This window comes from Hetaerina americana, unplaced genomic scaffold, assembly GCF_022747635.1.
Source record: "Hetaerina americana unplaced genomic scaffold, ioHetAmer1.1.p SCAF_2, whole genome shotgun sequence".
In the NCBI taxonomy this organism is placed as follows: domain Eukaryota; kingdom Metazoa; phylum Arthropoda; class Insecta; order Odonata; family Calopterygidae; genus Hetaerina; species Hetaerina americana.
Window position 1 is genome coordinate 2,142,935 of NW_027286763.1, and position 72,089 is coordinate 2,215,023.

The 72,089-nt window shown below is 39.4% G+C and overlaps 2 protein-coding genes across 2 annotated transcripts in view; both read right to left on the reverse strand.

The window, feature by feature from the left end:
- Positions 1–6,874: 6,874 nt before the first annotated feature.
- On the reverse strand, positions 6,875–39,206 carry Ku80 (X-ray repair cross-complementing protein 5 Ku80). Its single transcript, XM_071584688.1, has 15 exons — positions 39,096–39,206; positions 38,836–38,949; positions 38,527–38,750; positions 38,232–38,348; positions 29,917–29,995; positions 29,082–29,222; positions 20,873–21,107; positions 20,050–20,189; positions 19,833–19,970; positions 19,029–19,168; positions 15,389–15,685; positions 14,969–15,150; positions 13,292–13,516; positions 8,737–8,864; positions 6,875–7,093 (listed from the first exon to the last, which is right to left on the reverse strand). Exons 1-15 carry the CDS (start codon positions 39,105–39,107, stop codon positions 7,079–7,081), a joined length of 2,187 nt encoding a protein of 728 aa, XP_071440789.1. The 5' UTR covers positions 39,108–39,206; the 3' UTR covers positions 6,875–7,078.
- Positions 39,207–68,106: 28,900 nt separating this feature from the next.
- The window catches only part of LOC139687709 (uncharacterized), a 7,827-nt gene continuing 3,844 nt past the window's right edge, over positions 68,107–72,089 (reverse strand). The window contains exons 2-3 of the mRNA XM_071584966.1: positions 71,653–71,967; positions 68,107–69,261 (exon numbers count right to left, since the gene is read on the reverse strand). Of these exons, the coding sequence (XP_071441067.1) occupies positions 69,076–69,261; positions 71,653–71,913 (447 nt within the window). The 5' untranslated portion in view covers positions 71,914–71,967 and the 3' untranslated portion in view covers positions 68,107–69,075. The remainder of the gene's footprint in view (positions 69,262–71,652; positions 71,968–72,089) is intronic.

Genomic DNA, 72,089 nt, shown 5'->3' on the forward strand with positions numbered 1-72,089 from the left:
TTATGGTTACTATGCTTCTTCCTACCTTTGTCTGAGTACTATTGTCACCCCTGGCTTGCTCTGTTTCCCTATGCTACATATTGCTCTATGACTATTGTTCCAGTAATCCCTGCTATCCTTCCATCTCACTTTGCTCAGCCCTAAAATGCCTATACTTCCCCTTTCCCACTTTGTATTTTCTAATTTCTAAGTCTTCAACCTTGCCCTATCATTCCAAAATCCTGTTCTAAATAGTTTGGTCCTCTTCTGCTTTGCTACCTTTGATTTTGCTTCGTACAGATATTGTGAGATGACTTCCATGGGAGCCTAGCCTCTCCCACAGCCGGGGGCAACGCATGGGTCAGCAGGCCAAGTCCTGCAGTTGCCAGGAGTTGGACTGAAATCTCTGTCCATCATTGTTTCACGGACTAATCAATGGATGTGGTTCCCAATGCCTTTCTCAATATTGTTTTCAGCTTGACACCATCACTCAAATGGCCACCCCACTGGGGTCAGACAACTTTGAGACCACCTTACTTAGGAGCAGGTGCTTGTGGACTACGTTTCTTCTGGCTCCTACCTTTTGACCTATCTGGCATGGGTGAACCCATCAGGAGAAATAATCCTTGTTCCCCAACAGCCCAGCTCTAGGGGTCAGTAGAACACACAAGACCTTCCATAAAGTCAAGGTTGTGGCTCATGTGGAGGGGGCCTTGCAATATATAATATAATATTGGCTTCATAAACGTTTACCTCACCTTTGAATGCTAACTATAGAGATAGCTTTAATGTGGTCAGAAGCATTAATGACAATGTAGCATCAGAGCGATGCTGTCGAGAATATCTAATTGGTGCAATGGCAACTCAGTTCTTACACTACAGTAAATCTCTCAATATTGTATTCGTCAAAAAACCAACCATATTGCTTATAATACATCATTGGCCAATCCAGCCACTCACAAGTCATCTTCATGGGTACATAAAGAATAACAAGCCTTAACTGTACCATCCTCTTCCCTAGTGCACCCACTGCTCAAGTAGGGCTCAGATTTTTGGTGGTCAAACCACTGAAATATGCAACTCCTGTGGAGAGGGTTCCAAACGAATTTCTGAGTTTCATAAATTGCAACTTGTGCTAAGGAATTACGAGGTTAATCACAGTCTTTTGATGGTAGTAACCAATCTCACACCAATTCAGTGCAGACCCATTGCATCTACTACCTTGATCAAAAAGTTCCCGGAATTTATTCAGAAAATTAAAAATACAAGTTTATTCATCTAAATCTATATTGTCCCCTTCAAAGTAATCCCCATCGACTGCAACACACTTATGCCAGCGCTTGATCCAATCCTCGAAACATTTTTTATATTCGGTTTTCGGTATGTCCATCAGTGCTTCCTGCGATTTTTCCATTACTTCCTCTCGGCTGCTAAAACGCGTTCCCCGTAATGGTTTTTTAACTCGATTGAACAGAAAGAAGTCACAGGGAGCCAAATCAGGTGAATTCGGTGGCTGTTGGATGGTATTTGTTGCATTTTTCGTCAAAAAATTACGAATAATGATAGCACTGTGCGACGGTGCGTTATCATGGTGCAAAATCCACGAGTTTTCTGCCCACATTTCTGGTCTCTTTCGGCGAATTGCTTCACGCAAACGTCTCATAACGCCCAAATAATACTCTTTGTTTACTGTCTGGCCTTCTGGCAAAAATTCATGATGCACTACACCGTTGTAATCCATGAAAACCGTCAGCATTGCCTTCTTTTTTGACTGAAAACGACGTGGTTTTTTTGGTCTCGGCTCATTTGGTGAACGCCATTCACTTGCCTGATGTCTGGATTGCGTGTCGTACTCATAAACCCACGTCTCGTCTCCAGTAATGATCCTTTTGATGAATGTGGGATCGGATTCAGCCTCGCAAATCATGTCTTTTGCGACGTCAACACGGTCTCTTTTTTGCATGAAATTGAGGTCTTTTGGCACCAACTTTGCTGCTACACGACGGAAACCCAAATCATTAACCACAATGTCTTGGGCGGATCCATAGGCAATGTTCAAGTCCTCCGCTATTTCTCTGATGGTTAATTTGCGGTTATTGACCAACATTTCTTTTACTTTATCAATGTTTTCACCGACTTTCGATGTCGATGGTCTGCCACTGCGTTCATCATCTTCGATTGACTCACGACCACTTCTGAACCGCTCGTGCCACTGGTAAACGACCGTTTTTTTTAGAGAATCGTTGCCGAAACACTTTTCCAACATTTCCAACGTCCGTGCGCCACTAAATCCGTTTTTTACGCAAAATTTAATACAAGTTCGTTGTTGCAAATTTAAATCCATTTCTGCAATTGTAAAAAATCGCCAACAAACACAGAGATAGATGTACTCTTGGCTACGTAACTTTTGCAAATGTCAAGTTATGACACTAAGATTTAAAGGGAATATCAACAACAGATGTACCAATTTAACAAAAAAAACAGAACTCAAATCGGAACGATGGGAGCGCCACACGGTGGTTATTCCGGGAACTTTTTGATCAAGGTAGTAATTTCATCCTCCTGTAGTTATTTGGCTTTCGTAATAATTGTGAAAAACATTGCCCACTTCTCTTGGGAAAAATACATTTTAATCTCTTAACTATTAAATTAGGGACTAGAACATTTTTTATAAGTGATTTTACTAGAAACTATTGCCATATTTCTACTCTCTCCATATGGGGGAACAATCTTATCTGCATGAATATTGGCATAAAGCAATGCATAATTAATAATAATACATTTATTTGTCAGGAGATTTGTTGCATATTCATGCATACACAAATATAGGACACATCAGATATAAATTTCACAATTTTAGAAGAGATGCAATATATATATATACATACCAATACACTAGTATAATTACATATTAATTGGTTAAGCTGGAACTGATGCGTAGCAATAATTCCAGGTATTCATTTACAGAATAGAACATATTATTTTTAAATAGGTTGAACAGCTTTTTCTTGAAAATGGGTACTTTTGTTTCATATTTGATTTCATGGGGAAGTTTATTGAATAACCTTAAGCCCATTGCTTTGGGCCCATGAGCAGTATTGTGTGTTCTGACTAATGGTTGGTGCAGGTCCTTGTATATAGTGACTGCATACTGGTCCTTACATAGTGATATGTAAGATGACATTAAATATATATATATATATGCAAGGTTCTGGTAATAAACCAAGTCTATATATGCAAGGTATTGGTAATAAACCAAGTCTTTTGAAGAGAAGTTTACATGGTGCATTACAAGGGGCGTTGCTCATAATACGTATAATCCTCTTTTGGAGTTTGAAGATTATGCCCACATGAGGAGAGGAACCCCAGAAGAGGATACTAAAATTAACACGAGAATAAAATTCACTCTAGTAAATGGATAGAAGGACCTCTAAATTTACAGAATATCTAATATTTCTAATGAGGAAGCATAGGGAGCTTAACCTTCTATGTTATTTGAAAATGTGTTCCTCCCAAGACATGTTTCTATGCAGGATTACTCCCAGGAATTGGGTGCTGGAATTTTGGGGAATGCTCACACCTTCTACATCTACTGAGATTGCACTGGAAGCTTTGTTTTTAATAGTAAAATAAATCAGGCAGGACTTATTTAAATTGGGTTTTAGGAAGTTATGAAAACGCCATTCATTGAAAATCTGAGCCACTTCAGCTGCTCATTCTGTCAAACTGTCTACTGAGGAGGCTGACACAATGATATTTGTATCATCAGTATACAGTAATGAGTCTATTCCCTTAATGAACTTAAGGTTATCTGGGAGATCATTGATATAAATTAAAAATAAAATAGGACCAAGTACAGAACCCTGGGGAACACCCAGTGTTACTTCTCTACCAGGAGAAACAAATTTGGAGCCATTTCTTGAGAGCTCAACATACGGATGCCGTTCACTTAGATAAGATTCAATCCATTTGTAGGGCGTGCCTCTTATACCATAGCATTTCAGTTTACACAAGAGTAACTGATGATTGACGAAGTCAAAAGCTTTAGTGAAATCAAAAAATAATCCTAAAGTTACAGTTCTATTATCCAATCCTATAAGTATTTGATTCACCATGTGATGTGTGGCTGTTGTAGTGGACCTTGTTTTTCTAAATCCATGTTGAGATGTGGATAATAGGTTATATGTTTCAAGATATGATACTAGACGATGATATAAAACTATTTCAAATATTTTCCCCAACTGGTTCACAGGGATATTGGTCTACAAGAATTCATTGCCATTTTGCAACCTTTCCCTTTGTATATTGGCACGATTTTTGCTGATTTAAGAGGGCTTGGGAAAATTCCAGTTTTTAGGGATTCATTAATTAAGAACAGCAGCTGATCCTTAATAGCATTAAACAACCTTTTTATGACTATCCCAGGGATGTCATCTAATGCAGGACTAAATTTGTTAGGGAATTTATTGATTTTGTTGGTTAGTTCCATGGCTGAACATGGGAATGAATTGCATGAGTTAGGAATATGAGAATAATTAGCTGAATTGACGGAAACTGAGGGATTTTGATGGGAGAGGTAGAAATCATTCAGGATGGAGGCCATTTTAGAGTAATCTGATATAGCATTACCAGCGGAGTCCTGCAGTTGAAGATCTTGTACATTATGTGGACCCTTGGATTCGTTAATAATTTTCCAAAACTCTTTAGATTTATTGTCTGTATTAATTAGCAAGTCTATGGTTGTCGAAAGATTTTTTGGCGCACTGTAAGGTTTGGCATTAACTTTTCTTAAGTACTGAGTATTCCTGGTGATCTGCTACATTTGATTTACTTTTGTAATACACTGCGGCATCTTTCATTTTCTTCGAAAGCCAGTGAATTTCATCAGAGACCCGCTGACTTTTGTAGTTAACAGAAGAGCTTTTGTTTTTTGTATGCTTCAGGACACGGGGAAAGCAGATTTCAAAGTAATGTAGATAGGTGGAATAGAAATATTCAAAGCTAAGGTCAAAGGACTTCAAGGAAAACAAATCGGACCACTCATGGGAATTTAATAAATCACAAAAGGCGATCATATTCTGATTAGAGAAATACCTTCTGCAGTATTTTTTACTTTCTTTGGGTAGAAAGAAGTGGGTAGTAATCAGATAGGTGGGCATTAATGGTATTTGTTTGTACTAGATCAAGGTCGATATTAGTTAGTACATTATCTACAACTGTTTGCGAACTAGCACTCTCTCTAGTAGGTTCACTGTTGGTAGCATTGATGTTGAATGACTTTAGTAAATCCATGAATTCCTTTTTAACTTTAGAATCGGCCATAAAATTACAATTGAAGTCACCTGTAATTATTATGCAAGGTTCATGGATTGACCTATGGATTATTTCCGAGACTTTTGTTAGATTGGTCAGGAAAACACAAAATTCACTCTCAGGCTAACGATAAATAGACAGCACATAAAAAACAGTAGTATCCATTTTGAAGCAGGCAACACAGCATTCAAATGATTGTTCTTCATTGAGAAATTTGTATGGGTAACCAATGGGAATACGGGGAAAACAATCAGACAGTAGAATGAAAACACCACCATTTTTGTGAACTGTTTGGCAAAAGGCACTAGCGATGACTTACCCAGGCACATGAAGAGAGTCAAGTTCACTCGCATTTAACCAATGTTCGTTGACACAGATCACATGGGGTTGGTACTCATTTACTAGGACCTCGAGGTCCAGTAATTTATTACGAATGCACTGAATGCAAATGCACTAATGGCATTTTGTAGGATCAACCTGAGAACTCAAAGGGGTGCATTACTTGTAATGGCTATAGTATTGTAATCTAACCATACCACACAGTTCTTGTATTGTGAAATCTTGATAACTTTTGTATATGTTTGTATACTTTTGTTATTGCTCTTAATGCGTATTGGGAAATTTTCATGATGGGTAAATATAAATGATTATTAGTAACTATTACTTTACTTTATAGTTCTGCCTTCTTTTTACTTAGCCAATCCAAAAAGCATGTTTAAACTTGCCATTTGGCCCAATGGTTTTGATGTATTCGTTCTCAAATTCTTTGGACCATTTCTCACCTGTTTTCTTTTTAGACTCCTCAGTAAATGTGCATTTAGTTACGAGTGTTTCATAGCCTTCATGACTTCTTGTTTGCCTTCTGTGAAGCTCAATTCTTGTAGGTCCTTAGTTTCTTCTAGCCAGTTAAGCTTCTTTGGATTGATATCTTAGATAGTCTTTTAATGATTCTATTATTGTGACTTCTATTGTATCCTTTATATTAAAGAGTGAATCTTGACTGGTTTCTTCATGTTAGCAAACTTATTGATAAAATTTCAACTGTTGTTTACCAAGCATGATAAGGAAGCACGCTCCAATCACTTCCACTGAAACACTGAAAATTTTCTACCCTGCAATAAACCACTCCTGCCATTCGTATGGGGTACAAAATTCTCTTGGGAAACTCAAGTGCTGCCATTTAAGCCTTCTCTTCACAAAAAAATCATTCGAGGTAATAATTTAAGTATCCATCAGATCGCCTATGAGACCAAAGTTCAAATCATCTCTCTCCACATATTTTACATTGTTCCACTTTTGTAAAAAATATCCTTCTTTGTTCCCAAGCAACTCATGCATCAGCACTCTACCCATTACTAAGGGAACTGCAGGAAATGATGACTAGTTACCTTTGAATCAGCTTGGATCTTGTTTGTGCAAACCACCTTTGCTTATACCATTATCTGAGGTAGCCTAGCTAATACATTCAATACATATTATTTTTGTATCCTTAACCTTTTAAACATTCATTCATAGGGTTACTTACCACTCGAAATCATCTTAAGAAAGTTCAAGAAAGACAATTAAGTGACACAATGCCATATCTTATGTTTTTATTTCAGAAATCAACACAGTAGGTAATACTGATGACATGCATTATCATGACAAGATGCATGGAGAGGGTGGCGTACATGCATTTCCTCTAAAATCATTTCTGAAGCCTTGCTTTCTTACTGACAAGACACATTACCAGGTTCTGCCATTTCAGTTGTTGATGCTCTCCAATCTCGAAAAATTTGGCCTCCTTTCACATGTCAATGGTCTGCAATATTAAGTGATGATATTAAAATCACAGCGATGTGAAGTGAAAGATGATGGTTTGGATTGAAAGCCAGATATAAGAGGGAAACAGACAATGGTAAATGTGAGTATAAGAGGTCTGTTCAAAAAGTATTGCGAATTTTGAATTTTCATGCGTTATGTACATTTGATTATTGATTTTTTTGAGGCATTATGTATGTGTCTCATTTATGCCAAAAAGTCCGGCCATTTTGAATGTTCAGTTAATTGATGACAGCTGTTTTGCTGTGACGTGTTTTGGCTTGCCTTCAATTTTTGCCTGTTCCAAAAAATGGATCGAAGAATCTGCATCAAATTTTGGGTGAAAAACAAAATTCAGCGCACAGACGCATTCCGAATGTTCACTGTGGCATATGGAGAAGATACCTTGGACCGAAGCAACGTTTATCAGTGGCACAAAATGTTCTCAGAGGGCCGAGAAGATGTGAGGGACAAAGAGCGTGCCGGACGACCGAGCACATCAACAAACAGACGAAAACATTGATGAAGTGAAGAAAATAGTATTGGCCAATCGTCGAATCACTGTTAGAGAAGTTGCTGAGTTATCGATTGGCTCGTGCAATTCGATTTTTACCAATGATTTGGGCGTGACACGGGTCGTCGCGAAATTCATACCAAAATTGCTCAATTTTGACAAAGCGCAGCAACGGATTAAAACTGCTAATGAGGTGTTGGACTCTGTCCACAACGACCCAAATTTGTTCCAGAATGTTGTAACTGGTGACTAATTATGCGTTTATGGTTATGACGTGGAAACTCCCAATAATCCCAATGGAAGCTGCAGCATGAACCAAGACCCAAAAAAGCACGCCAAGTTCAGTCGAACGTCAAAGTTTTGCTCAAAGTTTTCTTCATTTAGAGGGGCGTGGTGCATCCTGAGTTCTTGCCACGGGGTAGAACGGTAAATAAGGAATATTTACTGCAAGTTATGCTCAATTTGCGCGAAGCAATCCGCCACAAACTCCCGGATATGTGGACGAACAAAAATTGGCTTTTGAACCATGACAACGCCCCTGCTCACACATCGTTAATTGTGCGCGGCCAAAAACAACACACTAATGATGCCGCAGCCACCGTATTCTCCAGACCTGCCCCCCAGTGACTTTTTCTTGTTCCCGATCCTGAAGAGGCCCATGAAAGAACGACGCTATGCTACGATCGACGAGATAAAGACCGCATCGAAGGAGGAGCTGAACAAGATCACGAGAAATGATTTTTTTGAAAGTTTTCAAGGATTGGAAAAAACATTGGCCCAAGTGTATAATACCTAATGGCGACTACTTTGAAGGAGACAAAATAGATATTCATGACTAAATAAATAATTTTCGAGGGAACACACAAGCCACAACACTTTTTGAACAAACCTCGTGGAGGTTTAAGAGTATAATAAAATGTAAAGATCTGAAAATGTTTGCTGAAGAGAATTTGAGGCAAGAGCCAAGTCTCATCAATTCTGGATGATACATGATGAAAAAAGATATCTTCCTATAACTGATTTAAATTAAGAAAGCATAATTAATGAATGGAAAAAAATGCCAATGTATAGGTAGTAAAAACACTAATTTTTGCATACTTTAACTGGATATATCTAGAGCAGATACTAACCAGATCCATTTCCTCATCCTCGGATAATTCAGGGGCAGGTGAGTCATTACAACCATATATTTCATTAATTTCAGCATTTGTAAGACTGCTCTCTGAACATTCTTCATTAGTTATAAATCCAAGGTTTCCTGAGGAGTAAAGAAATATATTTTTCGTATAAAAACATCCATGATTTTGAACACATTTCTTTAGCATACCTAAAATTTAATAACTGAAGGCTGTGGCTACTCAATATTGATGCTTGACTGAATCACCATTGCCAGATTAAATTTGTGTTGGCGTATTAACATTATGAAGAAAAAAGATGAATGGCCAAAAATGTTCAAGCACAAACAATATGAGAATAGTCACACATGAACACAAAGCAGTAAAACAGCACATGGGTTTGCCCTAACACAATGCAAAATCTCAAAAAAGATGGTGTGGGTAGCTCATTTAGGCATGCATTACAAGATTAATACTTATCCCTTTAGCTTTTTGATTGTAAATAATTTCAGATCTTACTGCAAGTGCCATATTTACTTTCATTCCTGGAACATGTTTCCACAACTTAGCTTGGGAAATTAAGTCAGTTACGGTGTGAATACAATGCATAACAGAAATAATACTCCAGATCTGATTATTATTTTGTTTAGAATAACGTACCCACCTACAGTGATACTGCCAATTTATAGTGATACATCATTATCACATTTCTGAATAAGGTTTGATTATAGGTCTGAATGTTTTCTATTAAGGGCATCATCAAAATGATATTTTCATCAAAAACAAAAGCTATTCATTTTTTCAAAATTGAAATTTTTCCAAACTAAATGGACACCTACCCAAAATGTAATGGACACACATGGTACATAATTACCAATTTTTAAAAATTACAGAGAATGTCAAGTTTCCCTGAGAATAAAATTTTTTCTATTTAAGAGTAAAATAGGAAAACCTGTTCTTTTGCTACAATCTAGGTTCTAAGAAAAGATAGTGGCCTCACAATGATACAAAAAGTACTTTGACCAAATCCTTGACAATTAACAACAGCTCTCTAATCCAACATTTGCCACAATTGGAGTGCTCTTTTTGCGGGAATGATCAAAATAAATGAGCATAGGAGAGATGTGGGTCTGATTTTGGTGTTTATTTAGTTAATTCTTAACTCGGTAATGTCTTTTTCAGATTGAGGCAGATCTGGCATATTACCTTTACTTGCCTACAGCAAGATCCTACTTCATCGGTTTCCAGTCTGAATACCTTTTAACATTGGCAAAGCGCAGGCATTATCATCTATTCCATTGGGAAGATTATTACTGTCATCTATCAGTTTCAAATGTGACAAATTCCAAAATATGCAAGGGCTGTTCAGAAAGTAACTTACTTTTTGGCCTAGCGTGACGGTGGGTTGGGTTTAGAGCCACCATTTTGGTGTCCAAGCGCCCCTACACTCAATACTACGCATCCTGCAGTGGTAGTGTGTAGACTGTCATTTTTCTACTTTGCTCACAGCTCACCGTTAAAATGTGCCCTGCGTTAGAAAAGCCCACAAGTTGTTGAGTGCAATCTGTGATTAGGTTTCTATGGAAAAAACCACAAGCCTATTGAAATTCATGGGCAACTTGTGCAGTGTACGGAGATGGAATAGTAATGAGTGAAGGCGGAGTGGTGCATTCAGTTTAAAAATGGCCACAGCACCCATGTTCACGACGAGGTCCACCGCAGTGGTCATTAGCCTAGCCTTATGGTGACAGATGAACTGATCAAATAAACAATTCATGAATACCACTGATTTACGATTGAGGATCTCTAAATAGATGAAGCTTGCAAGACAGTGATTTTTTTTTTTTAATGTATTACAATCCTAGAATTGGTGTACTGCAGCCCTCCATTCCTTAGGTTTGAGTGCAGGGCTGCATCTCCTCGGGAGTTTAATGCGGTGGTTTCCCGTTGCCTTCCGCATCGAAGTACTTCGGCCGATTCCGTGAACTTCACTCTCGCCCGAAGCTGTGGCAGTTGATGCCGGGCCGATCTCCTTGATCTGCGCCATCATTGCCTTTTACTGAGAGCTGCTTCCTCTCAGTAGTGGGGTCATTTTGTGCTGCGTGTAAAAGTCGTCGACCGCTGAAAAATATTCTCCCGCAGAATATCCAGAAAAATATAGTATTCTCCGTGCAATGTCTCGAACCGGCGACCCTCGGAATGAGAGTCGAACACGCTACCACTGGTCCACCCCGGCCCCTGAGACAGTGATGCAGAATTGAATTCTGGTGTAAACAAGAGGTTAAAATGTAAGGCCACAGATTTCTTCAGAGATGGAATTAAAAAGCTAGCGTATCATTAAGATGGATGCCTCAATGGGGACTACGTAGACTAATAGTTTAAGAATATGCCTTTAGAATGTATATTATTAAACTTAGTTTTTTTGCTAGGTTCATATTGTATTTCAAAACGAAAATTACTTCAGTCCTCACTGACAACTCTTGGGATTTCCTATTGCAGCGCACACTTTGGCAGTTTGCAATATGAGTGAATCAGAAGAATCACAGCCTGCACACACTCCCACACCAGCAGGATGCGTGCACTGAGGGATGTTTGGACACGGCAAGATGGTGCCTTATCCAACCACCACACTAGGCCCAAATGTAAGTTACTTTCCTGACAGTCCTCATACCTCATTACATTCACTGCTCATACATTTTCTCGTGCATGGAATATAATTGCCCACTAATCTACGAGGGTCATCCGGAAAGTAGTACCCGTTCGTGAAATAAAGACACAAAAGTAAATATTAACAAACATAAAAAATTTTATTTGAAAGAGGATACTTTAAACTACTTCTCAACATAATCTCCAAGCAAATTAAGGCATTTGTCATAACGTGTGACAAGTTTCTGTATTCCTGCTGCATAGTCCTTCGCCGCCAGCTCATTGAGATACGCGAGGGACCCATCTTGCACAAATTTTTGCATAATGCAGATGGTGTTTAACAATTTCATGAACAATTGTTCGAGAAACATTGGGAAAATGCTCACAGATGTCATCAATTGTGACGCGCCGATCGTTCCTCACGAATTCGTCAACTGAGCTCACCAGTTGGTCTGTAATGACAGACGGTCTCCCCGAACGCTCATCGTCGTGTGTGTTCCCCCTCCCCATGTTGAAGTTGCGACACCACCGCCGAACAGACGACTCGTCCATTACATTGTCTCCATACACCTCCTTTAATTGGCGATGAATATCACATGGGCGGACGTTTCTTGCATTGAGGAATTTAATCACTGCCCTCACTTCACAACTGGCGGCGTTCTCAATTTTTTTAAACATTGTAAACAATCACAGAAACAACACAGGCAATGCTAGCGTCACGCAACTTGGCTCAGAGAAGGCAGACAAGCCACTGAAGCTATCTGACCTCGTCCAGCGGCTACTCGCGTCGTCAGCACTTCATGTGGCACGAACGGGTACTACTTTCCGGATGACCCTCGTAATTAGTGATCTTGGCTGGTGTACTTATTCATTAGTACATTAAATGCAAACTGAATGAATACCTACCAATGGCAATGTCATATGTGTTTAGTTAATAATATTTGGTGAATTTTATACAAAGGAGATTGCAGTGGCAAACAAAAATCAATTCATGTTGATTTAGTCTTGTGTCCGCTAGGAAATATTCAGCGTCATATTTAATCTCAAATTGCACAGCATGCCACCTTGTTTAGAGCCATTGGAATTTCTATCACTGTGACTTTGATCCCTCGGAATGGATGGCATGGGGTATCACATATCTATCACAGATGTTTTTGCACAAAAAGTACACAAATATCACACACAAAATGACTCAAGGGATCAGGGGAGACAACAAATACCTTATTGGCAATACAATAATAAATGCATCATACTGTAGCCTAAACTACATTTCAATCGAGTCAGTTCATCATATATTTACGCCTTCAGTGGCTAGAGTTGGGTACATTCTCACATGGATTTGTTCCATGAGCTGGCAAACACTTGAGAACTATATCTCTAAAGAAATGGGAGCCTCAAAATGGCAGAGGTATTAATGAAAATTAACTTCACAAGGTAATATTTCTAGACAGCATAGCAGTAATTAGGGTATCACAATTCATTGTTTGGCTTTTTTCCATTCTTTAAAGTTTTTTTCAGTTGTCCTCAGTTCAACAGCAGCTTAAATAAAAGAGCATTTTTGGGGATGAAGGCCACGTCTCACAGTGCACAGTTACATACACCAAGGCTTACATGATTCTGATGCTTTAATCTCAAAAGGGAAAACATTTTTCCATGAAAGGTGGGGGCACGGAACTGCTTTGTTGCTGGGAAAAGCAAAAATTGTCATTTTATTTTATTATCTCTTAAGGTGGACACAATGAGATAATGACTAGCGGTTCATGATTTCTCTTTTGGTTCACTGAGCTTAGAGGAAATCTTGAAAATGGACCGTCAAATCACCATGGATCACGAAATCATTTCACAAAGTCAATTCAGCATACATGCCAACCATGCAAAGTGGGGTGTTTTGACATGCGCAGGCAGAGATCAAATTTTGCATTACCTTGTTTAATCAGATTCCAAAAACCCATTTTAAACTTCTCCCGGAGCAGTTGGTGAAGATCTTTCATCCAGCTGTTGAAAAATGTAACAGAAACGAGCCTATCCATTTTGTGGGTAATGACTGCGTTCCTCATGACTTTCAAGCAATCTCTGGGTTTTTCAAAATCCACCAATCCAAATGAACTTTCCACCATCCCAATTATAACCTCTTGCATCTGCTTGCAAACTGAAAAAGAAATATTTTCATGATAACTACACCCGAAGGCAAAGAATCTATAAAAAATACTTTACAATTATATTGGTTAAAAATAGTTTTCCCCAACTCAAACAGAGAAATATCTGAACTATCGAATAAACTATTTGTGGGACCATTTAAAACATACGTCCACTTGTGTGACGCCTTTTCAAGGCATCACAACCTGCCCTGTAATTCTGAAGCCAAGAATTTAACGACACCAAAAAGAATAATTTTATTTCATACCAAATGCATATGCATGCATTTGGTATGAAATACTTGAGTTTTCATGAGTTTGAGTTGTTTCGAAATTCCAAGAAACTTCGGGAGATGCCATTGTCTGGAGTTTGTCAATACAGGCAAGCGCATCCCTCAAATATTATTTTTATTGAGTTTATTGTCTGCACCCAGAATTCACAAGGTTTAATCCAAAAGTGCGTTAACTTTTCTTTCCTCCTAAACCCATGGCAAATCTGAGTGGTCAGTGCAGGTCGACTACAGCTGTGGACACATTAGTGGCTGCTAATCAGTGAGCTTAATGCCACAACCGTCCCATTGGCCCAAATCCTCTTCCTTTGGGCCACCAACACTTGACTGGGTTGAGCAGAAAAGAATGCGCATCAAATTATGGCAGATATTTCTACCCATGACCAGTAAAAATTCAAAATTTAGAAGATTTTCGGTGATGATCCCAGGGGGTGAATGAAAACTAAGGTTTGGTACTACTGCTCAAAGGGAACATCTCAAAATGACCAAGATTACATCAGCAGTGGAAGATTGCTGAATTGTGATATGAAAAATGAAGTGGGAACATGGACACTCTAAAGATACAATTTTGAATCGCAATTTGGTCATAAAATATTAATAGGGAATAACTCATCTATGATCCGCAAACAGAAACCCAGAGTGTAGCACCTACAAATTCAAAAAAAGCATGGTGTATAAAAATTATACAGACTGCCACCCTTATTTGATCATCATGGAATGGATCCCCCTCACCTGAACACACAAGTAATGATTAAACCGGCAACAAGGACTACAGAATTGAAGCAAATAAATCAAAGCTAGAAACGTGTATTCCAAAGTCGAGTAGCGTGACTATGAACATAATTAAGAAGAGTGATGCAAATATACTTATCCTTTTGAATTTAGCACTGGCTCACCACCTAAACTACTGGAGGGATTATAACGTCCCACAGCATCCCTCAACAATGCATCTATGTCACTCTTTCATTCTTTTTAGGTGGGGGGGGGGAATCAAACAGCAGTGCGATGGTAAGGAGAATATCTTGGTACCATTGATACTAAAGTTGCGGCATGACATAAAAATTACGTGATGGATTGTGTTTGTACTTGAAAGATATCCCATTGCATATCGCATTCAATTTTGAAATAGTGACATCCAAGTTATGACCACAGCTAAATGTAACAGCAAATACCAACCTTTATCGAATGGAATATCTTCCAGTTCTAATGCTGCCTTAAAATCTTCAATTGGAGATGAACTCCCGACTATTTCACATTCTTCCTTTTTTATTTCCACGCCATATCCATCTTTATCTTCTCTAATTTGTTTAGTTGGCTGCCCACCATCTTCAACGACAGGGTGGCTATCTTCTGTACCCCTAGGAGACAATGTTGACAAAAGCAAATTTTAGTTTTTTAAATTAAACAATTGAGCTTGGTGATGGGATGTGTCCACATTCAATATGATTCAATAAGAAATTAGGAGACTTTATCAAAGTACTAGAGGCCTTTCATACCTTCAATAACAATGCAATAGTGGAGGCACCAGGACACAAAGGACTCTCCTACATAGGTGTAATTGAGGTAATATTAGTACTAACAGAAGCTTAAACATACATGGAAGCAGCACTCCTCTTTCCTCCGCCCTTCTTAGGTTGATCACGCTCTGGCCCCAAGTTTGAAAAAAGCTGCGATATACAATCTAAAGTCTCCGAGACTGATTCTTTTATGGGTTCAGGTGGCTCCGTCAACATTTTATAAACTTCTGGATCTATTTTCGGCAGTGGATCCCCAGGATTCAAAATTCTGCTAGCTACACACCTCCGGATGTATTGTAAATATGGATCAAAAACCTTATGAGGCTGAAAAAGGGCACTCCATTCTTTATCCAACAAGCTATCTTTATCATCATCCCTGAAAAAAAACATTCATTTATACATGAATAATAATTCAACAACATTGATATGTTTGTAATCTATATTGCCAACCCATTTCAACAAACATTCAAAACTACAATTCTCAGCATATTAAATTAAGTGTGAATTACTCATATGCATTAAATAATAGATTGGTCACTATATGGTATGGATTTCAACTACATGTATATTTTGCGAAACTCATGTGTGTCTACAGGCACAATGTTTTCAAAATTATATATTAACAACTTTAAACAGCTCTTCTCAGAAAACATTGCCATACCTTTTCCACTACTTATGTGGGAGTATAATTTTTGAGTAATTATCACTAAGAAATAACTGAGATATCTGGATAAAATTTATTCTGCACATTAATTGATTCTTATGTACATAATGCTGTAAATTACAGCTATTTATGTTGTTTTTTTGTTTCAGGAAGCATAGATGGAAATGACTCGCAGTATGGAAAAGATAGTAGGCACACGGTGTGATTAAGTTGCCTCATTTGAAAGGTTACAGTGTCAAATCCCCACTTTGATGGAATGAAGTTGGTTGATGGAAATGATAGCCCGTCATAAGACAGAGTTGAGAAATGGAAAAGAAATCGTCAAGCTGGCAACTACTTGTCCCTCTCAGACGATGGAAGAAGTGGCAGGCCATCACTCGATGATGGTGCTGCTGCCACAGTGAAGAGAGAGAGAGAGTGGAGGACTTTCTCTTCGCATCACACCGAAGTGCAGGCATAACAAACGGTCAAGGATGAGACTGATCTTAGTTGCAACGGTGTGTGGAAAATTATTCACAAAGACCTGCACATGACAGAGTTGTCCGCACGCTGGGTTCCACGCCTACCACTGACTCCTTTCCAGAAGCAAACACAAGCCATGTGCGATGATGGGACTGGGAATAAAAATGATGTGGCTTCAAAATTTTGCCAAATCCACCGTTATCTCACAAGCTTTCCACTTTTCATTTCCTCCTATATAGACTGCTGTCCATTTCTCTTTCCAAAAATAATTTTGTTCAAGAACTTAAAATGATTCAAGATATAGCAATGAAAAATGGCTGCAAAGAAGATTTGATTATAAAAATACTACACAGAAAACGTTCCTTTAAGCAAACAATCTTTTGTTCAAACCAATTAATGTGGAGGTAATAGGTTACAGATGGTGCAAACTCCCTAATTATGGATTGATTTCACAAAAGTTAGCCAACCTATTTCCTAGGGAGAAATTTAGAATAGCTTTTTGCAATACAAATAACTTAAAATCATTCTTGACTACTACAAAAGACAAAATAGGTACACAAAATAAAAGTGGCATTTATAAGTTAACTTTTAAGGACTGTAGTGCTATATATATAGGTGAAATGGGGAGATTATTAAACACATGGGTGGAGGAACACAAACGCTGTTTTAGAAATTGTGACCTCATGCAATCTCACTTCGCCAAGCATCAATCAAGCAATCAGAAAGAATTTGATACAGGGCCATTTGGTGAACGAATTGTTGTTTGAATACCTCTCCCCAATCCTGAAAGCATCCCTTTCCTTCATGGAAAGACCCAGCTATTCCCCCCCCCCAACTGTGAATCCACCAATCACGTTTCCTGATGCTTAACACCCCTCTCCCCCCTCCCCCTCAACGCCAATCGCAACCCCTCCTCTTTCCCCTCCTCCCCCCTCTCTCACCCACCCCTCCTCTCCCTCATGAATGGTATATTAATGGACCGCGGCTTGATTAATTTGTACCTGATGATGACGCCTAAGCGTTGAAACTAGCAGTACAAAAATAAAGAACAGTGGAAAAATAATGGTGTTCTTCATTTAATGAACAACATAATTCTGTATGCAGATGATGCAATGCTGGCAATGAGCCACAAGGACACTAACTTATTGTAAGCTAAGTTTGATAGCTCATTATTGCTCTTTAAAAAATGGTTCAGCATTAACAAACTGTCAGCAAATGTACTAAAAACAAATTATATTCTATTTAAAAAAAGGAGGGAAGTGTCTCAGTTGAAACTCTGCTTAAAAGGCCAAAACGTTGAAATAGTACACAGCACAAGTTGAAAAGTTTGCCCATTGATGAGTCCTTAAACTGAGGGATCCATACCAATGGTCTATGCTCCACATTGGCAAAAAGTGGATTTATTCTGCAAAATCTTACAAACATTTTAGATTTAAATATACTAAAAATGGTTTACCATGACGACTTTCAGTCACAAATGAGCTATGGAATTATTTTCTGGGGAGCGTCACCTGGCTTCCGTAGAGTTTTTCTAACGTAAAAAAAGATGCAATAGGTATGTAGCCAAAATACCCCCATGGCAAAATTGAAAACTTTACTTGAAAGAATTGGACATTCTAACTTTACCTTGTCTGTACATTCATTACTTATGTATGTTGTTAAGGATAAAATGAAACAACTAATCATCAATGCTCAAGTACATGGCCATAATACCTGACAGAGTGTTAATGTAAATTTATTCTGCCATTTTGCTGCTATGTATAATAGGATTCCCTTTCATGAGGCCATCAAAATTTACAATTTATTTGCCACCAGACATAAAATCCACTCCTCCTAGGGATACATTCATGAAATATCTCAAGTAGTTTCTGATAGATAAATGCTATTATATTGTGGAAGAGTTCCTCAAGTATTGGAAAACTGACACAGTAGATTGTTTGTCCTCCAACTTGTCCTCTGATTTAATTTGTGAATTCCTGGGACCAATAAATATTATTATTATTATTATAAATTGATATTTTTTGTCGAGGTATGACCAGGGGTAATATTATCATAACCAAAACAGTTTCTGGCGTCACAGTGGAAATTCTTCACATTAAACTTAAAATTAAACCACCTGGCTTTTCCACATAAACCACTTTTATTTACGACCTAGGTTTCGTCATGGTATAACATCATCAGGTAAAAATACAAGTCAAACACAGTATATAGGAGGGAGGGAGGAAAGCAAGGATCGGTTGAGGTAGGAAGAGGGGGCGGAGGAGGGGGAATGGTAACATTGATAAATTAGCAGGCTGGGAGAGTGAATTCATGCATTGTTGAACATATAAAATTAAAAAAATATATACTTTGTTGAAAAAATACAAGGTCGTAAATAAAAGTTTTTATGTGGAAAGCTAAGTGGTTTAATTTTAAGTTCATTATTATAACAATTTCTCAAATATATGTATGCATATATTTTTTGTTTTGTGTGGCATGTCTTATGTTTTGCCACTGTAAAATAACAAAATGAAATGATTAATAAATAAATTCAACGTGTGCATTCATCATTTTCTCCCAGAGTCGGAGATATTTCTAAATGCTTCATACTTACACAGGAGTGCTTAGATCCATTCCATCTATTAGCTGGTCAATTGCTGCAAACTGTGCTGCTGTTAAATGATTAACTTTTAGTTCTGGCAGAAGACATTTCCTCATAGAGCTAGCAAATGGAAGTTTGACAAACACCAGGTACTGAAAAATTCCATATTATATACTTAAAAACAAGGAATTTAACTTAATAGGTGATTTGGGATTGGAAGTCTTCCAATTCAAATATTGCCACTCAAGATCATCTCATTTTAAGCCCAAGGAAAGAGTGAAAACATAATATTGCTAGGGCGGTCAATGCCCTTCCCAGTGTTATCTGTCTATTTTAAATATTTTGCAATCTTCTTTTAGTTTGGCAACTTAAAAAAAAACAAACAAACATTTTGTAAAACTTTGTGATAGTATGAAACTTATCATAAGCATAAGTACAAATTAGCTGGTATTTTCTTTGAAGGTGTTTGAGATGACATTTACTGTTGCAACTGTCAATAGTTTGATACGTATCTCTTCACCAGAATTGGAACCAAGAACTGAAGCCAAGAATTGTAATGACAAAAGACGCCGACCACTGATAAAACAACCCATCACCAAAAACATTGTATTCTAGAATATAACTAAAACTGCACAGATCATAGATTCAATCTGAACTAATATTATGTGAAAAGTAAAAAATAAAAGAATGAGTTTTATCCTGGAATAAAATTTTTTTATTCAGTTTCACGTAGCAACTCTCCTACTACAAAATATCTTTAAAATGCATAAACTGGCGTGCAAATATTCAAGAAGATTATGACTGAGTGCAACTCACTTCCTTGTTAGGTTTGATAACAGGAAATAAAGCTCCCATGTGAGGTTTGGTTCGACTGTAGTACATCATTCTCACAATGGCTACAGATTCCAAATGATCGAGGGCCTTGACTAGAGCAGAGAAGGCCACAGCAGCATCCTAAAAGACAACATGTTCAGCGCCTCATGAAAACACACACTACAAGGAGAGAAGATCAGCAGGGACATGCGTTAATTACCTCATCATCATCCCGAGCCACGATGCAAGTGCTGCTCTTATCTATCCAATAGTGACGAGGGACAAATATTTTCCTCGTGACCTTCACAACACTTAAACATTTTTCTCCACTTAGATACTTAGACTGCACCTTGTCCTCCTCTATATTCACATCAAATTTAATATTAGTCACCTTATCAATGCATTTTAATTGAGAAAAAATACCAACACTGTAATTGACACACACAATCACAAAATTTTAAACGGAATCATGTTTCACTCAATGAGAACCCTTGACTCTGATGCAATTCGAAAGCAATTTAGATTTTTACGAAAGTAAATAAAAAAAACAATCACCCTGTCAAAGAAAAAGCATATCTCTGTAATGAGAATATCCTCCCAAAAAATTTGTAAGTGAATTAAGTATGTACCTACTGGAACATAAAAATGGATTCATCTAAGATCTAGTAAGGTCCAGCATTAATTATCTGAGCTTGGCATCATGATGTTTTAGAACATGAACATCTTATGCAAATATGATGGGTAGATTTTCAGCAGAACTGCATCTACCTTCGCAAGTCTAGTGCAAAACTACCCACCGAGCACACGAGGAACTGGAATTGGTACAGAAGGTCGATGGGGAGCTGATTTGATGATTACCTTGAATGAATGGTCGATGGGTTTATGGTTTATATTGCCTATTACCCTCAAAGCATCTCGTTTGGACAACACTCAAGGAGAGAAAACTCATAAACACTTACCTAAGTATCTAAATTTCACTCTAAATAAAAATATGATACATGGTGAAAATTAAACCATTTGCTCATACATATATCATGAATTACCTCTGAATGGCACTAAGGAAGAGCCAAAGCGATAACCTTCAATTATCTCAGTCCTTTCCACCTCTCTTCCATCACTCCGAACATCAACATTCATTCTTGACACCCTTGAATAGTTGCCTGGACTTTCGGTTAACATTTTTCCATGGGATGAAGGAACAACTTTTTCTGGAAATATAATAGACTGAAACTCTGATGACAAGCAATTTTCCCATTTCAACTTCTGACCTTCATTCATCTGTGAAAGAAAAAGAAATTCCCACTGAGCATTCAGAGTTTCATGAAATCTTTCGGCAAATTAGAAATACCAATTGCTATTAGGAATGGCTTTGAATTTCTTAAATGAACACTGAAGCAAGCTGAGCTCCTGTATTTGGAAGTAAACGCAGTAACCCTTGCTAATTCGGAACCTCTTAATCCTAACTGAGTCTGGCCATTAAGTACGGTTGGTTTCTTGTGGGGTCACAGGATGGCTACACTGCAGAACTTCCCCAAAAAATACGTATTACTTGCAAGTTTCTCAGGACATGAATGAAAAACATATTTGAGTAATTCTTAATTTTTCCAAAGGTATTGTAAATCCTGCATCAGCAATGGTAATTGAAGAAAATAATTAACTTGTTCATCACAATGCCGCATGTTGCATGGCCATGACATATTTGTTTACACTTATTCATCAGTTCTTTCCATGTCCTTGGGTAACTTCCAAAGCACATGCCTCATTATTTTGAGTTATTCTAGGAGTGATGCAATGGAGCCATTTATGATGAAGTTGCACACGCCAATGGCTGCATATGATTTAAAATCATGTCCAATTTACATGCAATGCAGATGAAACCACCCCATGCTGGAGAGCTTTTCAAGAAAACACATTAAAGTGAATCAAAGGTTCCTGGATGAAAAATCAGCAAGGAAAGGGCCTCTACACTACTCTGCATTAATGCAGATGGTAGCCACAAGTTGAAGTGGGAAAATTTCAACAACTCCAAGCACAGAGGAAAATAATGAATGAACTCCCTGTACTTTATAGGCATTTGGGTAATGCAAGGCTCACCAGAGTTATCACAATGGACTGGTTCCACCATCACTTTGCTCCTAAAGTTGTGAAACACCAAGTTGATGCTCTGGGTATTCCAAAGGATGAGGTAAAAGCACAATAGATTTTGAGCAAATCCCACTCTCATCCTGACTTTAACAATATGTGCGGTAGGGATGGTAAAATTAAGTGCCTTGCTTTGCCCCCAAATACAGCTTCATTATTTCAGCCGATGGATTAAGGAGTAATCAATCATTGCTTGCAATTGCATGTTGTACAGGCAAACATTTTTAAATGAAGTGCTAGAGCCAAGTAACAATGAGAGACCAGGAACAGAGAACAATATTGAACATAAAAAAATATAATTTGAAGTATTTGTGTGTTTTAATTGGCTTATTCTTGGAGGGAGGTGGAACAAGCCATCATTGAAAAGGCATGAAACAAGATGCATGAATAGGAGGTTGATTTTCTCTTCACAGGATATGAACCCGGAGATTATCAGGACCCTTTGCAGACTGCAAGGGAAATAGCCTTGACCATTACAAATGTTGGAGGCTGGCTTTATGTTGAAAAGGTAATCTGGGTTTATAAATATTAACAGAAGAAGAAATAGATGACAGAGTTTTGCCACGCAGACATGTATCTTTGGAATTTGAAGAGCACTCTGCTGAAAAACGAGTTCAAATGTTGGAAAGTTTGCAAGAGCCAGGGTACTATCATAAATTTTTTAATAGAAATGTTGGACAGATTCACAATATTGTTATGGACACTTGAGAACTCTACAGGAAATTGTAATTCCAAAGCAACTCCAAAGAAACGAGTAAAGTAATAAAAGCAGCTTTTTCAAAACATTTCTCTCTTCTTCCTATTTATCTCCACAGCTTAGTACATTGTATGCCAATAATGGAAAGCCCATGGATCAATCACTAAGTCCTAAGAAAATCCAAGACTTGGCCCTCATAGTATCGGAGGAGCATGGCTCTTAGAGAGCAAGTTTCAACTCTCATTAGTCTGCTGTTCTCCTACTTTTTTGAGCCATCCAAAAATTAGGATTTTAGAAGGTCCTGAAAATAGGCACATCTGTGTTGGCTAGGCTATTTTGTGAAGGCTATTAAGTGTGGAAATAATAAAAAGTCACCGGGAGCTGAATATGGAGAATAATGTGGATGTTGCAATAATTTGTACTTTAATTCCATTATTGTCGCCATTGAAACTGAGCAGGGGTGCAATCATGCATTGTCTTGATGGAAAAGAAATTTTTCTTTGGCAAATGAGGACTTTTTTCTTTGCTCAACCGGTGCAATAATGACTTTCTTTTATTCTGGTTTTGACCCAAAGGGTGTCTGCTGAATTCTTGAATGAGGCAATGATGCTTGTGCTGTTTAGCAAGTCCAGGTTTCGGGATTAGTTGAGGCTTCAGTCAGGCAGAGAAGTGAGTCGTGTGTAAGGGAGAGGAGGAGACTATAGCACGGGTACCACAGTCATCTTCTCATTTAAAATTGCTAAAAGTAATGATTAAGAAAAACTGGAAAGTATTAATTTTAAGTTAGGATTTTTTTCAACTAAATGAAATATCCAGGAAGTAGTTTATTCACTTAAATCAGACTCATCTTGCAAATGCTCATTACATTACGGATGGCCACCAGACAGAATCAAAAGCGCCTTTTATATCTATAAAAACCACCATGGTGTATTTGTAATCGTTGGTAGTTAGTCTCAGCAGTTTAGTTATGGCATCAACTGTGCTTCTCCCTGGAGTAATCCCATATTGCTTGGGGTGGTAGATCTGCATTCCCCAACCTCTTCTATAATTCTCTTTTTAATTAGTCTCTCCATTACCTTTCCCAGCTCTGGGAGGAGAGGGATTGGTCGGAACGCTTCGGCGTTCCCTGGGCCCTTACACTTATCCTTTAGAATAGCGTGTAGCTTCCCAAGTTTCCAGGTGTTCGGAAAGTATGAGAGGACTATACAGTCATTGATGATGTTGGTTAGCTCTCCTGAGATGGGCTGACACAGTTTTCTTCATACAGTACCGGAATCTGGTCGTGGCCGGGGGATTTGCCATCTCTTATCAGGTAGATGGCTTCATTGACTTCCTCGTCTGAGAAGAGCCTTGCGGCACTTTTCTCAAGCGGTTCATTGTACATTCTCCTGGTAGACTCGTGGTAACAATTATCGGATTGATCTTCGTCAGGTAGAAGGGTGTCCAACATTTTGTCCATCCATTCTTCTATCAGCATTACCTCTCCCTTGTCATTTCGTCTAGTCCCTGGTATTGTTCGGAGTTTCAGTTTATCTGAGAATAACTTGTAGATAAAGCCGCAGGAGTTGTCTCCAAAGTTTTGTCCAGCAAACTTTCTCCAAGCATTTTCTTTGGATTTTTTCATACGTTCCTTGTACATCCTTAGCTTTGCTAGGTATCTCAGAAGATGGATTCCTCTGTCTTCGTTTCGACTTCTTTGGAAGACGGTTCTCAGTTTGTGGACTTGCTTTTTGAGGATGTTTAGGTCGTCATTCCACCAAGGATGAGTTTTGCCTCTGTAATATCTTACTGGAATACTTGTTTCATGGAGTTTTTTATAGCTTTGGTTAGTCTTGCTATATTGCGATCTATTTGCTCCGTTGTTGGTGTCCATGGAGTACTCCGTTCCGAGGCAACTAGTTTGTTCAGGAAGGTTTCCTCGCATTTTACCCAATCGGCATTTTTCAGTATACATCTCATTTCGGGTGTTTCCCAGTAACTAGCTTCTTTAATGTCGAAGGTGATCAATTGGTGGTCACTGGTAATCTTCCCTGGCTGGACTTTCCAGTTGGTGATATTTCGGATGACTTTGGCGTTACCGATGGTCAGGTCTATGTTGGATTTGCCATTCGGACTGGAGAAGGTAAACGGTTCTCCGATACAGTTAGCAATGTAGAGGTCTTCAGCTAGGACTAGTTCTTCAATTGACCTCCTTCTAGAGTCCGTAAACCTATGAAACCAGGTTTCAATTTTGGCATTACTATCTGTACATAGTAAGATTTTATGACTTCGATTTTCCTGAACGATTTTTATCATGTGTTCTATGAACGGTTTAATACACCTGCTCGGATGACAATGTGCACTTATTATTATTATTGAGCTTTTCCCTGACGTTATCTCAGCGACTGCATGGTAGTTGTCGCAGTAAGGTGTTAACTCCAGGACGTCCAGGCTGTTGTTAAATAAGATAATGCTGGCGAAAACCTTATTTGCTGGATTACTTGGGATGGTTCTTGCCCGCATCCCCATCCCTGGTATTTTCCAGGTCTTTTGCTCTCCTGGTCTGATGACGTAGGGCTCTTGGACAAAGAAAATATCCACTCCAAGTTTTTCGCTGACTTCCCTCAGTTCTAATCTGGGCGTTTTGACTCCTTGGGTGTTTATTTGCCCTATTTTGAGAATATGTTGATTATTCTCCATAGTCTATCGCACTGGCTAGCCACTCCAACTTACTCTGAATGATAGGGCATTTGCTGCCATGGGAATTGTGGTCAAATTTCCCGTTTCCGGCTTCCACACAAGTTATACATTTTGGACTGCTTCCTTTTTCGTTGCATTGCCTCGAGTCATGCTCCCCAGAACAATGACTGCAGGTACTCTTTTCGCTCTTACATTCTTTTGCTAAGTGTCCAAATTTCTGGCAATTATAGCATTGCAGAATCGTAAGGTGGTCGCGGACTTGGTGTGAGTCATAGCCTATATACACTCTTTTATTTGTCAGTAGTCTTTTCCTGGTCGTGGCGTCAACTTCTAACACCCAGTTTACTCTTGTGGATTCTCTTTTACCAAATTTATACTTCAGAGCTACCTCGCTTTCTTCGGGTAGGTCATTCTGCAGTTTGATACACTTGAGTACTTCTTCTTCCTTAAATGTCTCTTTGACTCCCGTTATAAGGAGACGCGGCTTATTCTTTTCTTCTTTTATCATTATCAGTTCTCTCTTTCGGGAACAGTCGTGGCTTTTTAGTTTTTCCTCCAAATCGGAGTCGTTTGATTCTACCTTAATACCTCTATTCCTTATTCTTGCTATTACTATGGAACTCGGTCCAATCGGCCGTGTGTTGCGCCCAGCAGCAGGAGAGGCAAAGGTCCCACGGTTGCCATCTCACGAAAGCCTTGCCAAGCAAAACTGACAGCAGCAGGACAGAAGACGCAAGAGAAGAAGATCAATGTAGTTAGAATAGGAACTTGGAATGTTAGCACAATGTTGAGGACAGGAAAATTAGAGAATATAAAGTTAGAGATGGAAAGAGGAAACATAAAAATTTTAGGTCTATGTAAAGTGAGATGGTGGGATGCCAGGGATTACTGGAGTGATAGCCACAAAGTAATATACAGCCGAGGGTACGAGAGCCAACGAAAGTTTGCCATTGTATTGAGTTAGAAGGTAGGAAGAAGCTTCGTCAACAAAGAGCAAGTGACTGGTTGAATACTACTAGTTGAATTGAAAGCGGAACCAACAAACTTGGTCATTGTTCAGGTATACGAGCCACCAAGCAACCATAAGGAAGAAGAGGTCGATAGGATATACTATCAGATTAAGGACATAATCGCATGTGTTCCTGCAGGGAAACTTTTGATATTGATGGGGGATTGAAATGCGACTGTAGGCAAAGGAAGAGATGGTGATGAGGTCGGGGACTACGGTTTAGGCACAAGGAATGACCGCGGCGAGAAAGTCATTGAATTCTGTCGGAGACAGGGGTTAGTCATCACCAACACTCGTTTATGACACCACATGAGGCATAAGTATGCATGGAAAATGCCAGGTAACTCAGAAAGGTATCAGCTAGATTATATTCTGGTTAGACACAGATTTAGGAACTGTGTGATCCATTCGCAAAGCTTCCCGGGAGTGGATGCGGACTCTGACCACAATTTAGTTGCTAAGAAATGTAGCGTCTGTTTCAAAAAGATAAGGCTGGGGTGGCAGAAATGGAATGTAGAAGCATTTAATGGATTGACAAGGAAGGAGTACCAGCAGGCTGTAGAGAAAACCATGCAGGGAGGTAAAGAGCTGAGTACTATCAAAGAAAAATGAGAATGTATCAAGAAAGGGATAGCCACAAAAGACACTATAGGAACCGTTAACAGAAAAAGGACAAGGAAACTGTGGATTACGGATGAGATGATTGCAAAGATGGTTGAGACGAGAAAATGGAAGAATGTACACACGGAGATAGGCAAAATGAAGTACAAAGAGTTAAACAATAAATTGAGGTGGGCAACAAATAAAGCAAAAGAAGCATGGTAGAAAATGCAGTGCGAGGATATGGAAAAATTGCAGAAGAAGGGTGAAATCGGTGCGCTATACAGCAAGGTTAAATTAAAATTGGGAATTAAGAAGGACAGATCTATGCTCACAATTAGAGAAAAAGATAATAGTTGGTACAGAAAAGATCCAAGAGAGATGAAAGTAATATATAGAAGAACTATTTGTTAAAGAACTTAGGCCAAGCTTAGACATGGAAAGGGAACATGACGTAGAGGAAGATAGCTTAGGTCCAGGCATACTCAACGATGAGATAGAAAGGGCATTCAGGGAGATGAAACTAAATAAGACCGTGGGGGTGGATAACATTCCCGCGGAACTATTGAAATGTTTAGGAAAATGTGGGAGGAAAAGGCTATATGGGCTAATTCGTAGTATTTATGAGGAAGGAATCTGGCCGTAAGACTGTGAGATCAGTTTTAGTTCCTATTCCGAAAAAGGTAAAGGCTACATCATGTAAGGACTACAGGACAATAAGTTTGATTTCCCACGCAGCTAAAGGTGCTCTCAGGATCATCAACCAAAGGATGAAGAGCAGGGAAAATGATTACTTGGGGAATGATCAGTTTGGGTTTACGAAGGGGAGAGGTACGTGTGATGCCATTGTAGCAATGAGATCACTGATCGAGAGGAATATGGAATACAATCAGGACGTAATTGCCTGTGTTGTAGATTTAGAAAAGGCTTCTGATAGAGTGAATTGGGAAAAACCAATGAGTACATTACAGAAAATAAGAATCAATTGGTGGGACAGGAGGCTAATCCGCAACCTGTACATGCCTCAGACTGCTCAGTGCGAGTGTGGGACGGAGAGTTCAGTTCGGCAGTGTTATGAAGAGGAGTAAGGCAGAGTTGTCCATTATCACCTATGCTGTTCAACGTATATGTAGAAATGATTAAAGAGAAATGGGAAGAACTGGCGATAGAAATTGAAGTCAGCAGGGAATTTATATAATCAGTTGGAAGTCAGAGGGATTTGATGACAGGGATGATGAGTAAGAATTTTAAGATAAGGCTCTTCAAAACTTTGACATGGAGTATAGTTATGTACAGCACCGAAACATGGCCATTGACGTAGGGGGATAGACGTAGATTGCAGGCTTTTGAAAGGGGCGTGGAGAAGAAGGGAGAAGGTGAAATGGACCGAAAGGAAAACAAATGAGGAAGAACTAGGCATGGCAGGTGAGGAGAGGGTATTATGGGGAGAAATCATAAGGAGGCAGGAAAAATGGATGAAGGGCATATTGATTGGTAGTGAGATGTTGAAGACTGTAATAGAGGGGAGAATGTTGAGTAAATGAGGAATAGGATAGGGATGTTAAGCAGGAAGAGGAAGGAAGTACACAGAGATGAAGAGGGACATATTGTAGAGTAGGATGTTAGGTTGTATTTTGTTAGGAGAAACAAAATATTTATTTGGTAGTTAGGTCCATCTAAAACCTGCCTTAACCAGTATATTATCTAATAATAAAACTTTGAAGCGTCAAAGCTTTTAATTATTTTTACAATTACATTTTAAAGAACCTTAATAACAATGATTCTGTTTGGAAGAAATTTTATTGAAATTTAAATGTGCTGTAAAGGGAAAAGAGCACGGATAATTCACAAAAGAGATTAACTGCACATAGATATTCAAGAGTTTGCCATAAATCACAAATCAAAAAAGCATTATTTCCTTCTAAAGGTCTTGAGATAATATTGCCTTTGATTTACTTTATTTGTTCCCTATAAGTTTTAGGTTCTTTGGAACATATGCCATTAATGAAAGCGGTTTTGAAAATAATGCCCACAAATAATACTGCATCTGGTGATTGTAATGACATAATGCATTAAAAAACAATTAAGATGCAGCATCAATTACACAACATCTTTAATGAAGTACCTTTTTATATCCAGACACTGGAATGAGTATTTTGGATCCAATGTCTAAGCAAACATTCCAAGGTCGAGGTTTCACTTTCTTCTTCTGAAATGATAGAAGCTGCAGTGCTGCCAAATCAATGCTGCAAGCAGTTCCTTCAACCTTAATTCGTAAATAAAAAACAAAATTACGGTTATTAAATTTGGAAACAGGATTATCCCAACACAAAGTGAGCACAAAGAGGGAAAATTTAAAAGCCAGAAACGTCATAAAGGCACTCAAGGTGAGAAGTTGGCTTGGGATGGTAGGAGATAAAAAGAGAGAGAGGAAGGACAAATTGCACATTTTGAGAAATATAATCATTTTTCATTTCACAGAGAAACAAACAATGATGAAATCAATTATGAAGAACAAAGTCCTGATTGGCGGATCAAAAAATGCAGTGATAATGCAATTGCCAGATTTGAAGCAAAAACTGTACCTGCGTAAACATAATGCCTGATGAAGACTGCTTTCCATAAATCTTTCCAGTCCACTCACTTTGGTACAAATATAAAAAAGAAGTATGCTATAAAAGCACCATGGGAAAGATATCCATTCAGGACAATAACAATATGATTGTTGACAACCAAATATTAATTCCAAAGTCAAATATGCAGATATGTGCAGTTTAGGTTATGGGCTGGTCAAATGGACATATATTGCTACCGGATCTCATTTAAAGGGTTCAATGATAAAAACCTCAGGTTTACTTAACTTGAGGTCACAAGGAGCATGTGAAATAAGAGAAATATTTTGCCAATCAATACTGGATAACTTATCAGTCACGAGACCACTTAATCTACTGCAGAGTTACCTTTTCCACAATGAGTTTGGCTTCATTAATCTCACCATTCAGTTCAGCCATTTCGGGGTCATCACTCTCGTTTGGATGGCTGCAAATAAAATTTCATTTTACATTACAGAAACTGCTACACTTTGAACTAAATTCAACAAATATAAAAAAATGGCCATGTACCGAATTACACCAACTCAACATTGAGATGCCTATTGCCCATATAATATAGCAATACATAAATATATTTCACTTGGAATCTTATCATTTCCCAACAAAATGGAGAAACCAACCATTCAATATTATTTCTCATTTGCTAGACTTGAACAAGTACATCTCAAGACATATGCTGACATTACTAAACATTTACCATCTTGTTGCCATAATTTAGGAGCCTGGGGCATTTTTTTCTTCAGATAAATGGTATAATTCAGGAATGCCTTCTACTAGAGGCAAATTGATCAATTATTGATTTCAGGGTGATCATTCTTTTTTAGATTCTATTTCCAGACTTTTCCTAAATCTTTCCAATGGAAATGGAATCATTTTCCTGATATTTCCCTTGAATTATATTCTGAATATAAATTATATATTTCCCTGCACATAGCAATACATTGAGATGTCATTCAATTTAAAGTTTGAAATGTTTCTTCACTAATTTAAAATCTGAACGCAAACTTACTACTGAAGAGCCTACATGTGCGACTACTTTTGCAGACTGTTTAAAATCTGTTAATGTTCCGAAGCCTAATGCTCAAGTTCAACCGCCGATGCTTAAAGAGAAAAAGCCTACCGTTGGTTGGTGCTCCGGACCGTCCGCAAGCTCGTGCCTTCAAACGGAATGCATCTACAGTGCCTGTCACGTCCCGTGTTCAACCTCAATCTACTTCTGTGTCTTCTGCATCTACCACTGAAATCCTCGTCACTCAACCGAGTGAATACACTGGTGAAAATGCTTCTGTTAGCCACCCTTCTTACATTTCTAGTGATGGCTTTAATGTTATGCAACATAAGCGGCGATGCCGTACACCCGTCATGGGTTCCTCTAGTAAAAAGTGCTCTATCTCTGGCATTAATCGACGTTCTCACGTGAATGTTTGGAATTTTCATCCTGACACCACGTCAGAAGCAATTATGTCCTATCTGAAGGACCGCCTGCCCGAGCTCCCCGATACATCAGTAGATATCGAGCAGCTTGAGGTATCCAGAGGTAATTATGCCTCTTTTCATATCTCGATTGACGAAGATCTCCTTTCCCCAGAGTTTTGGCCAAAAAATATTTTCCTCGGCAATCATTTTTTTCCGAGATCCCGCCGGCATTCTCCGGAATATTAGTGCACCAATTGAAAACTCCAAAAACTTCGGGTAGTTCTAGTTCTTTTTCTGTCAACTTCCTCGTGTTAAATGTTCAGTGCCTAAGAAACAAGATTTGTGACCTGGAAATATACTTGAACTCGGCAAATTATGATATTCTGTGTCTTTCTGAACACTGGTTACATGAGCAGGAAAGTGATCTATATCAAATAACGGGATATACTCTTGGCTCAATCTACTGTAGATAATATTTCAAAAATGGCGGTGTATGCATCTATTTAAAAAACGATCTCCCGTGTAAACGGTTGGATTTACATCGTTTTGTATGGATCTACATTTTGAAATTGTTGCTGTGTACCTTAAAGGAATGAGATTAATTGTGGCATCTATTTATCGTTCTCCTAATGGAGACTTCGTTGTGTTCTGTGAACAGCTTGAGAAGGTTTTAACTTATCTTCAAAACTTTCTCGGAACTGTCGTTATAGGAACCGATTTAAATGTTGACATGGGTTGCCATTCAAGGAATCATACTCAGCTAAACATTCTTCTCAGGGGCTTTGATTTATATTGCGCCAATTCGGAACCGACTAGGTTGAATCCCTGTCTTGACAATGTAATAACTAATGCTGATAAATCCGACTATATTCTCAAAGTCTTTGACCCCATGCTCTCTGATCATTTTGCAATCTCCTTTTCATGGCACCCTAAGCTGTGTGTAAATAGCTATAACAAAACTTCCAAAACTGTGTATGTTAGACAGATGACTGTACACCATGTCTATGACTTCATAACTTTGCTTAATAATACTGACTGGGATGCCCTGCTGACCTATTATGATTGTAAAAGAAAGTTTGCAACTTTTTTTAGTCATTTCCTGTTATTGTTTGAATGTGCATTCCCAAAGAAATCAATTCAGCTGAAACATAAGCTCAATCTACGGGCAAATTGGTTTAATGTTGACCTCGAGAATAAGAAAAGGAATTTACTCAACTTATATAAACAGTATAAGCTATGTGGTAGTGATGATCTTAAAAAAGCCTACAATAACCAAAAGAAGGACTACTATACTGAGTTAAGATTGGCTAAATGTCATGCCAATGTTGGCTACATTAATAGTGCATCCAACAAATGCAGAGCACCCTGGACTATCATCAAAAGAGAAAGAGGACCAAGTAAAAAGTCTGATGATGTTCCAATAGACTCTGAATCTTTTAATAACTACTTTATTAGTCCGGTTGACAATATTATAGCTAATATAAATAATATTAATCAAACCTCAGCTAACACTGCTAATAACCTATTATGTAATACTCCCACCTCCAATTCTACATTTAGATGGAAAGAAGTTTCTCAGATAGATATAATTAAAGTAGTGAAAAAGTTCAAGAATTATAATTGTAAAGATATGTTTGGGCTTTCAAATAATTCAATCAAATATGTAATTGACTGGTTAGCATACCCTCTTGCCATTGTCATTAACTCTTGTCTCCAGTCTGGTTATTTTCCTGATCAGTTGAAGTTTTCCAAGGTCATTCCTATTCACAAACGTGGTGATATCAATTCTCCAAACAATTATTGTTCTATAACAATTATTTCTCCACTGGCAAAAATCATTGAATCAATTGTATTTACCCAAATCCTGGACTATTTTGAATCTTTAAATCTATTTACACCTACTCAGTTTGGTTTCAGACCCAACAAATGTACAACTCAAGCTGTTAAATATGTTATAAAGCAAATAATTAAGGCTTTTGAAGGAAATCAATGTTTGGCTCTCTCACTATGTGACCTCTCTTCAGCTTTAGATTGTGTTAATCACACAGTTCTCGTAAATAAGTTGAAATATTATGGTTTTAAGGAAACTGAACTAAAATTTATTTCTTCCTCCTAATCAGATCGTAAGCAGTCAGTTTATGTAAATGGTATACAGTCAAAACCATTAAATATTAAATATGGTGTACCTCAGGGCTCTGTGCTAGGACCTCTTTTACTTCTGGTCATGATTAATTACTTGTGCTCCAATATGATTACTGACTGTGTCCTCTATACGGATGATACTACTTTTCTACATAGTTCCCCCCATCATTCTGATGCGACGAATAGGGTTCCAATTATACTTAAAAAGGCAGTGGATTGGTTTTCTGCCAACCATCTCCTTATGAATCCCAATAAAACTCAGCATCTTCTCTGTACACTAAAATCTGCTACACCAGATAGTGTCCCTGTGAAACTGCTGGGATTTTATTGAGACTATTTAAGTTAACATGGAGTGCTCATATTCTACACATTAGGAAGAAACTTGCAAGAGCCTTATTTCTGCTCAGGAAATTGAAATTATATGTTAGTAAGGACTACTTAATTAATGCCTACTATGCATTCTTTCACTCACATATCACTTATGGCATTTAGACTTTGGGGGCATGCATCTGATATTAATATATATAACATTGTAATATGATATTTAATATGATAACATTGTAACCTCTTTTTTTAAATTTAAAAATTATGACTGTCTACAATTTATACATATTCTATTCATCAGTTCATGTAAAAGAAAATACAAGTATGTACTCCACTAGGGCTGATGTTCACAGCCATAACACCAGAGCAAAGTCTAATATGGATTTTCCATACTCTAGGCTAGACAGGACTTACAAAGTTGAAGGTCTACCTATCAAATTGTTGAATATGCTTCCAAAATCTGTAAAGTCAGCCCGCAATGTAGTGTTATGAGCTCGACTTTACTAGCCTAAAACTACAAGGTCTAGTGTGAGTAGAATATTAGATCTATGTATACAAATATTTTCAATATAAATATTTTATGTGATTGTATATTGTGCTATATAGTATATTATCTAGGAACAACTGAATGTTCCCATAAAAAGTCGCAATATATGTAACAAACTGTACAAATGTGAAAAATGACAACACCTACCATATACGAATATTATAAGATGAATAAAGTATATTATTATTTGTCGATGATTCTTTCGTTGCAGTAGGATGAAAATAAAAGGAACACAAGCAAGTCAATGCCTAAGGCATGCCTAGGTGAGGATGACCCTCTTTAACTTCTTGATTAACATGATCAGTCCCACCATCCATTATCATCTAACCCATTGACCTTGACTAGGTGTGGTGAATTTAAAATATCATTATAATATGCTGGAACCTTGGTGCGTGGAATTGTCCATTATGGACTCTATAGGTGATTTTTCCTATGCACTAGGAATTCATTGAATGTCAAAGCTAAGCTCTTGCCATTTCATAATATTTGAGCCAGCACATGTAATACTAGAGCCCCACAATCCCATGTATTCTATCCTGTCATCTAATAAATAAATGATCTTTGGAATCACAAGCATCACTTAGGTCCTCAAATAGTTTGAACCCAATTCACCTTGTTGAAAAACAAAGACATTACTTACTGAAAATGTCACATAAATTAAATAGACAAAAATTTAGCAAAAAAATATTTACAACAATATAACACAAGCAAGATTATTGGTGGAGGGCAAAATTTAGGCAATTAAAGATAATTTGTAAAAATAAGATAAAATTATTTAGTTATCATTTATTTTTGTCTGAGTTACATAGACCAAATTTTCCACTGACTAAAATAACACACTCTATATTTAAATTGAAATGGTACACAAATATGTTAAACAACTCCCTCTTTCATAGATGTTTGGGTTACCATTTTTTTTGGTCATAGCTATAATGCGATGATCTACTCTACTTTACTCCATGCACTTTGAAGTGGGGTACCGGCGGTAAGGGTATTTTGCACAGGTTCTTCGTCTGTCCTTCAGTGGGTTTTCTACATTTATTAGACAGTGATATGGGGATCGAGATGGTGCGGGGGCTAACGTACTGGCTTCCCACCCAAAGGGCCCAGGTTCAAATCTCGGTGGTGTTGAATATTTTTCAGTTAGGGTATCTCGATCCCTACTTGAGGTGCTTTGTGGAGGGCACGTTGAGTGAGTACGCCTTCCGTCAGATGGGACGTTAAACTGCGGACCCCTTGGCGCCTTTCGTAAAGAGTAGGCTGCCGACACCGGGTTTCTCTCCACCCTTCATCCTTTCCTGTCCATCCCTTATGGTGCAAATGACCTCAGCTGTCGGTTGCCTCCCCTAAATACTACTACTACTACTACGACATGGATATTCAGTGATTTTGGTATTCATCTGGAATTATCAAATCAATCACATTGTTTAGCTTTCAGCTCTGCCTCATATTAAAAGCATCAATGAAAACATTAGTGCAATTATTTCCCTGTTTTTCCTGGATTAGATGAAGACAGCAGTTGAAGAATCATCAGATATTTTACTATTTCCAACTGAGGACATTAAAAAAATTTGTTTTTTTTTCAGATCAAATAAGGCAAATACCTCCCAAGAGTGTGGGGAAGTGGAATACAGTGGTCAGTGGAGAGATGGATGGGTGAGACTGAGTAGCACAGGGAAATTCAACCAATTAAAAGAGAGAAAACGGCAGTTATTAGGCCATATAGTTTAGGAACAGAAATGGAATATGACACAGGTGAGGATGGCTTGTGTCCAGGCATACTAGATAGTTAAGACGAGAAAAAAGATGAGGGATGTGACATCAAAAAGGGCTGTCTGAATGGATACTACCCTTGAAGAATTATGATATTTTTTGGGAAACATAGAAGGAAGGGATTATTTGATCTAATATGAGGTATTCGATTGTTTCTGGCTCAACCTCTTGGAAGTTCATGCTCATTAAATGAAGAACACAATGTATTTTTCCGCTGTTCTTCATTTTGGTATTACTAGTTTCAACACTTAGGCGTCATCATGAAGTACAAATTAGTCAGTTGTGGTCCATTTATATACCATTCATGTGGGGGAAGGGGTGGGTGAGAAAGGGGGGGAATGAGGGGGGGGGGGAGGGGAAAGAGGTGGGGTTGTTATCAGTGTTGACGGGAAGGTGGAGAGGGGTGTTAAGCATCAGGAAAGGCAATAAGTGGGGTTTGCAGTGGGGGGGCGGGGGGGGGAGGGGTAGTTAGGTATCTCCGACAAGGAAAGGGGTACTTCCAGGATTGGGGAGAGGTATTCAAACAATAAATTGTTGACCAAATGAACCTTTTGCAAATTATTTCTAATTTCCAGCTCTTCTCACTTGTCCATCCTCGTTCCTTTGTCCATTTGGTGTATCAGTTCCCGGTGGAAACCGCTCCCGTGATTTTCTTCACACAGATGCTAGACAAAGTGAACTTGTGTGAGGTCACAATTTCTGAAACAGCATTTATGTTCCTCCACTCATGTTTTTAAAGATCTCCCCGTTTAGCCTACGTAGATAGCACTACAGTCCTAACAAGTTAACTTATAAATGCCACTTTCATTTTGTTTTCCCACTTCGTGTTTTGCAGTATTTATGAATGATTTTAAGTTGTTCATGTTGCATAAAGGTATTTGAAATTCTTCCCCGGTGAAGGGAGGAGCTGGCTCTCTTTTGTGACATCAATCCATAATAAGGGAGTTCACACCATTTGTAATCTTTTTCATTCGCATTAACTGGTTTAAACAAAAGATTGTTTCTTCTGAGGGGGCATTTTCTGTGTAATATTTTTTCATTAAATCTTCTTTGTGGCCATTTTTAATCACAATATCTATTATTGTTATTAGTTCTTGCACAAAATTACTTTAAGAAAGAGGTATGGCCAACAGTCTATTTAGCAGGAAATGAAAAGTGGATAATTTTTTCGATGAGATGGCGGGAGTTGAAGGGGACAATGTGGTCTGTGGCTGTACTTTTCCGAAAAATTGCAAATTCGAAAACCCGTCCCTTTCTCAACACTGCAATATCTAGAAAATCGAGTTTCTTATCTCGTTCTTTCTCACATTTGAAATTGATGTCCTTGCATTGGGAATTTACCAAATTAAAGAACAGTGGAAAAATACACTGCGTTCTTCATTTATTGGACTAATATGAGGAATTTCAGATGAAAGATTTTTGGCCAAATGACTTCAAATATCGATTTTGATCGCCATTCCAAAATGGAGTAGAGTGACAATATCTGAGAACTATAGGATGATAAGTTTAATTTCACTAGCTTCAAGGGCGGTTCAGAGAATTCCCAACAGATGCTTACAAAACTGTGCAGGCAACTGCCCATGCTAAGATTGGTCAACAAAAGGAAGAGGAACATGTGATGTCATTTCATTATGAGAACATTAGAAGAAAGGGACATAGAAAATAATCAGGATGTTTGTAGTATGTCATGGATTTGAGAAGGCATTCAACCAACTAGAGCAGACAAAGTTGATGGAAACACTGAGAAATATAGGAGTAGACTTCAGACACCCATAAATAACCATGGTGAGAGGTGAATAATTTTTGCTTCAAATTTTCACTTTCAAACCACAGTTATCAACCCAAAGGTCAGTTTGATAGGGGAGGGTTGAGCTCACCCAATACCAAGGTCAATAGTGCATGAAATTCACACTTCAGGGTAGGAGGGCCAGTTACTTTCCATGCTCCACTTGTGGTTCCAAAGAAGATCAGGCACCCGAAAAATCATTCAGCTCAAGTGAAGCTGAGAGTGGCCAAAGGCAACACCTGGAACTAAGCCCGGGTCCTCCGGTCAGTATTCCAGTGCTTTAGCCACTGGACTAGCACTAGCACACACTGCAATTTTTAAGTCATAACTTGTTATTTTGGTAATGATTCTGCAATTGCTTGGATGCTGTGGTACATAAGAATGCTTCGAATGTTTTGATATATACAGAGCACTTACAATCGGCATGTAATAATTAGCAGCCACTTATAAAAATAGCATATTAATAATAAATTTATAATTCTAAAAGATGAGAAAAGGAAAACTATTCTCTCGTAATTACTGAAACACGATGATCACCTGGGGATTTTAGCAAGAACTCCTTAAATTTGAAATAAATTTTCTCAACCACTTTTCTAGAGGATAGAAAATGTTTATCAAGCAATTTGGGAATAAAGATAGGTTGTTGCACATGGAAAATTGTTATTATTTACTTACATTAATATTAAGTCCACTACCTGGTCGTGAATGCCGCATTCCAAATCTACCACCTTGTTGAGAGAACCAATTTTTAGGTTGCTAGTAAAAATAGCTATTCTTTTTTCAGAGAATTTCCTGGAATGCAACATACATGAAATTTGTATTTAAATGTACAACTGTACTTAAATTCTAAACATAACTACGCAGATGTATTTGAAATTTTATCTCGTAAACTAAATTCGTAAGCAAATTGAAAAATCACTACGGTAAACATGCACCTCAAAGTTACAATGTTAACCCTAATTAGGCGTACCCTGGTGTATTTCGCAGGACGTTGAGGGCCAAGTTAACTGCTTTAATCCAATTGGCTTTATGGTAACCAGTACAGGGACTTTTCAATTTCCGAACCATATCCCAACTAGGGGGTCCTAATGGGTCAACAATTTTGATGCTGCCGTGACTTTCTCCATCATGTTTACGGCAATCATTACATCCCATCAAAATCAAACACAGTTCATCCTTTGTGCTGGTAAATATCTATTGAAAAATTATAAAAGTAATATTAAATGAGGAGATATTAACAAAAAGTTTATCATATTATATTCTTCCGGCAGAATACTACCTTGCTTTGAACAGTCATTGAAGCGCATTCTCGTGACGTTTGGAGAAATTTTTCCCCTTCCTCGGCAGGCAAAAATTCTGAATATCCAACATCCAGGATAAGTACCACAGCAGCCTGTAATTTAATACACTAGTTATCAGGGTCATTGTATCACTCTGCCACACTAAACACAGAAATACATACAAGAACTTCAATTCTTGATACAAAACACTTTACTAATTCAATCTGCCTTGGCAGCGTAAGAAAATTGCCTAGACTACCTTTTGTGACATCCTGAATATCCAAAGATAAACCAACGGAAACAAACGTCAGATCCTCCGCGCTACATTTTCCTCATTGAAGATTATACAGAACTTTCAGAAGCTTTCAAACTAACTAACTAACTAACTCAACTGACAACCGCGGATTCCCGTGAGGGACCTGTTGCAGTCAATTGTTTGCTGACAATATCGTACGCGAACTGATGAATGAATCATTCAAAATGAAACGGGTCATGAGCTGTTCTCTCACCTATTTAAATCAAACTCTACCGTCATATGTCAATGAGAAAATGCACATTAAACAACTTTTAAAAAGCTATGGTATTACCTGCTCCTCTAATCTATATTGGATCAATGAATCATCTCCCTTCGGGGTAGTAGGTGAGGTAGGAGATAAATACCGCATCTCCGCGAGCGTCTCTCAGGAACCCACTGTGCGAGCCGGTCTAACTATATACATGTTTCTAGCGGTTGTTATTCGCATGTTCACCAAGCAATAAGGCTTTTTATAGCCTTCTTATTGTAAATTTCTGGGTTCCACGTCCGTATTCCCAGTATCTTATTAATGGGATTATTTTTCCATTTCACTATTTCAATCCAACGTTTCGCGCGCAATATCGCCGCGCGCTAACCAACGCGCGCTATCGCCGTCGCATTTGCCATCGATTGATGTCCTTAGGTTTTTTTTAAATAAGTAAAGATGTATTCAATTAGAATATTAGGTGGTAACTTAAAAATTATTCAAGGTAAAATCGTGAACCACCAAGAGTGTACAGAATAAACTGATGCAATGTTTTAAGAGACCATCTTTATTCATCTCCAATTCAGCCGAATCAACCAGCGCAAATGCATATTTGTCGGCAGAGTATCCAATTCCTCTTTCCCCGACATTCTGAATGTTCTGAGGCACATTCTGTTCGCATCCGGAAAAAAACTTGCGTATGCCAACAATTATTTACGCTAATATAAATATTACAAAAATATAGTACATCAAAAGGACGTGGCATTCCAGTGGGTAGAGCGTTGGATTACTGGCCGGAGGACCCAAGCATGATTCCGGGCGACGCCTCTCTGGGCACCCACAGATTCACGTTGGCTGTGTGATTTCTCGAGTATCTCAGAAACCTAGTAAGGGACTGGCGCCCATTAATACCCTGATGCGTGAATTTCACAAGGCTTAGTACTGGGTGAGCTCTACCCTCACATATCAAACCAACCTTTGGGTTGGTTACTTCGGTTCGTCATTATAAATTATAAATATTTAGAGAGAAAGTCCTCTCTTCATCGCCCATAAAATGAGGCATTTTTTTCGAACCTAAGAAATTTATAACTTGACTTTCAGAAAGAAAATAAATGATCTCTTTTTGTTCTGTATTAGTGACAATGCATCCATCTTCAGGGCGTGCATAGCGATAGCCCTAGATGCCTTGTGGTAGATGATCACTCATCTCGTACCGCAAATGGCGTGCCAAAAATAGTATGAATGGACATTTGCACCTTAGTTACAACCCACTGTCTTTCGGGCTGAGAAGTCGGCGATGAAAAATAACGTAACTTGCCACGTTAATGTATTTAGACCCACTCTTTAGACTCTTTTCCTTTCTCCCTTCTTTCATTTCTCGTATTCTCTCTTCCCATCGCCAATGACTTATTTCTAATCAATTCCTTCCTTTTCTCCCCTAACCAAAAGAACCCATGAAAGTACATGTTCGCCTAGATACAAGCTACCGTCCTTCGAGAAGTTGTAATGGTTATCTAAAATAATACTAGCACACATCTACGATTAGGAATCTTGTGGAAGCTCTGGGTGCACTGGTAATAATAATAATACCTTATTCATTTTGCAAATGGTACAACCATATTAAATAACGTCAATATAAATATTACTTAATATATAAATATAAGTTCTTAAATGTGATCAAGATTGCCAAAAAAGAACTCATCAATTGAGTGAAGCGGGTTAGCAAGTAACCAGGTATATACCCTATCCTTGAAACTCTGGATACCGTCCGATTTCAACGGAGTAGACAGATAGTCATACAGTCGTATGTTCATATTATGAAATGTGTTGTAAGTTGATGACAATCTACAATAAGCAGTATTTAGATTTGATTTACCTCTTGTGGAGTAGTTATGGATGTCAGATCTTAATTGGTAAGTTTCTAGGTTAACTTTCACATGAGTCAAGGCCTTAAAGATATATACAGGGTTCGTCCGGAAAATAAGTGTACTGACTACTGATTTTTTCCCGCCGCTCCAGGCGCGCCCAGCACCGCTCTGACGGGCTGCGATTGGAGGGGGGTATGTTGGCAAGCGACGCTGAAAAAAGCAGTCGGCTCTGAGCTGTGGTGTAGTGAGGAGCTCTGTTAACGCGAACCTCCACGCTCGACCCACGTCACGGAACGCGATGCCGAAGTTTTTGGAGCAGCGTTATTCCATCAAATTTGCGGTAAAGCTTGGGAAATCGTCTACCGAAACTGTCGGTATGATTAACCAGGCTTACGGGGAGTCAGCCATGTCCAGAAACATGATCTTTCGGTGGCACAAGATGTTCGTGGAGGGCAGAGAAGAGGTCGACGACGAGTCTTCGAGAGGTTCCCGATGATGCCTTCGCGGGAGCGTTCCAGGAATGGGAACGCCGCTGGAACAAGTGGTATCGACTCACAAGGGTCCTATTTTGAGGAATATTAGCTTAAGATATGTAAAAGTGTAATAAATATTTTTTCCTGAGCTCAGTACACTTATTTTCCGGACGAACCCTGTAAACTAAATAAAGTCATGATTCCATGCCTAATAAAAAAAGGTTTGCAGGAATCTCATGGTGGTAGATTAGTAAGAGAGCGAATAGCTCTCTTTTGTAGTAGCAAAATTTGTTTAACATGTTCTAGGGAATGACCGCATAACTCAGCATCATAATTCAAATGACATTGAAATAAGGCATGGTAAAGTGTTAAATGATACTCATTGGAAATGGGAAAGTTGAGCTTTCTTAACACTGGGAAGAAGAGATGTCGATTACTAAAATTCAAAGAACGTTTTGTGCTCCCTCTAATTTTCCTGAACCACAGTGTGGCAAAGAATATTGTTTAAATACATATTAATATCCTAGTCGTTTTAATTTTTCCGTAAGTCATAAAGCATGGCCACTTTCTTGATAAAGATCAGTGTGTAATTTCTACGTTTAGTTCATTGGTTTATTGCATGATATATGGACCCCTTGGATACTCCTTCATAAATTAGGTCAGCCGAAGTATCTTCTGAACAATTTGACACACCCCCCTAAATGGTCACTTAAAGGTCATCTATCTTCACCCCGCAACTCAATGACGATTATCCCGTTAAAGTTAATTTCATTTAATAAATTTCTACGCAATTAATAATGATCACATTGTCACAACAAGTTCAACCATTTTTAATAATTCTCAACCACCAAGATGAACACTGAGAGACATGAAAGTTGAGTAAATATTCGTATTAAATGGCTATCCATAGACAATATTAGATATGAGTTCATCAATTTCATCTGTGCATCTTGAGTTTTAGTTTTCCTCGTCGCTTCGTCACACGCTCGCCATAATGATAGGAAAATAACAAAGCACAAATGAGAGGGAACCCACGCGAAATGCATAACACATAATAGTTGACCGTCCAAAAGCCATCCTGAAGCAGAATATGACCAATAGCAACAAGAATGGTTCATAATCATACTGACTAAGGTTGGATAGAATAATAGATCAATCGCGGATTTGTTCGCGGCTATTAGGGGAGCACGTATGTCTTTCTCGAGCCATTATTTCAATACATTCACATCCAATGCCGATTCCTTTTCAAAATGTTCGTCTACGAATTCCTCCCTCTCGACCCTTCTCCCGAGGCCCATCACCTCCCGCCCTCACACATATTTCCCTGGTGAGGTCTGCTCCTTCCGACGCCATCCTGTCGCGGAAACTCGCTGTTCTCTTAAGTGCTGAGACGCTTTTCTTGTTTTTTTACGGCGGGGTCGAGGAATGCGAGTACACGGGGTGAAACTGCATGGAAAGGGGGGAGAGTTTTTCTTTCCATTAGAGAGGAATTTTCCCTTACCATAAGCGGAATCCTTTTTTTTATGGCATTCCATGTCACTAGAAGTATTGCAATAATAAAACGAGGAATAAATTGAGTAATCATTTGATGGCTTACATTGAATTTATTTTTCTGCACTTGAACAACATTATTATTAGAGGTTTATGGTGGGACAGTTGGAGGAGATGGATTGATATTCAGGATTCTCATGCCCCTAGGGTTTTAAAAGCAGACCTTGCGTTTTGGTATCATTGGTCCATCACTGTTTGCAACCAATGTGGTAAACCATTGGATTGAAACTGAGTAAAATAAAAACATTTATCACAAACACAAATACAGTAGGCGGCACAGGGAAAGGAACTGACCCATACCCTGATCTGTGAACTTCACTCGCTCGCCGTAGGGATCGTAGCACTAAGTGACCTCTATCCATAGCCCCCACCTATCAAACCGACCTTCGGGTTGATAACTATGGTTTGGTTTTGGATATACAAGTGTATGTATTCGTATGCGTTCAAACACGAAAACCACCCAAAAGAACAAAACATATTCTTACGGATATGCGTGTGCGAGGTGTGTCCGAAAGCTATCCGACCTGCGTTCATGTATCTCCGCCTTGGTGCTATTATGCAAAATCAAGACATGTTTATTAAAAATTGTGACCTTCATAGTCATAATACGAGAAGCCAAAATGCATTCCATGTAAGTCAGCACAGAGTAAACAAAACGATTAAAGGGATAGATCATCAGGGAATGTACAATAAATTGCCTGCTTATATTAAAAATATCAAAAGTTCCTTTAAATTCAAGTGTGCCGTGAAAAAACTACTTTCATGTAAATTATTCTATAGTGTAGATGATTTTCTAATGCATACCATTTTAAATGTATAATTGAAATGTGTTAATCCCAAGAAAATTGTAAATTGTATGTATTTGTATTTTTCATATTGTTTTGATATTTTGCATAACGTCTTTTATTGATATGAAGTGTAAAACATGTATTGACAAAGCCATGCATAATTCTATGCTTATGGTGAAGGAATAAATTGAATTGAATTGAATTATTCTTCATGGTCATCCGGGCCGTGGCATTATCCTTCGAAGTCTTCCCCATTTGATTGAACCACACACTCCCAGCGAGGCTTCCTCATCTTAAAGCAGTCCTCCAACTCACAGTTTGGAATGGCCTTCAGCTCGCATTACTCTGAATCGTCTCGAACCGCTTTCCTTTGAGCGCCATTTTTATCCAAAAGTCGCAGGGAGTTATATCGGGACTGTACGGAGGATGGCAAAGCTGGACAATCTGCGTTGCGTCTTTATGTTGCGTTTCGCCAAAAATTGTTATCGCGGTGAAGAAGCCAATCACCGCTTGACCAGAGACGCGGTCGTTTTTTTCTCACGGAGTCACGCAATCTTTTCAGAGCTCCAACTTTGTATTCTTTGTTGATCGTCTGACCTCTTGAAGCAAATTTGTAGTGCACAACACCCTCACAATAATAAAAAAATAATTTAAAAAAACGCAGGTCGGATACTTTTCAGGCAAACCTCGTATGTTCGCGGAAAAGGAGTTGAAATAAAGGATGAACAGAAGGATATTGAAGAAGATAGAAGGGTGTAGATTCCGATTCTTATGCACTTTTCTCCAGTTAGTATGCCCTCTTTGCTTCCATTATTCCACTTCAATCAACAAATAACGATTACATTTCTCCGTTCATCGCTCATTATTCTTCCGCTGAAGAGCAAAAATTAAATTAGCTAAGGACGAAGAAAGAATCAAAGACTTTCCACAGGAAAGAATTAATTGACCTTCACCACCACTCGAATTATATTTGCTCGTTGAATTTATTCTGTCTTACATAAAAATTGCTTTCCTTTCTTGTGATAAAAATTATGGCCTTCGTTTTAACTTTGCTATGTTAAGGGTGATTTTTTTATTCCCTTCTCTTTCTGTGCCTCTATCAGATATTTATTTCTAGTTAATCTATTTATTTTAGTGAAGTTCGTTCTTAGTTCTGGTTGCCATTTACGATAGTTTTCCACAAAACTAAAACTATATCCGGCCAAATAAAGTAATTCCATAGAAGTTTATTTAATTTATCTTCACCCGGTTTTGTTGTCCCGAGATGTAATGCGCCGACAAAAGTATCAATGGCTACGAATGTTTTCAGTACTTTGGATCCGAATAGAACAAGGTATTTTAAAGTTCTTTTTGTACTCTTGTCGACTTCATGATACAAAATACTTAGACGAAATTAAATAACAGTGACATTTAGCTATTTTAAATCGTTGTTCTAGCTTTTATTCCGCTTAGCTTATATACCCATTCATGGCGCTTTGCCAATATTTTTTCAACTATTTGGGGCGCCACTTATATTTTGCATTAGTCCGAAAACAACACTTCGACCTTTATATCGGGCTTTGAACATTGATATAAAATTATAACCATTGCATACACCCAAGCCATAGGTGGCGGTAAAACCACCTAGGCGAGAATCGAAACCGCGACCACTGGATTGGCAGACGAGAACGTTACCCCGCCGCCGCCGCCGGGGCCTGCTAAATTACCATTGTTTTAAACCTTACTGATTGAAAAAATTTCGATTTGGTCGATTTGATCAAATTGAAAACTCCAATCTCTATTCTCATTTTTACCTCCCATTCCCAAACGTCTCATTCTTACGGCCCCTGATTATCTCGGAAAAAAAGAAGCTCCCTCGAGGGTACATTTCACAATCCCTTCCACCTCCTTCCCCCTCTTGCGACACTCGGGTGCCCCATCCCTCCCATCTCACCCTCCTTCCATTCAGGGCCCCACATAAAAACCCCCGGGCCCTCCCGAACCCTCACACCGACCCGTGGGCCCGACACCCTCCTCCGCTATCTTGCCCTTCCTCGTCGAGACTCCTCAGAGAGCATAGCCGCACTCGCCGACATGCAGTCCCTGTGGGCCCTGTCGTTCCTGCTCCTCGCGGCCCTCTCGAGGGCGGCCCTGGGGGACGAGGGCCTATCCGAAGACTCTGAAGTGCTGTCATCCACGGATCGTCTCTCCATCTCCACGGAGCAGCTGCCCTCCATGGACTTGTCGACGCTCTCGAGCGTGGCGGCGTCGGCGGGGGCGGCCGCCCTGGGCGTCGCCGGCCTCGCCCTCCTCGTCTACCTCGTCCTCTACATATTCGGCGTGAAGCGGTGCCACCTCCTCGGAACCTGCGACGCCCTCGCCGCCGCCACGGCCCACTTCTCCGGCCCGCCCATGGGCTCCGGTAAGCGACACCAGCTCATACACACTCATTCCCTCTTGCTTCTGTGTTGACGTTAATATCGATTGCATTCCGATCGGCCTCGGTTAATTAGAGCTGACCGAACCAAAAGAGCACAATAATCGACCCGGAGGCTGGTTTTGAAAAACGAGGGTAAAGCTGACCTCATAGTAAGCCCTTTGCGGTATGTGAAATTCACACATCATAGAGGGAGGCTGGGCAGTAGTTCCTTCGGCCCTTTGTGCCACCCCTGGTTTCCTGGGAAGATATGGAACCCGGAAGATCACACGGCTTCCATGAAGTTGAAGTTGGTCAGAGGCGTCATCCGGAATCGAATCCGAGCCTGTACGGTCACAAGCCCAGCTCTCTGCCCCAAATCAAAGCGTTCCTCATGCCGAGAAGGGCACACCCTCCGCTGTCTAAGATGTTCATGTACTTTACTCCGATCGATATGTTTGTGGCTGAGGAGAAAAATGGCGGCAATAAGTTGGGGCATGGAGGAACAGGTATGGTAGACCAGTGGGTAACGTGCTATACCAATGACCGAAAATCCCGCATTCCATTCCTGGTGGCACTTTCGGTCACACTAAACCACAATCAAGATTACATTACAACTCCAAGATTCACTTAGAGGAAGTTTTGAATACGAATTGAAGAAGGACAATCGCACTATTACACAAAAACAATATTTTTAAGCAGTGCGACGGGTTTCGCTGTTTTCCGGAATGATCAGGCAGAACGAATGGAACATCCTCTTAAGGTATACAGATATTTTCACAAAATATATTTGCCCTATTCCCCTCTTGTTTTGCGGGTGTGTTTATTTGCACACATCTTCAGTCTTTGCACCTGGTGACGCCGAAAGGCGGTGAAACGCGTCGCAATAACTGTTTAAAAAATGCTGTGCCATAGTACGATTTTTACAGTGAACATTTACTCAAGCTGTGTAATTTACCGCGCCCCTCATATCCATGGGCAATCACAGGCGGCTCAGCGAAAGGCTCTGTCTCGGGATATACTATATGTAGCTACTAATATCACTCGCTGCGCAGGGCTGAGCTCTACCCTCACCCGTTAAACCAACAATGTTCATCAATGCGATAAGTCATTGAGGAACTGCGTCTACGGAAGAAGAACTTGCCCGAGCAGAGAGAATTAAATAATGAAAAAGATGTAAAAACGCCAAGAAAAGATAAGTGGAGGATTGAGAGGGTGGAGCTCTGTGAACTCTTGAGGAATCTGGTCTTAAAAGGCAAGACTGCAGTTGACGGCTTTTGAGATGGAGAAAAATGGAGAGCCGAAGTTGGACGGAGGGGAAGAAAAAAGACGATATGTTCCATGTGGTAGGAGAAGAGAGTATGTTGCTACATTAGACTGAGAGGAAAGGTGGGCGAAGATGAGAGACGGGTGCAGGGAGTGATAGAAAGAAGAATGCGAGGTAAGAGGAAGAAAGAGGAGAGGAGAGAAAGAAGAGAGAAGAGAGTCAAGGGGAAGAAGAGAGTCAAGGGGAGAAAGGAAGAATAATGAGAAAAGGAAATTGTGCAGGGCAGGTGATAGCTCTTCCAAAGAAACTGCGGGAGATGACGCAACAGTCATCATTTAACGGAGTCATCCGCTAATATGCATTTAAGTGCAACAATTTTAGGGTATAATAATCATTCGCCTCGACCGGGATTCGAACCCGGATCCCTCTATGTCCGGTCGAGTGCTTTAGCAAGTTAAGCTATCGAGGCGTCTTCCCTTAAGCTCTGAAATTTTGGGGCTTTAAAGGAACAAGATGTAGTGACCAAATACCGTGCGTACAATACTGTACAAAATTTAGGAGTTTAATAGGACGCCTTGATAGCTTAACTGGCTAAAGCACTCGGCCGGTCATCGAGGGATCTGGGTTTGAATTCCAGGCAAGGCGAATGATTTTTACATTCTCAAATTGTTGCATCGCAATGGCTTTTCTTTGACATTCGGGGCTAAATGTACTTCATAAATTGGAAAATGAATAGGCAGCTAAAAATTTAGAATACCCGCACCGTGTATTTGATTTTCAAATATGTTAATGGTTGAAGTCCAATATATTTTTAAACTTGCACACGCTCTGCAAGAAGTATTTCAGGAATTGGATAAAGAAAAAGATTTTTAAATGATTTTCACTTCTATGAAATAATTATTCACAAGATTTGTATAAATTGGTAATATGGCTTATCATTTAAATATTAATTTTAGGTATTTTATTCTTCTTTTCATTTTTGGACTCAATAAATTTCGTAAGGATATTGTTTCAGGCGGGACCTCAAGTAACTGCTTCCAGTTAAAGAAAAACTTTGCTGATTCCACATAAAATTTTCACATTTTTAATGTGGAATCCACGAAGTTTTTGAGTTCATTCAAATGACGTAAGGCACCAGAACAATCGAGAAACGTGCGTTGTACATACTTTCATAAACTGGCGCCTGTTTACGTTAATTGGGTGTGAAATCTGTCATAGTTTGACAGAAATGCTTGATGAATAAAAGTTCATCAGTTGTATGATATATCATTTGAAATGAAGTGCATGGTCGGCGCATCTCGAGTGCATGACCGGAGTGTCTCATAAATGCCATGCGCGGACGGGGAATTCTGCCGACGCGTAACAATCCCGACCCTCTCCCGTACTTCCCACTCGGGACTCACGTGAGGGGGGTCCCGGCGAATGTGTCTTCCCTTGATATTTAAGTGGTAGAGATACGTCAGTGTATACTCTCACTGATGGGAACGGGAAAATATAGAGGTTAATACTGGTTCGCATCTCACTACAGGTAAGAAAAGTATGCCTACACCGCATCAACTTCAATTGATTGCTGTTTGCTGTCATTTCAAGGTGAATTTAGCCATTGGATTACCAAATAAATGTTTTTAAAAGTTATTTTACATGGCAAATACCAGGAAAAAGAGCTTGTGCAAGATAGGTAAAACGTTTACGAGATACATAGATTGAGCAATGGAAGATATTATAAAACAATATTGTTTCATTATTTAACTTTCTAAAGCTTAAAAAGGTTGAGAATTTTAAAAAATCAGAAAAAAGTTCAGGTTATTTCTTTCTAAATTTACTTGGATGAACTTCACCGGAAGTTTTGCATTGACATCATGACGTTGTAGGCTCACTCAAACGGCATCGAGCTATCGAATGTGATTTTCAAGTAATTTTAATCTCTTTATCCATAATTCTGAATAAAAGTTTGCAATCACAGTGATCAGCGCTATGAATTAATGATTCGGTAATATTTTTGCTTTTGCCAAGTTTCCCTCATAGTACTTAATGCCTGTAATTCTCATGACTAGTTCAGGTCTAAAATGTGTGGTAATTTTCAGTATTTAGCGAATAAAATTTATTCCATTTTAAAAAGGGTAGTAAGAGTTGATGTTGAACATAACTTAAGTTTGTGATGGAAGCAGCATTGATTTCGATGAATTTACGTTAGTATAATTGGAATAAAGTTTCGTCGAAAGTTAACGAAAATTGTCGCAGTCACCACTCAATATGGATATAATTTAAACGATTGTCATAAAATATATCAATTTTTTGAAAAAATTAAGAAACATGCATTTTTGGTAGCTTTCGTTTTTTTCTGAAAGCAAATTGGTAACATGCCATTATTTTATTTCCATTTGTCTCAAGAGCTTAATATGTAATAATGATAAGAAACCTGATCTATACTCAAAATTTGATCAGAAATTGTTTCCTTAACTCTTAGTAGGTGTGTCGTCGGGTCATTACTCCTCCCAAATGGACACCACCTCTCCTTACGGGGCATACGCAGCGCAACAGCCGAGCACTCCGTCAACCGCTTACCAGCACGAAGGGAATTCGTTCAACAAAAGGTGAGAATTGCACTGACGGTAGAAATTATTCACGCGATCGCGCAAGAATAGCTTTCTTCATCTGCTCGACATAAGCTTCACTAAAATTAGAAACTAGAATCATTCTCGGCTGACTCGGGAAACTGAGAATCATTCCCATTTGGCAGGTATAGTTCTAGCCTAGGCTATAAATTCACGGTGTCCAGACGATTAAGTTTCGGAGTCCATCATCCATTGCTAGGTTTACTCGTAATTTGTTATTATTTAGATAGCCTACCGTTAAAGGTAGGTTTTGGATGTCCACAGGTGGTATATTTCTTTGCCTAAGGAAACACACCCTAACACCCGACATCACAATAAACTCCCCTTCGACTCCGCATACTTCCTTCCTCCGTTCATTCCATCCAACATCCTCATTTCTGCCCCTTCCTCGCTCTTGTCTAGCATTATCCCCTCTATCACAGTGTTCAACAACCCACTATCGATCAATACGCCCTTCATCCATTTTTTCCTGCCTCCTTTGGATTTCTCCCAGAAATCCCTTCTCCTCCCCCACCGCACCCAGCCCCTCATTTGTTTTCTTTTCTGTCCACTGGCCCGTCTCCATACCCACATTTCAAAAGCCTCCAATCTACTTCTACCGTATCATCCTCCTTCAATGACCACGTTTCCGCGCTGTTCATAAATACGCTTTGTATCAAAGTTTTCACAAGCTTTTTCTTAAAACATACTCATTCAACGTTCCTGCCATAAATCCCTCCTCCTTGTGAAAGCTTCTCTGCCCAATTTACTTCTTCTTCTCCGTGTGTCCTTCCTACTTTGCGCTTTTGCTCAAAACAACTTCCAAGTTAGGTACACTGTTCCACCTGAGCTAGTTTATGAAATTTAATTTTAATATATTTCGTCCTCTTTCTCGGCGACCTTCATTTTTTTTACATAGATTCTCAACCCACACTTATCACACTGATTTTCTAATGCGCTCGCCACTCCTTAGCTCACTGGATTGGAACTAAAGATGCGTTAAATCCGCCAACTTTGCTGACTTCATGGTTTCCCCACACACTTTCATTTCTTTACCTTTGTATGTCTCCCGGCAGAAAAGTTAAACCGAAATATTACCTTTATGCGTTGATTTACTAAAAAGTTTTTAGTAAATTTCCTAGCTGAATTGCCCGCAATTGCCAGACTCAAATTAAAAATTATTTTTATTAATTATCCTCATTCATGGTTTAATGGCACAGGGTTCTGATTTAGTTGAAGGCTAATTTTGTTGACCATTTCATAGACAAATAATAAAATACAGTAAAATTAACACAATCTACGGATTTATGATTTCAAAGTGTGAATCACATTTTTTTTAAATAAATGTAAATTTTCTGCAGATGACGGTGGCTTTTGCTTGGGCTGAGCAGGACACACTTACATAGAACACTCAACAAAAATGATCAAAGCGGGAATTTTTGGGACTGTTTTTAATGACAATATATTATATATTAAATATTCCAAAATAAACCCCTGCGAGCTTTAAGATGAGACATTGTTTGATACAAACAACTTCTATCTCAACTTAAAATGATTGAACTTTTCGTGCAATTATATAACCATATTTGTTTTTTCAGGTCTTTGGACTACGTTGGACCAGTGCTCAGGAGTCTTGCCTCGGCTTATGAAAAATACGAGAAAAGGGGACCATAAACGCTGACGGATGCTCAGACGTCAGCATATGAAAATATTGCGTAATAATATATAAAAATATCATTGCATGTTATTGTATGTATTGAACAGCAATTAAAGTTCGCATAAGTACTCTCACAATTCCGCAGTCTTAGTTATTCTGGGAAGTTTTCACTTCAGTCCAAAACGTTATACTGTCCAATTATCCAATCCCAACTAATTGTATTCGTCGAAATCCGGCAGGTTTTCCACAGACTCTATGATTCTGCTGGCTTCACTAGCAGAGAGGGAAGTCTTCATCCAAAAAGAGTACGGCCGTACACCAACAGCTGACCTCTTCTGAAGATAGTCGTATGCGTAGTCAGCTGGCACGGCGATGTAGTTGACCTTGGTGAAATAGATGCACTCGGCGATGGAAAAAACGAGAACGATTATGGAGATAATCATGAAGGAGTTCCACAGTTTGTAGGAAAACTCGTTGACGACGACGTCGTAGTAACCGGTGAACACACCTTCGGGTGGAGCGGGGTTGGGGGGTGGGGCGGGCGACGGCGGTGGGTTTGTCGCTGTGGGGCCAACAGTCGCGTAATTGCCCCCGCGAGTGGTTGCACACAGTGATGCGACAACCACGACAATCGAACATGGTCCAGCTGGTGGAATCATTCGGGGATGGGCCCTTTTATCTCTTTCTCAACTAGACCTCGACTCCTTTAGCGCTCGCCTTGCTCCCTCGCCACGTGGTTATGGCGACGCTGAGCTTTTCAATCCTGCTGAAGATGCATCACGCGGGAAACTGAGCGACTTCGACGGGCGAGTGACCCGAGACGTAAGGCAGCGAAGAGCGACGCATATTTGTGTAACGGACGACGAGATGGCTGCTAATTGGGGAATCGTGGGGAAAGGAGGGAGGCGAGTGAGAGGCGCGTCTGAAATGGAGAGAAGGGTTTGGAAAAATGAAAGTAAATCATTCAATCATTCATCTACCTGCTCATGGAGTTTTTATTTTTTACATTCGTGGCAATGGATTCCGGAAAACCTGAAACCCTTTTGAAAAAAATAACTTTAGTATTACTTATGGCAGGGCTATCGCAAATGACAGTTTTGATATCTTACGACAAAGAAAGGTGAAGTATGCTACATTTCCCGAAAAAAAACATAAAAACTTTGAGATCCTAATAGTAGTCATACGTAATCCATTTAGGTAAGTAAGAGAGCAATGTTACTAAAAATGATGCCTCGATGAGATTCCAAGGGATGGAAAATTTTTGAGATTAGTCTCTTGGATTTTCTAAGGAATTATTGAACGACCTACGTATTTTATACGGAATTTCTCGGTTGTGTTACTCAAAACGACGAGTTTATACGCAAGAACGAAAGGTAATGTGTGATTAAATGTGATTAAATAACTAAGATTCATAAATTAAAAGTTGCCAAAATTATTCAAGACCCATGTAATTTTTAAGGAAAATAAAAAGAATAAATAATGCATTTTTCAAATACTGAGTCACGATCTTGCCTTCAAGGTAACCGTCATGCCGACATATTACGTTGACGAATAAAAAAATCTACCCAAAATATTTTGTTTCCTATTTTTTCTATTGACTTATTGAACGACCCACGTACCACAATATAACTTGAACTCATTTTCAGTCTGGAGCTAAAGACCGTAAATATATGTATTTGCTCAGCATAAAAGAATGGTCTTTACCAAAATGCTAGGGTAATAAGAGTAGTACATTAGATTTAATATTTAGATAAATATTCTTATAATACCTCATGAAAGCAGACTCTCCTCTCATATTAGGTAAGCATTGCGCCGGGACAGAGAGGTGAATATTAAACGCTGGAACTCGGTTAATTATTTAAGTTAGAGCCAAAATTAGCATCAGTTAGAGGTTATTTTTTGAAAATTTGGTGGTATAAAAGTAATATGCCACCTAAGGTGTAATTAAATTAATCGATCCAACTCTCAGCAAAGGACCACTAATTCCGCGGTGGGAGACGGCGTTAGGCGACCAGAAAGGGTCAATAAGTGATTGTCACGCCTTCTTGCATACTATTCTGATATTTTATCTAGTCACATGCCGGACTAGTCCCCCCCCCCCCACCACCAAAAGGTGATAATTTTCTTAGTCTCGTTTCCACATGCATATCATTTCTTTCAGTGGTGGCCCGTAGGAAAATAGAAGTTTCCAGAATTTCACCGAAAGATTCGCTTATTTATTTCTTGTTGGATGAATCGTTCCAATGGAATAAGATAGTCATTTATTAATCTGGTGCAAAAATGAAGATACCTGTATTATTGCTCCTGCATTCCTGCAAGAATACAGATTACCTGTCCCGGAAGCTATTCACGAATTACTTATGGATAATCACTGAGTTAATATAAAAATATATTTATCGGAATTTTATATTGTGCCAGTCGTGACGTTTTTTCCTGCCTAACCGGATCCTCCGAATGTAATCGTATGCCATTTATATAATCTTGCTGGGGCACTCCGCGCTTAACACAAGAAATAAATTAACGATTTATAAATATATTAACATACAGAATAATTTTAATAGTTATTTCTCGCTCAACTCTCAAGAGATCGTAATTATACATGGTCCATTATGAAGGTAATGCGTATGATTTTAATTATTTCTCTAGGAAACATAGATTTATTGATCGCACTTGTAGAAATGCTTAAAATTCTACAAAATACTATCTCCCCTTGCATCAAGATATACACTTGCGGAGACGGATCTGCCGCGCCTGGAAGGCGGCGCCCTGAAACGCCTATCTACGGCAATGTCTCTCAGGTGTAAAATGCTTTTGGATGCTGTCCACGGTCTCCAAATGCCTTCCTTTCAGCTCTCTCTTCAGTCGCGTTCATACCGGTGACTTACATGTACGTTATACTTAAGGGTTCATATACTCGTTCGACGATATTGGTGGTGGAACAAACACAATGTGCAAACAAATTACTCTCAATCAATCAGTATTGGCCTTTGACATTGGGATGATTAAGTTTTGGTACTGAAATTGAGAACCAATAACGCATTGTCGCTTTTTCCCTTGAAAAGCAAGCAAACTTAAATTAATAACTCTCGCGGAGCATACTCATGAAGTCATTTAAAAAATAATTGATTGTACTTGAAAGTACAGTGTGTCAGATAATATCGGGTTGATAAGACATTTATAATTACAAAGGTATTATGGATGATAAATCGTAAGCATCCTACAAAATGTATTGGCTTTTTAATGTATGAACTTTTAAATTTAGTCCATTAATGAGGACTTTGAGATTCTCTATGATACAAAAATGAGGAAAGAGAAGAATTGCCAATTTGAAGAACTTATTATTTTTGAACACAAATTTCCACAAGGATTTCGCCGGTTTCTCATGCATAAAATAAAAATAAAATACGCACTGAGCAATCACTTACCCACAGCGGGCACCTTATTTAACATCAATAATACACGAGTTTTCAATTATCGAAATCATTTTTTATTAGAAAATCTTAAATTTTTATCAGCATCAATTCAATAAATGGATGTACATCGTACATATCCAAAGTTTTGAATTTGAAACGAACTATGCCCATTTCAAAAACATTATCAAAATGTGAAAAAATATTTTAAAAATTTGCGGTTTACGAAATTATACAAATTCCCCTAATTCGGTTAACAGTTTTACAAAAACCGTGACAATTAAGAATTTGGTAGGATAACAAAACATTAAATTAATATTTGCCCATTGATTTGCCGTTGAGTTGTTACAGTGATCCGTAATAAGAATAAACACCACTTAATTAAACGCCTCAGCTCCTCTGTCTCAACAACACGTCAATCCACACAACGGAAAATGATCACTTTCCCCTCATCTTTCGTTTGAAATATCCGGCGCATTTTCGATGATCCTGATGATCGCATCTATCGTGAGCGCATCCGGTGCCCTCCAGTGAGGAAATCCTTCGGAAACCGACCTTCTCCTTTTGCCGAAGTAGTCGTATTCATATTCGGGTGGAGGAACGACGTAGTTGGCCCTGGCGAAATAAGTGGACGCCACACCCGCGTAGGCGATCAAACTCAAGCCGAAGAGCATGAAGTACTGCCAGAACTTAAAGGAGTACTCCTGAATGATGAAGTCGTAGTACTCGTGCGTGATGGCCACGGCTTGACGTCCTCCTCCGACGGTGTCGTTGACCCACACCACCTCGCCTCCGGGAGGATTTTGAGCGAGGAGGGAGGAGGGCGGTGGGGGAGCCACCATCGCCGGAAACCGGCACCAGAAGAGGGCGAAGATGAAGATGGCGGTCGGGGACTTCATGGCTGATTGCTCGCCTCTTCTTACCGATTCCTCCGAGTTGTCGCCTGGAGGTGATGAAATGGAAACTGCCCGGAGGACGGGGCTCAAGTGTGAAGGGGGGTGTCGAGGGGGTTTGTTTATTCGAGTAACGGGCGTGCGACGACGCTAATTGGAAGTAGATGGTAGCGGTAAAGCGAATTCTACAAATCAGAGACAGGTTGGAAGAGGGGCTGGATAAGAGAGGGGAGGGGAAGATATTCGCTCACACATCACGAATCCTCTCTTGAGCAAGAAAGAAAAATGAAAGTGAACTACCATCGAATATTGGAAATGCTTTTCATTGCTCCAGGAGTACATTCCTGGAATAGGAAGAGAAAAACTTGACAGGCTTATGCAAACATTATATTTTAATTATGTGCCATGTGAGCAATTTACTCACTATACGAGGTATGTCCGAAAGCTATCCAACCTGCTGGGGTTGGTTAATATTTATGTAAAAAAGAAAACTCTCCGACCTGCGTTCATGTCTCCGCCTTGGTGCTAATGTTCATGGTCGTCCGGGCCGTGGTATCCTTCGAAGTGGTTCCCATTTGATTGAACCACACGCTCCCAGCGGGGCTTCCACGTCTTCAGCCAGTCCTGGAAGTTTTGGAATGGCCTTCAGCTCGCGCGTCGCATTACTCAATGTCTTCGAACCGCTTTCCTTCGAGCGCCATTTTCAATTTTGGGAAAATCCAAAAGTTGCAGGGAGCTATGTCTGGACTGTACGTAGGAGGCTGGCGAAGCTGTACAATATTGTATTCCGCCAAACATTGCTGCACAAGGTTCGATGAATGCGCTGGCGCGTTGTCGTGGTGAAGAAGCCAGTCACCGCTTGACCAGAGACGCGGTCGTCTTCTTCTCACGGCACCACGAAATCTTTCCAGAACTTCAACGTAATATTCTTTGTTGATCGTCTGACCTCTTGGAGCAAATTCGTAGTGCACGACACCCTCACAATCAAAAAAGTAATAAAAAACGCAGGTTGGATACCTTTCGGACATGCCTCGAAACTAAAATGATCAGAAGACGATTCTGGATTATCGCAAAGTAAATAGGTGAACCATAAGAGAAAGGCGGATACCTTTTATCTCCTATCATGGTCGACTGCGGAAGCACTCTCTCCGTCACCGCTTCAGCAGACACGGGTTGGAAAATCGTCACAAAAATAATGCAAATAAAAATCTTAAAATGCAAATAAGTTCTTTGAAGGTGCTTTACGAAACATGTCAAAGTTACAAACAGCCTTGTACTATTTACCTGGAGCCATTCTTGGTTCTGGCGGTGGTGCCTGCGAAGAACATATATATATATATATATATATACCTGTATATTCTTTTCCAATGACTGAGAGAGGAAAAGAATTCAAACGAGAGTATAATTATGAGCGGAAAATCTTAAGAATTTATTTTTAAATTCTTAAAAATTGAGTCCGGTATGAAGAATAAACTTTACACACACATGTTGTTCACGAATTGAGTTAAAATCTCTCTTCACGAATGAAGGGTAAAATGTTTCATTTCTTTGATTCTTAGCAAGTATCCTCCGCTCAATCCTATCTAATGAGAGTCATTTTAAATTATTTTAATCCCCATGTAAGAATTAAAATTTTATTGAAAAATGTTCCTCAAATTTTGCTCACTGTTACTGCTGGGTAATCGATGTCTTCATTCCGTCAAGGGATTTCCCTCTTGAATTCATGCATAGGTGCACACCGATCACGCATCCAGGTTGATGATAATGGAATTGTGCACAGCTACGAACATTTCACAATAAAACAACTTTATTCATTCGAGATAAATTTTTTATTCAACAAAAATATTACGCCATTTCCAAAAAAAATGCTAATGCCTTAACGCTTCATGCTCGGTATGCATGTTGCGTACTTTCGAGGATTCAGCCGATCACTTCTACATATAAGTTGGTAAACCTTAATACACTGCATCCAAACGAGTGTTCGTGAATGTGGTCATAAGGGCATTAAATAAATATTAAAAGCGACTCGATGCCTCTCATCCTAACGTAGTTTTATTCCAGGCTACACCAAGTAAATATTTCACGAATAGTAGGACATCAGGCGCGAAAATGAAAGTGATCTTGCAGTCCCAACATCCGAAGTCCGTTTGGGAAAAGCCACCGAAGTAAACACGGTCAAGTAGGGTCTGCACTGCTGATGGGATGCTTCCAGCTATGTCCTTTGGTGTTATTCTTCGCCCGCTTGACTCCTCCCTTGGCCCAATTGCCCTCGCCAGCGGAAGGAGGCGGCGGGGACGAAGATATAGCCCTGAGGACGCCTCCGCGGCCCACGACTTGGCCCGAGAGCCGCGGGGGGGCGTCCAGGACGCTCGCCTCCTCCCCGTACGCCGACCGTTTGACCACGTAATCGTAATCGAAGGCTTGCGTCGGGGCGAGGGTGTTGGTCTGGAAAAGAGAGAGAAAGTGGTGGATTTACCTGAAATTCCATCGGGGACCGAGGGAATGCCAACGTCATATCACACAAAGAGAGGGCACTCAAAACGATTTAAAAAATGCGTTAATCATTTGCAAATCAGGCATCCGCGACGGAGGATTGCTTGATAATTACATTCATAAAATTGCGAAGTTCGTCTGCAGATGACAACTACCCCAAACGTAGCCACTCCTTGCGATTCTCTTCCGCGAGCGATGTCCTCCTCCAATTTTTAAAGTCTCATTGCACATTTGGGGTTGATGGAACCTCAGTTTACGGAGTTAGCCTGGAATGACTTCCTTGTTTCCAAAATATTTGAAAAAGGTTGATTTTTCTATGAGCAACTTTAATGATTACGTTAACAGTAGACATCCGTGATTTAATCAACACAATGTAATGTGAAGGATTGAAATATAATCCTCAAATTAGGAGTATACACGAGAGGTGACTAGACTTTAAGTAGTTTTAGTTGTTTTTATGGGAGGCGACCGACAGCTGAGGTCATTTGCGCCATAGGGGATGGACGGGAAAGGATGAAGGATGGAGAGAAACCCGGCGTCGGCACCAGCCTCCTCTTGTCGAAAGGTGCCCAAGGGGTCCGCAGTTTAACGTCCCATCCGAAGGACGTCGCACTCACTCATAGTGCCCTCCACAAAGCACCTCAAGTAGGGATCGAGATACCTCTTAAAAATATTCAGCACCGCCGGGATTTGAACCCGGGCCCCCTCGGTGGGAAGCCTGTACGATAGCCACCGCAACATCCCAACCATCAACTAGATGGTAATTGATTTAGTTTGTCCAGATGGTCTGAGCGCTCTCTTATGCAACAAAAGAAGTGAGGTCAAGGCCACATCCTGAAAGGGCATGGAAGCTGTTTTAAATTTCTTCCTTATGTCCCAGAAAAACCACTCACAAACAAAGGGAACTTATCAGGAGTCATTCAGGGTTCATGGGTCCCCAGAGGCTCTCCATAGCAATAATATAAAATCTAATGCTGATTTTGTGTGCTGGGAAATAGCATTTTCAAAGTAGGGAAAGTTATAGGTTCAACGTTGTTTCATAAATTTTTGTGTCAACATTCAATTTTCAGCCCCTCATTCTTTAGTTGGTAGGGTGGAATGTAGAATACCTCCAAAGGGATATGTCATTTTATGAGACATGTTACGGACGATTGCGTTTCGGAATTTATTTAGGTAGTATTAAAAATGCCATCTATGACAGGCTGAAACAAGGCAGAACACTATTACTGAACTTGAATTTCTTGAGTTCCTACTTAAAAATAGTAATTAAGGGTGACGAGCTGATGATAACGAGAGAGGACCCTGCATTCTCAGGGCTTATTTCAACTCTTCAGTGAACATTTAACGGGAAAACAAGAATCGAAGACATTCTCTCGGAACTATTTCAGAATTCCAGACCATTAGTCTTCGACGCAGGTCTATTCCTAAATTAGTATTATTATTAGAGAGGATTAAAAGGATTAATCATTCACATGTAAAAAAAATGGACAGAAAATCGTGAAAATATTCGAACAATTATCTCACGATCTGCCTACACGTCGAATATTGCTGAAGTGAGAAACAATTTGGATTTAAAAAGAAACTACAAGAACGATTGTAATTATTTTTGCTCTCGGACCCTGGCCATAGAGAAGAGAATACAGAAACATCAACGAAAGAGACAGAGAGAGAGAGAAAGAGACAGAGAGAGAGAGAAAGAGAGAACCCATTGATTCATAGCTTTCAAATTAAAAGTTGAAAGTAAGGTGAAATGAGGCGCAAATATATGCGCAGGGTTATACTGTGAATTTAGACTGTTAATGATTCTTCGTACATATATATCCTCAATTTCCCTTCCGTAGCTGTGGTGTGGTATCCTAGTAGATAGAATGAAATCACCTGACTTTATTAAAACCCTGGGTGAAGATTTAGATACAACCGCATCTAAAATGCAAACAGTGATATTTTATAGTCGCTAGAACTCAATGTGAATCCGAACGGTGCCAGAGATTCGATCCTCGCGCCCTGGTTATGCCAATTTTGCACGCCGTAAAAGAGTTAGTGTGAGGTGAGCTCTACCCTCACCTGTTGAAAAGGAAACTTCGGTTTGATGTGAAAATAATGACGTACCGTATTCATAGCATAAAGGTAAGTTTACACCAAAAAAAGGCATTACCATATTTGGTGAATAGGAGAGTACCTGCCCAACTAGCATCGTAGAATAATGCCGAGATGTGTCTAGGCTATGAAATCGTGTAACACTGTGCATTGCTAGCTCAAGAAATGCAGAATTATCTGTTCTACTGCGTCTCTGTCGCCAACTTGACCATCGAATCAACATCTAATAATTTTAAGGCAAATTTTCAAATAAAGAGCTCCGTCTAGCTATGCCCGATATCTTTTGTATCCTCGTCCAATGGAGTCGCGAATATTCACAGCGAGGTTTGCTCAGTGAACGGATCTAGAAAACCACTTACAGACAGTCATAGCCATTTTTTACTTGAGGACAAAAATCATTTTATAATCTACCGATGAATTTCAAATCAATCGCATTGATTTCTACTTCAACTGTAACGCGCCCTGCTGTACATATTTCATCGTCGGGGACAGCAGTTATTGAAAAGTTGCTCCGGAGAAGCAATATTAATTTTTAAACGCTTTAGTAAAGCCGAAAAATGTCCCGCGCAAGACGGGGCACTACAGCCGTGGGCCCCCCATTCCCTGGGTTTGATAAATCTCGCTGACAGTTTCAGGCGCGGGCGCCAACTAGCTCAGCCTACCTCGGCGAAGTAAGCCGCCACGAGACAGCTGTAAAAGACGCTGATCATGGTGTATATCATGAAGGCGACCCATATCTTGTAGGAGTACTCCGTGACGATGAAGTCGTAATACGCGTTCGTCTCCTGCCTCGCCTCCCGGTGAGAGGGCACGACCGCGACTTCGGCGGAGTCTGCTTCTTCCTTGTAGGAATCATAGTAGTCGTCCGCATCGTCCGGGGTGCCGTTGGCCAGCCGGCAGGAGACGAGGAGGAGAAGAGTGGCGAGGAGGAAGGCGGCGGGGGGCGGCGTGGGGCGCCGGTGAAGAGAGCCGCTTGGCTGGCTCCCGAACAGGAGCATCCCCCTCTCGCCGTCCCCCGGCATGGGCAGACCTCCTGGAATAAAGACGGTTGTGCGAAACACCAAAATAGTTGTGTCACAGCGACCTTCCTATGTGCGCAGAACCAGATATTTCACAACGAGGCAATAAATCAATAGAATACCCTTGAGATTCAATCCGCGAAAATCAGGACGACTCACCCATTTGGTTCGATATACGTACTCGCATAAGTGGAAAACTAGAACTCAACAATTGTGAGGAAAATTGCAGCTTTGTTATGCTATCCCAAAGGAAATTAAATGAGCCATTATATGACATGACAATATTACAGTAACAATATTACAGACAACTTTACAATGACAATATTAAAGTATCTCGAGCAGCATCGATGAGCTCAAAAGGAAGACAATAATGTACTATTAGCTGGTAATCTAGCGATTTACTGCATTAGATTAAAGTCAATTCGGTGAAATCATTTCATTTTTATATTCCATTACACCGTACTCGGATGCCTAAATGTTTAAATTATTTGCACTTATTGCATTGGTGCCTGCCGAAATTGGATTTCCCAGGACTTATTTTTCCTTAGATAAAAGTTCATTATGATTGGAGATAAATTTATCATTAAATTATCATCAAGTTAACTGCAAGAATCCATGGGAGATGAGCGAAACAAAAACAGGCCAATGAGTCGAATTGCGAACTGTAATGTGTGTATACTTTGAGCTTTCGGCCTTCTCTTCGTATAATTGTGTTATGTACATATTAAAGGAGTTGGTAATTTTCCACAAAGAGTGTGTCCTTTTTTACCTTGAACAGCATTCAAATAATTAAGCAAACCATATGAATCAACCCGTACGTGGGTTTGATAAGTTGGGGTAGAACTCATTTAAATCCAAGGCCAACGGTTTTTGAAATACAAGGAACAAGAAACAGTTCCTTTCTTTAAGCCGCCTTTGATTTCCCAAGGTGGGAGATCAGAGACTGCCATTACTTGAACGGTGAACAAAATTGAGGGAGGTCACCAGGAATTGACCTCGGGCCAATAAACTTGGCGATCTATCCATTGAACTACCGCACCCCAAGATTGTATTCAATTTAGATAACTTAAATTTACCAATTTTATGTTTCCTTGGGTGAAAGATTACGTGTATCAAAGGTTAAGAATTATAACTGGCAAATGATTTATTTATTTCCCCAGGTTTTTCCTTTCCAGGGACGGCGAGGGAAGCGTTATAAAATACAGGAAGACTTCAGAACGCAGGGAAGCGTTATAGAACACAGGTCTTTCTAGGCATTCGACATCGAGATTCTTTGAAGTAATGCTTCTTGGAATCTGATGTTCGATCGCTGAAAATGAATTACCTAATTTCACGGTTTGCTCCTGGTTGGTATTGATTAATTTTATGGTGGCCGGCAAAATTCTTGCGCGGCTTCTAACAAAATAAATGTCACATCAAGTGATAAATCAGCAAAATACGTTGGCAATACTTAATACTTTAATAATAATAATTATTATTCATTAATATTGGATGGGATTGTGACGTGCTATTATTTTACAAATATATTGCATTACTATTCATAATAATAATAACAAATAATAAAATAATATGACAAATAATTGCATAAGCATTCATTCGTGTGGTTTTCGAATGTATACCGATATTCAACTCCTTAAGCAAATAGTACCGATGCGCCAAAATTGCTAAAAGTGGCTTGCAATTCGGTCATTCCAAACAGATTATAAGCACAATATTTGAAACTCAAGAAGTGAGCGTTGCTTTCCGTCGATTATTAATAAAGAAACAAAGTCCTTATGTGTTATACCAAATTCTCAGAGTCTAAGGATAGGGATGGAATTTATGACTCGTGCAGAGGACGTGCTCTACTGAGGCTGATTCTGAGCACAAGTGGGACATTGAGTAAATATACTGAAATCATGCAAGTGAATTGTAAATCAAAATCACCGAATAATATATTAAATAAACATAAAGAAAGACAAAATATTCTCTGAACATTATTTTAAGTGATAAAAATGTTACCATATTCGATTGATCAACTTACAAATTTGAATTCAAGGAAAAAAGTAATTTATGACAAACGTTTTAAGCTGATATCTAGATGTAACTTTACGTAAGCATGACCAATTAAATTATAATTAGAGAGGACATTTAGAAGAGTATTTCACTTTCAAGAATCCCTTCGGTGGAGACACCCCATTTAACCATTTAACTCCAATCAATTCCAAGAACTTCAAGATTCCCGTACGGAGCATGGTACCATCCATCCAGCAACTTGGATAGGATGCATGTCCCCAGTTCGGCTTTGGTTACCTGACAGGCCACAGCCACTGCAATGTGCACGTTTCCAATTTTTGCCACGAGGGAAAAGGAGTGGGGGTGCAAGGGTTATGCCACCATCCGTCTCCTCTTTTGCATGGAGATGATAAACACTTTTTTGCGAGAGACCAAAAAAATGAAGTCCTCGGACACACTGTTTCCGGCTAAAAGTCTACGGGATCATTACCTTGCTGCTGCGACAGCTACCTCGGCCGGGTCTCCGGGTGTGGATTCAAAATCTCGAAAACTTTGGCGACACCTCCCGACGACGTCGGCCAGAGGACACTAAGGACTTGGAAACGACTCTTGATGGAGGGAGATGGTATATACATAACGGGAGGAGGGATCTTTTATGTTTCGGGAGGGAATGGGGTGGAGCAGCGGGCGAAAAGAGCGATCTGTTAATTGGACCTCATAACAGAGCGCGTTCGAGGGTGATGGCGGGCGTTGACTCGAAACGCGACTCGTGTCTCGTAAGTTTTCGGCCGCGGAGAGTCGCGTCCCCTTGGAATTCCTCCGTTGGTTCATAATCAGCAATTTAATCGAGTGTTATCCCCCCATGCAGATCACGTTTTGATGCAGTCGATTGCGTCTCCTATTAGTGATACTGACCAAACCAAACAAGGTCATTTCAGTGTAACAATTTCAGAACGTACAAGGAATCATTCGCCTTGACTAGGATTCGAACCCGGATCCTTCGATGTCCGGCCAAGTACTTTAGCCAGTTTAGCTATCGAGGTGTCCTCTTACACTCCAAAATTTTTGGGGCTCTATAGGAGGAATTGAAGCCTTTGAAACATGGTGCTGTTGGCGAATGCTGAAGATTAAATGGAAAGACAAAGTAAGAAACGGGGAAGCACATAGAAGACCAGAAGAGGGGGGGACCCTATGGAGAACTATACGGCAAAGTAGAAAAAGATGGATCGGAAACATATTGAGGCACAATGGATAGATTAGGAATACAATATGGAAGGAATAATAGGAGGGAAGATTCCACGGGGAAGACCAAGGGACATGTACATAGGACAAATTAAGAAGGACGTAAAACAGAGAGGGTATCAAGGATTGAGGGCATTGACATTGAGGAATGAGGAATTATGTAGAAGAGCAGAAGAGGAAAGGACCCTATGGAGAACTCTACGGCAAAGAATAAATAGATGGATTGGATACACATCGAGGCACAATGGATTGATTGGGAATATAATAGAAGGTAAAATGGAAGGGAAGAGTCCACGAGGGAGACCGAGAGGCAAGTACATAGGGCAAATAAAGAAGGACGTAAAACAGAGAATCGATCAGAGGGTGAGGGAATTATCACTAAATAGGGAAGAATGGAGGGCTGCAGTAAGCCAATCTTAGGATTGAAACACTGATGATGATGAAAGGAAGAAGATTTCGTGACGAAATCTCGTCCATGAAATGTCACTAGCATTCGTAGTCGCGGGCGTAGCACGAGTCCACGAGGTTTTAAGCCAACTTTCAAACACTACGGGCATCGAGGGAAGGGGGTTTGAACCCCAGTCTAAGCGAATGATTTTTGCACTTTGAAATTGTTACATTGCGATGCGCATTAGCGGATGACTCCTTTGAATGTTACTGCCTTGGCATCTCCCGCAGTTCCTTTGAATATGTCCAAGGTGAGGTGATTTCATTCCCGTCGCAAGGACGATTATCGAAGTGTTGTTGGAGGCGCAGCGACTGGAGAAAGTACGGACAGAACGCCCGAAATCAGCACTCTTTCTTTGGAAAGAACCCACGTAGCCAACGGGCAGAGATCGAAAGACTAACGAAAATTACCAACCACCGCTCTGGGAATCGATCTAAGATGCTCCCTGAGAGAAGCCAGCATACTAGGCATCAAACGCAGGTGATTCCTTGGAGATTCGTTCCGAGAAAATTGAATTTAACGCATGACGAAACAAATGATGATGGTGGTTGTGCGAAAGATGTAATGAGATTTTCCCTCGGGATGAAATGATTTTTTTATTCATTGATACCTCGCGATCCACCAAAAAGATGTGTGGCGGGGGGTGCAAGAACCAAGTGGTAAGGGTTGCTAGGGTAAGTCATAAGGGAGGAATGGGAGAAGAGGAAAAGAGGGAAAAATATCAAGTAAAAACTATCAAATAACGTACAAATTTGTATAGATGCTGGAGGAAGACTTAATTAAGAACAAGGATTAATTCACCTAATAAATTAGTTATTTGTCATATCAAAAAAGGAAACAAAAATGAACCAAAACCATATATACGACCGGCCTCCACCATAGAAAGATAGATCATGCAGGACTGAAAGGTAAGAAGGGGAAATTCTACTGGACATGCAGCTAATGGTCTCCGCCCCTGAAATCACAAGTAGGGATTCCTGGATATCGTTGATTGAAATCAATGATCAAAGTCGGACTAAAGGTGATTTATCGATTATATTAATAGAAAAAAGTACATAGAAAGTGCCGATCTTAAAACACGACATCTTGTTCTTTTCCTATGCTTGTTGAGGTTGTTGCCATGGCTTTATCAGGGAGATTTTATAAACAAGCTAAAAAAGGTTTTAATAGTGGATCTAAATATTGAAATGAAATGAAATTAAATAATTGGCTTTTTAATTCCACACACTTTTAAAAGTGTATGAAATTACATAGTCAATCATTTCATTTCAATATGTTATGCGAATTCCATAAAGTTACGCCGGAGACAAAAAATTGGATGTAAATGCATTGATATACGGTAGTTCATGTTTCAATCTCGTATATGGTGTGCATAAAAACTATAGTGGGTCTTCAAGGTAACCACCTCAATGTTATATGATATGTTGAAACCTTATGTCATCTGACAATAAAAATATTTAACTGCGTAATTTATTCAGTAAGTAAAAAAATAGTTTATCTGTGTTATCTCATAGTCAGTCCCGTGTAGATTTTAGTATTATAATATTATTGCATAATACAACTACGTAATTCATATGACAATTGACTCCTATCGGTACTTCAATAGTTTTAGGAGTTTTCAGATAATGGTGCGGTTAATCTCGCTACATCACGATGGATCACGTGTCAACGTGGCCAAAGATGTATATTTTGCAGATATTACAAGTATCTACACGAATTCAGTTATTTAATCTGGAAAATCAAATTCCAAAAAACACAATAAATAATATATTCCGAGGTATGATTCGCGATGCTCGGGTTATTCCCGGGGAAAAGGCTATGGTATGTGAAGAGCATTTTAAATCATTCACGTTACGTCATGAAGCTGTGGGAAATCGCAAGCTGAAACGATGCACTCATGCCTGTTGAACTATTTCTATGAATGCATAAAGCAATGCAAGAGGACCAAGGGCGCATTCGCATTTTTATGGCTTAAGATAATGGCTGTGCTACCAGTGGAATTCGTGCCATTTCTGAAGAAGGGGTACAGGAAGTGAAGAAATAAGGACAGTCAAGAGAAGAGAGAGTAATTAAGGACCCAAATCATCGACGACGCAATTCACGAATGACTGATTTCAAAATTATTTACTGGTGGTCACATTCGATTCTGAATTCTGCCTTTGGAGCCGGACAGAATGATCCCTCAAAACATCAAATTTGATCCAACTTAAAATATTACATCAAACTGAGCATAAAAAATTAAATAAAATACCCGTATACATTATGGTTACATAAACAATGATTCCACTGAATTTTATGGTTTAAATTTGATATTTTGTGAACATTCATGATCACTGATTAACTAAAATTGGTATCCAAAATGGATAAATATATACATGTAAATATCTACTTAGAAAAATGTTTACTACTCACTAAAATATATTTTTAGGAGGAATTAGTAACATAAATTCGTGCGACTAGATAACGAATATAATCACGTAGGTTCATCGTTATAATCATTGAAAAAAATGTATTTATATATAAAATAAAACAATGAACATATATTTATTATATACGCATAGATAAATTTTATTTACGCACTTACAAATAATTTCACTTTAAAAAAAAGAAAATTGGGCGAATAAAATTTCACAATCACAGCTCATTTAAATATTTCATATTTCAGAATGAAGAGCAAATTACATGACTTCATTTTCATGTAAAAATCACGAGGATCCTTCACGGGGTTTGAAATTCTACCGAGAGACGCATTTTATTTTATGTCCTCTCGATAGAAAAATAAACTATTCTCAGCTGTTACAGCTTTTGAAGCAATCTTTAAATGCGTGCGCAGAAGAGAAACCATTTTAAAGTGCAGTGTCGATAAATTCACAACGACTAGCGAACGAAAACAGCTACAGCTTGTATCGAAAACGAAGTCATTCGATTTGGACGACGTTTCTCCATCGAAAAAATTTCAGGGATTGATATTTATTGACGAGATCACAGTTATTGTTCGAGATTAAGTCAGTGGGCAGGATTTCGGCAATGAGACGATGTTTCCAATAGGGAGCTTCTTTTAGCGTTCGTTACTAAGATTTCTCCCCAGCCCTCATATCGCCAGTAGTGCCCACAGTGAAGGAGTAACATTACTCGTTGGAGGAGTGATTCCGCTTAAATTTTCCCGTGTTAAAATATAGTATACTTATTTCAACCGAAAGGCAAAACAATCCAACCACACTGCATTTTCTTTCTGGAAAATCCAACGAGCCTAATGCAAAATTTACGAAACTTAGTTTTTTTCTTGCTCACAATGAGATTTACATCTTCTGTATGAACGACGAACGAATCATTAAAAGAGCCAGGGCCATCTCTTATTTAATAATCACACATTCCACCGAAGGTTCTAAAAAACTCAAAATTCTTGCTTGAGAATAAAAATCTCCAATCCATGCTCGACCACGCACAGCGGAACACGCGAACCGCTCGCTTTAAGCAATTGCACTCTCTGGCAAATGTCTCGTGGTCACGTACGTCTTCAGCCCTTTACAGGCCAAAAGCGGGTCTCGGTCACGTGGGCAGGGGTGGCTGGGCGATGGCCCTCAAGATCCTCCTCGTGGTTCGCGGGGAGGGGTGGCCGTGGTCCGCCCATCCACCGGACGGCGAAAAGTCCATCTCGTCCTCCTCCTCCGAAGCGGACCGCTTGGCCAGGTAATCGTACTCATCGTACGAAATAGGGGGCGGCAAGTAAACAGTCTTCGGAGAAAAAAGGAGAAAGATTACATTAATCGCCTCTCAACACTCTCTGCCTGCCGAAATTGATTAGCCTTTTGGTTGAATTGCCCAACTTGAAGAATCCTTTCGGTTCGTTGATGAACCGTTGCATCTGCTAGAATTTTAATGCATGCAATACTCGTAACACAATGTGTCTCAAACTACATCTGAAAAAAGGAATCTAAAAGAAAATAATTCTAATCTAATGGATTCCAAAAAGCTCTTTCCAGGTGTGTGTGAGTATATTATATAAAAAAACCATAAACACAGTAATCAACCCGAAGGTCGGTTTGGTGGTTGATGGCAGAGTTCACCCAGTACTAAGCCCTATTCGGCGTGTGAACTTCACACATCAGGGTAGGGGGGCCAGTACCTTTCCCTGTGCCGGTTATGGTTCCCCAGGAAGACCTGGTAACCGAAAAATCACAAAGCTTAGGTGGAGCTGGAGCTTCTCAGAGAGGCTTGCCCGGGAATCGCACCCGAGACCCTCCGGTCAGCGGTCCAACGCTCTACCCCATTAACTATGGCGACCCGCAATTACGCACGATATCCCACGCAGCTAAAGTTGTTCTCAGGATCATAAACAATACGATAGAGAGTAGAGCAAATGAGCATTTAGGGGATGACCAGTTTTGGTTTAGGAAGGGGAGAGGTACGCGTGATGCCATTGCAGCAATGAGATTATTAATCGAGAGGAATATAGAACACAACCAGGAGGTATTTGCCTGTTTCGTAGATTTCGACAAAGCGTTTGATAGAGTGAATTGGGGAAAAATAGTGAGTGTATTGCAGAAAGAAGGAATAGATTGGAGGGATAGGAGGCTAATCCGCAACCTGTACATGTCTCAGACTGCTCAGGTGCGAGTGGGGAACGGGGAGTCCGAGTGGGTAGTGTTAGGAAGAGGTGTAAGGCAGGGTTGCCCATTATCGCCGTTGCTGTTCAACCTGTATGCAGAGGAAATAATTGACTAATGAGGCATGGGAAGAACTGGAGGTAGGAATGAAAGTGGGCGGGGAATTCGTAAAATCAGTTAGGTTTGCTGATGACCAAGCTTTAGTTTGTAAGTCAGCCAAGGGGTTGCAAGCATTGCTGAGTAAATTGTAAATTCAGTGCGACAGGTATGCGATGAGAATCAATATTAATAAAACAAAGGTTATGCGATTTTCTAGAAAGAAAAAGTCTAAGCTAAACATTAAAATAGGATGGCTCGTAAAAACTTTGATATGGAGCGTAGCTATGTACGGCGCGGAAACGTGGTCATTGAAGCAGGAGGGTAGACTTAGACTGGAGGCTTTTGAAATGTGGGTGTGGAGAAGAATAGAGAAGGTGAAATGGACAGAGAAGAAAACAAATGAGGCAGTACTTGGTATGGTGGGCGAAGAGAGGGGTTTGTTGGGAGAAATCCTATGGAGGCAGGAAAAGTGGATGAAGGGGGTATTGGCCGGCAGTGGGATGTTGAAGACCGTAATTGAGGGGAGAATGTTAGGCAAACGAGGAAAGGGAAGGAACAGGATAGGGATGTTGGACGGGATGAAGGGAGGAAGAATGTACTCAGAGATGAAGTGGGACCTGACGTAGAGTAGGATGCTGGATTTTGTGTTTTGTTAGGAGTCACAAAATGTTTTATATAGTAACTATGTCCATCCAAAAACCCACCTTAACCGGTAGATAATCTAATAATTATATATATATATATATATATATATATATAATATATATATATATATATATATATGTGTGTGTGTATATGTATACTATATATATACATACATATTTAATAATAATATATACATATTCATTGTTTATATATAATTCAATGAAACATAAAACTCCATGTAAAATATTTTCATCAACATTGCATACACTGCAGGCATTAATTGCATCGATTATTAAATGCCAATGTGATTTAAGTTGAAGCTCACAAGCCTTGTTAATCAAAACCTTGAATAAATAAGTTAGAATAGACGAAATATTACAGGGATGGGCTTTATAGTATCATGATGATATATATAATGACGAAATTATGGGATAAATAATGAAAGACAATGCGCTAATTCAATCGAAATTTACGGATTCTTGCATTCGCGCCGGAGTTGACTTTTTTATCACAATCGTGAAATACGAGTACATATCTATTTAACTCAACGTCATTATGACGATGCCATCGCTTAACTGGATGTCGCATGCACAATATTCTGATAAAAAATTATTGTGACAAATACCAGCAAGCCGTGAAGAAATTGTGAATGTAAAACTGGAACACTCCGAAAGATTTACAAGTAAATGTTCTTCATAAGAATCCTAACATGCAAATATTCTGAAAACGGACATCTTTCACCAGTATCGGAGCGGTCCGTTATTTCTTTACTCACGTGTGCCACCCAGATTGCGGCCAGGCACGAGTAGATGAGTATCACCAGCGTGGCGACCATGAAGGCCGCCCAAAACTTGTACGAATACTCCGTGATGATTAGGTTGTAGTAGCCGAGGGCCACGGGGTTCTGGCGGGATGACTGCGAGGCGTCGGCCGGGGCTTCGGCGGCGTCGGAGGCGGAAAGGAGGAGTGCGAAGGCGGCGGCGATGGCAGCAGGCGTCAAGAGGAGGGCGGAGGCCCGAAGCGAAGGGCGATCCATTGTGGCCTAAAAACGGCGGCGTAAAACGAAAAGGGGTGGTCGGCGCCCGGCGAACTGCTACCGACCGCGAAAAGTCAGTGTGATTACATATATATGAATTGCACTATTGCTGGCGAAAAAGTTTGAAATGATAATGGATCAATCCAGCATAATTTATCTAAAATTATCCTTATTTC

Bases quoted from the DNA above. Each gene is read 5' to 3' on its own strand.
- Ku80 (XM_071584688.1), bottom strand. The intron at 20,190-20,872 runs GTAATTCATGAT...ATGTGAATATAG, and splicing joins TTCCTTAGTGCCATTCAGAG to AGGAGGACAAGGTGCAGTCT. The intron at 15,151-15,388 runs GTATGTTTAAGC...ATTGTCTCCTAG, and splicing joins AAGAGGAGTGCTGCTTCCAT to GGGTACAGAAGATAGCCACC.